Below are 72,089 nucleotides of genomic sequence, written 5' to 3' on the forward strand. Positions count from 1 at the left end.
CTGAAGCTCTTGGTAGTATTCCTGTACCGACATGTCTCCCTGATCTAAGCGTTGCAATTTTTTGAAGATCACGTCTATAAGAAGGGGGAACAAAGCGAGCTCGCATCTCCTCTTTTAACGCATTCCATATTTGTGGTGCAGCACGTGTGTTAACAAGTTCATTCCACCAAATGATAGCAAAATCTCTAAATTCACTAGTGGCTTGTCTAACCCTATGCTGCTCAGGAACAAGATGGGAATTAAATTTTTGTTCTACCGTCATCTCCCAGTCTAAGTAAGCTTCAGCATCATAAGAACCCATGAACGGTGGAATAGAGAACTTAATCTTAGCAAATGGATCATGGTCTGGTTTAGGATTTTGACGATGTCTACCATTACCTCCCATACCTTGTCGATTATGTGCGAGGCGTTGTCGCAGCGGTGCATAAACATCGTCGTCATCGTCATCATCATCCACAGGAGAGTGAGCTAGGGCTGGAGTTGGTGGTGGGGGACGAGCCTCCAGTACATCCATGCGTGTAACAAGTTCAGCAACTCGTCGATCAAGATGCTCATAGGATGTCGCCGCAGAGTCCTGGTATTTTTTAAAAGCTTCAGTCATCGTGCGCATCATCTCCTTCAATTCCATCTGAGAGACACACTCATCATCATTAAGCTTAGGCCCCTTGTCCTTGTCCATTTGATTCTTTGGTCCTATCATTGTTAGCACAAAACAGAGACAAAAAGGCAACAAACAATGTGAACCCTGCAACTATCTCTCAGGGTGGTGGTGGTGGTGGAATACAAATTATGAAGCATCTTACCCCGCTCTTACAACGTTCTTACCAGCACTGCAAGTGGCAAACGGTGACCGGTGTGACTGTCCAATGAGCGTGGGTGTGATTGCAAATGAGTACCTATTCTGCTCGAGAGAAAGCTGGAGCTATGGGAAGGCTGACTAAATATATATATGTGGCACACAAGTCAGTAACAGATAGCAATGCTGAATAAGTGTTCCAAGTACTCGTCCTAGTTGCTGGCCTAGAAAATGTAATAGAACAGCTGGACCAAGGCACAAGAAAGGAGGTACAAGTATATGGGTGCAACAAGAAAACAGGCTTGGGGCAAAATAATCACAGAGGTGCACATAACACTGGCGTTTCTGGTTATGTGCTACCCTTCTTTTTTTGCTACTTTTTCAAATATTTTTTATATTTTTCTATTTTGCAGCAGCACATAAGAAGATAACACACCAAGTTTCAGATTTTTTTTTGTGCAATGACGCGTCCTCTAGAATTTCTGCAAGTTTGCCCTAAAATCGGAATAAATGTTTGGAAAATGATAAGTCCTATTTTCAAGCCGAATTTGGGAATTTTAAAAACAACGAATCCGGCAAAGCCTCGGATGCAAAATTTAATTCTGTCCGATTTGAAAAAATGGGTTCGATTCGAGTTCCGAGGCGAAAGTTATGGCCGTTTTAAGTTTGGACTCTGAATCAGGGTTTCTGGCGAGGTGTTGGAAGGGTGGGGGTTCGGTTTTTTTTTTTTGATAGGGTCAGTTTTAGAGATATGATCTATTTTGTGGATAGGGTCGGTTGTAGAGATAGGATCTGTTTTATGGATATGGTCAGTTTTAGAGATAAGATTTGTTTTGTGGATATGGTCGGTTTAGATACAGGATCTGTTTTGTGGATAGGGTCGGTTTTAGAGATAGGATTTGTCTTGTGGATAGGGTCGGTTTTAAAGATATGATCTGTTTTGTAGATATGGTCGGTTTTGTAGGATGGAAGCGGATGGACACAATCAAACTGAACCAAAACAAATCTAAACCAGCAACCAAACTCAACCTAGAACACGAACTCAGAACTGCGGACTCTAAAAATGAATTGTGCAAAGGCTAAGGCGATGATTTTAGGTCGGAATAAACTGATCGTAATTATATTTTTTGGCTTTTTGTCGACTATGGGACGAAACAAAACTAATCTAAAGGTAGGATTATACCTCATGGGCAACCTGGAAATCTGATACTAATTGATAGTAGACGCGGCCCGATCTTCCGTGAGATACAATAACTTGATTGAGTGGAGATCTCGACGTTGATGATCCAAGGCTCCAAGCGAACGGTTCCTCGCAATCACTACACCACGGCTCCGTTGGTTATCACCCGTGACACACGAATGACCTCGCCACGAAGGCTTATCCCTGCAAGCGCAATCAAGAACACAAGCAAGAACAGGAAAGAAACGCAACCAAAATTGTATTGATTACGGGATGGGGTCTCACAAGCCAAAAACGGCGACACTGTTCGATGATAGAATTGATCTAAGCAAAACCCAAAACCTAATGTGGCGGCGGCTGCTGAATAAATAGAGTATTAGGGCGGGCGTGACCCCTGGACTCGCCCCTAATGGGCTTCGACGCGATACACGGCCCAACGGCCCAACAGACGGTGTCGCAGCACCAAAATAGAATTTGAATGCTGAATTGTTTCGATGATTCTCATTGACTCCGGACGAAAGGTGGAACCGGTTGGGTTGGTTAGACAATCTCCTTATCTTTCCAACCATATCAAGTCCGTCGCAATCGGAGTTCGGATGCATCCTGGGCGTCCATTTTAGTGCAGACTGGTCCTAGAACCCGAGATGGAGTCGCAGCCGAGTCGGACTTGATCTCCTTCCTGTTGTGGCCGCCCTTGCTGCTCCTCCTCAACACTTTGGCCTTTCCCAAGTCCTTGCTGGTCCTCTCCAAGGTACCTAATCATTAAAACATCCATGGCCCCAAGCGTAAGCTCTAAAACACAATTGACTAGGTAGAACGTACCTGGAGATTTAGCTGTCGTGCACGAGATCGTGTTATCGGTCCATTCATTGTATGTATAGAAGTGATGTCCTCATCAATGTAGTTTCATTTTGTATCTTTTTATATCATATGAATCTTGCCTTTGCACATGTATCCTAGTAGCTAGATTGCATTTTTACTTTTGTATTTGATTATTTGTTTGCTTTGGTTATGAAGCGATCAACACAAAAAGGGAGAGATTGTAAGGAAAATGGATTGTGTCAACATAACCTTTTCTCTAATAACATTTGCTAGTGTTTATGAATATAGTTGAAAGGATGCAGCATAGACTTGGACGAAAACAACATAGTGATCAGAAGATCAACACACCTCAAAGAAAGACATTAGAAGACTCATTGACGACCTACAAAGGTCATGCAAGAGTCAATACACAAATTTAAAGAAGCCCGAATGAAGAAATAAAAAGAAACAAAGGAACATACTATAGAGCAACACTGAATGTGTTGGTGGTACATCAGATGAAGCACTGGATTAGAGTTGTGCCTATGTTGAAGAAAGTGCTAGAAAATTGAGTACATTAGACACATAGGTGTGCACCAACAACACTGAATGCCACATCGGATAGGGCACCTAGAGAGATTTGTAGCATGTATGCAGAGCTTTGCAATAGACTAGACATGTCTAGTGGTACACTAGATACCGTACCAGATAGGGTAATCAGAGAGGTTGCAAATGCAACCAAGCTAGGATACATGCACCATACATGTTTGGTGTGACACTGGTGACCACGCTAAATACCCCAAGCTCAATGGTCGATAACGGCTAGTACCAACTAGCTGATGTGTACGCAGCGGACATGTTTGATGACTGCACCGAACATGTCCGGTGACTATGTCAAACATTTCTAGTGAGTACATACATTTTTGTGTCATTTCCAATGGCTAGTTTGGACATGGGGGGCTATAGTTACGATGTCAAGTGGGCATTTGAGATGTGTGGGAGCTAAGAAACAATACTAAAGAGTTGATACTCCATTCATTTAGCTCTAGACACACAAGTACTCGCAGAATCACTCGGTGATTAGTGTAGGTGCTTTGCAAAGTGGTTAGGTTAGTTAAACTGCTATTATAACACTTGCTCTTGGTTAATCCTAGTTGATAGAAGTGAGGTTAGACACCCTAAACCCCTTGGTGTTTATGTGCACCATTGTATTGTAATGAGTGGAGCTTATAGTCTTGATAGATCACACCAACTGTGTTTGTGGTGTGGTCACCCCCATGTACTAGAGAGAACAAGGCCCATGATGTTTTAGCTAGAAGCTTGATAGTGGAGATAGCGAGAAGCATCTGAGAGAGGCTAGAATCAGAGCACCACTTGCACGTGGAGAAGGTTCAGGGCTATCTACATAGTTACCTTACTAGGAGCTTGGCCCTCTTGTGGGCTTCCCTTATATGGTACTCCAACGAGGATAAGTAAGAAACTTGCACACTTCTTGATACCTTGATAAAAGTATCGACCCGTTAATGGGAGTTTGTATCTCTATCATTTTGACCTTCCGCGTTTATATTGTTACCTTTGGTTGTGTGCTTTATCTTATTAGCTTAAATATAGACTAGTGGATAGGTTTGGAATCTTGCAAAACTTTTTGTGGTAGAGATAACAACCCTTAGTCAAAACCTTAGTTGCACATATGAACTCATGGTTATCCGCATAGGTTTTGATTAAGGAAAATAGAGGTCATAGATTAGTGCGAGAAATAGATTGCCTAATTGAACCGCTTCTCTTAGACGTTATCATTCCCTTTAGAGGGTTAGGCTAGAAAGATCTATTGCACTAGATTAGTGCATTGGACAAATAATAGTCTTAGAGGGTGAAGTATGATTATGAGAGAGCGACAACCAATTATACTCTTTTAGATTTGTGCTTATACATAGAATTTGTAATTGACTTTAGAGCTAGAAAAACGCTCGAAGCTCGCGAGCCGGCTCGGAGTCACTCAGGCTCGACTCGGAGGGACTCACAAGCCTGAGCGAGCCCGAGCTGATCCTACTTTTATGGCTCGCTCAAACAACGAGCTAAGCCAAGCCTGAGCGAGCCCGAGCTAACTCGCGAGCCGGCCTAATGATTGTTATAGTGAACGTACTAACCAATTCAAACTAAAAGCTTAAGTTAATAGGAGAAGATAACCAGTTACTCCATTTTTTGTGTTACTTTAGTAGATTTTACTCTGTTTATCCTTTAGTTTAATTCAGTTTGAATTTCGTTGTATTCTGTAATGTAAATAGAACGAAATTTATTATGTAAAATGAGATTTCAATAAAATACACTTCAACACCTCCACTAACGTGCAGCCAGAGAGAAAGTCGTAAACGTGGAAATAAATATGTGGAGGCACAAGCCTATGCTAGGATTCAAACTCAAGACCTCTATCTTTGGTACCATGTTGTAGTGGACGCACTAATCTGTTCAACCCAAAATCTTAAGCTGATGAGAGAAGATAGTCAATCTATTTATACACTTCAACAATGATATGGTGTTATGTTGTTACAGTATTACATTATTATGTTATTGATTTTTTTGTCTTTTATGGAACCAATGCTAGATATACTTTAAAAGATGTTACTGGATTTTTGGTACATATTTTTTATTTTATATATAACGAAAATATAAAATTTCTGCTCTAAATGATACTTAGTGTGGTGGCTCGCGAGCCTGGATGAGCTTAAGCCGAGTTTGGTGGCTCGCTGGGCCACCAAGCCGAGCCGAGTCAGCTCGGCTCGTTATCAGCCCTAATTGCCTTCACCAGATCCTAATCTCATGTCGTGGTTGCTTCAACCTGTCATCTATGAGTTTCTGTGAGATTGTCTATCATTCTTGATATAGTTCAATCTTGTGTTGTACTCACAATATCTTTTCAGAGATCCTTGACAAGTTTCATATAAGCAGGGGTATCATATTCTAAAACAAACCTCACAATATCAAGATATATGAATTCAATATGCATGCTTGGGTCAAGAACTCTAAGCGAAGTCTGATGAGAGTCCAACTAGCTAGTGGGTGATTGAGAGATATATACATGAAAGCAGCGAGAATAGAATGTAGAATTGGTATTGATGTCCTCTTACCCAGTCAATTGAAAACCAATGATAGCCAAATGGGTCCTAGATTCTGATGTTTCTTTTTCCCCTTTAAAAACTAGGCAATTACTAAGTGTATGCAATCTAGAACTTCAGCAAGAATGTGCGTATCTCCATGGGTCCGAGTTCAACGACAAGAGCTTGACTATCAACGGGACCACCTTTCAGTGGGATGGGATCACTTTTATCGTTCCCCAATACTCTCCAGTTGAGCTTTTTCATCTCTGACTTCTTTTGATTGGCAGAAAGGTTAGTCTCAGCTAATTCCTTGATCTGCATATTAGAACAACATTTAGGCTACTATATAATTATTCTGCACAGGAATATGAATCCAAAAGGATGATTTGCAACAATAATTTTACTTACGGTTCTCTTTCCGAACACCCTTCTTAGTTCAACTTTTGCTATCACTGAATACTGAGCGTCCTCTAGATCCTGGAGACTCGACAAAAGATCAATTATTGATTCATTATTTAGGAGGAACGAAAAGAAAACACTATTCTACAGAAAACTAATACACCTGAAATAGATGGGCCAAGCGGAGTAATGTGGTGTCATCATCTAGATTCTGAAAAGTTCAATTTTTCTGTTAATGTCTTTATGTCATTAATATGGTGTGTGCCCAATACTTCGCTATGAGTTAAAAGTAAATCAAGAAAGCATTATGATACCTGCAAGGTAATAATGGCAACATTATCAGGAAGACTGTAATTCTCATCCATCGTGCTTTGTTTGGCAACATTGTAGGATTTCCAACTTGTCTCATCCTGTAATGACAAGAATGATTACCTGTGGAACCAAATAAAAGGATCATACAGACATGGTAAAAAGCGGTATACCTCATGAGTAAAAGCAAGAAGATAGGGTGAATAGACTTGTTGGCCATATGTTCTTCGCCAGTGAGCTCCATGCCCTATCTTGTCAACTTTGACATAGTATGTTCCCCTCACCTGTCATTTTTGTGAACGGAAAGTTTCAGTAACAACTGTCAAATAAACAGTTCAATGTTATTGGAAAATACAAAGACAACATCAATATTGTCACTGAATTTATACTGTGAGCCCCTTGCAACTTCCATCCAAACAAACAACTTCACCAAGTGGTTCATCAACACCTTTGTCGTCATCTCTGATTACACGCCTGATATATATTGACAACGTTTATGATTAGAGAGTTCCAGCATGTGCATAACATATGCAAAACATAATACACAGATTTGAGATTGAATTCAAGAGGTCGCAACGAATATCTTCGTAACACAATTATGCTCCAAAAAGCAGGTTCAAAATTCCTTGGTTCATTTGACATATAGTATCGTAAACCTTTCATTAGTCACTTTATAAACCTTAGCTTATGGTCTTCGTCTACAATACATATAACAACAGCATATTGAGTTATTGAAACAAAATGCAATTGTTATAGGACTGGTTGTGGGCATTTAGAATGTGTTAAAAAACTTGGTTCTAGGTAAGAGCTAACACCTAATCCTATCCATTTGGAGAATAGCTCCAAGAAAAAAAAATCCAAGAGACGACTCCATTCTTAAGATGCAGTTATAGGAAATAAAAAAGTAATATAGGACCCTTCAACTCTTCTACTTCTCTAATTTCTACCCATCATCTGCTAAAAAATGTTTACCACCATCCATGTCTAAATATGGTACCGTGTCTACGAATATTACTCAATTTTGACCCTCTTGTTTTCGTGGTTTTCAAGTGATGTGTAGGCTTTTCCTGCAAACATTAACCGATTTCTGTGAAATTCTTGAATGCTTCCAGCGTTCCAAACACTGTCATCATTCTCTCTATTGCTCTTTATTTATTCCATGCGAAAGTAAACCGGTTAGCCATGAAAATAGGGTAAAAAGATAATAAAAAGTCGGCCATGTTGGCAAAAAAAAATCTAAAACTTTGAGGACAACACTGCCAATGCACTCTGAGCCCAATGGTCAAAATCAATTGTCACTAATCTTTGGAGTGCTAGATTTAGATGGTATTAGAGTTGAGAGTTAAAACGGTCAGATTCAGACAAAAGGATCCGTTCTTTGAATTATTTCAATAAAAAATAGAATTATTTCAATAAAAAGACTTAGTTCTTTCTCTCTCTTGGAAGACATGATCCGTTCTTTGAATCTGCCTGAAACCATGCCTGGTGTTAATCTTTTACAAGATCTAGCAGGGAGTCTAGATTAGGACCAAGATTGACCCTATACGAACTATCAAGATTTTTGTACAAGATCTTGGAGCTATTTGTTTTCGACGACCAATAAACATAGAACTGATTGAAGTGACTCAGCTAGTACCTGTGTAGCATAATCTCTAGCTGACCATCCTGAATACTTGATGCTCCAACAGCACGGTCCACAAGTACTGACAGCTCATATTTTCCATCGGCTACATACACGCCTAGATTGACCTGAAAAGTTAGTGTGCAAGAAATATACTGAAGTCGTAATCTAATAAGAAAAGTATAATTCTATATTCATATTTCCAGTCAATCCCATTTTCATTTTGGATATATTGTTGCATGATACAAAAATACTTCTTCACATGGAAAAAATACAGATAGCATGCTGTAAACTGAAATTCCATCATCGTTTCTAACAACCGGAATATTATTCACTTAGAAAAATGTGAGTACTTTGATTACCGGGTAGTAATTTCCTGCAACTGGTTCTGTCACTTCAAGATCCCAATCTTCCCTATAGTTTCTAACCTGCAAATGAAATTCAATCTGAATGCCTATGTAAAAAGAGACTATGCAGACTTATAAAACTCTAGCATACTCAATTCACAAAAGGTTCATAGTTTTAAAAGAAAGTTGACCCATGGGCGAAAGTCGACCCCCACAGAATTACACTAAGGGCTAGTTTGAAAGTAAGGGAGACAAACTTAGTGAGATATTGTTTGGGTACTCTAGTATTTATCCCGATCCACATGTATTGAGGTCGTTTGGAGTGTAAATTATGGTGAATACTAAAATACCAAAACAAAGCATGAGGGAAAATCTCCCATAAATTAGTGAGGGCTGGTTTGATGACAAGAGATTTGTAGGGTCCATGGGGGAGGAAGTCACTTGCTATTCAATTTTGAATAGTAAAGGAATTCATTTCCCATAGATCCCTTCCAAATCTCTTGCCACCAAACCAGCCCTAAATGTCTTATTCTAATGACATCCCCTTCCTCCCAGGAGTCTCGACGCTACCGCAAGGGCCCACGGTTGTCCCCGTGTCGTTCTCACATCCGGAGCGATCGCCCGTTTCAAGAGTATCGACTTCGTCATCAGCCCGGCCTTCTCTACCTGAGGACCCGGACGTCGTTGCAGAAGCACTCGGCGGCCTCAGCCTGAACCCACGTGAGCAAGGTGCCGGGCCATGATCTTCCTTGCCCTCTGAGGCTGGCGAGATAAGGCGACAGATCGCAGTCCAAATGGGGCCCAACCCCTCGTATGACGATCTGTGGGCACTCTTCTCAGCCTACGCAGAACTTTCCGCAGGGTACGACAAGGGAAGGTCGCCTCGCCACGACGGCTCTGGCGGCATCCCACACATGTTTCCACCTCGCCTGCGCCACACACCTGGGATGATTGTAGCCATCGTCGCCTGAGGCCACCTCCGCACCACCGATGACATGGAGTTCGTCGGGATGGTCAAGGGTGCAGGCATCCTCATTTTTGATGCCATGTGCTCAGACTCAGCTAGGCTTGGACCCTAGCCCCCCGATGAGCAGCGAGGGTGGACCTCCCAACGACGGGGAGAATGAAGGACGTCTGACCCTCGCGACCCTTGTCCTCCCGGTGGGACAAGCGACGTTTGTAGCGCCAGCAAGCTAGGGTGCTACACAAGGCATGAGCCCGAGGAATCGCCAAGCTTGATGTATCCATCATAAACCCCTCGTAGTTCTCGGCAGGAATGGGTTCACATCCCACTTTAATTCATTTGTGTTTGTTAATGAAAACTGATTCCAAGACCGTTCCTGGTATCGGGCATAAAAAAGGGGGAGGACCCCAGGATAGACCTGGCTCAATCTCTCTCTCCCTTTCCTTTTTTCGCCTCCTCTCTATAACTCACAGGATAGGCGGTGCGACGTTCAGGACAACGGAGGAGAGAGGCGGATAACAGACGAGTCAATAGAGTGGAGTGCGGGAACCCCCACCAATAAACCAATTACGTTGCCTTTCTCTTCCAATCGTTCCAAACTTTCTTATTTTCTGTTGAAAGGGTGCCCAGCGAAACGTGTCACCGCATCGTGTCTCCCTCCTACAGGACCCTCGACAGGAAGGGGGCCTAGGACAACGTAACCTGGTACCCCCAAAAGGAAGGGAGACATGCGGGTCAACCTAGCTCTCATCCTTGTTAGATTGGATCTAAGATACGGGTGATGCGAATGGAGGGGTCCACTGAGGAAGCTAGTTGAGACTGCGAACGCTTACGCCTCGAAGGCTACGGTGATGGTCGCCAGCGAAAAAATCTTGGGCCCTAAAGTCGTAGGTACCTGCTCCGATTGGACGGACTCTAACAAGAATGGAACAGGAAAAGGAGCGCAAAACCCTAACAACAATCGTTAATTGATTCTCCTTACAAATTTTGTGGGAAAATCAATCCTTGATTATTTCTTATTAGGAAATGCGAAATATGACTCTTTGCTAAGCGTCGGGCGAGGTGTTTAGCCTATGCTCCCAGGTCCTTAGGTCTCGTTGTCTCACCATCCGTTAGTATGACCGAGGCATTCTTGATCCTGCTTGATCAAGTCATCGAGACAAGGTCCGATCGCGACTAGGGCATGGTGAACCCTGAGCCGGAATGCGTCGGCCTCCAATTCCCGAATGCGGCCAACAATGAGCGTCATAAGGGAGGTTGGGGCGGATGAATCCCCCGATCGCGGAATCCCGAGATGATCACGTACAAGATCAATGGCCGCACACAGACTGGAGTCCTCGACGTCAAGAGCCCACAGACGATCCTCCACGCGCAAAAGCTCTCCTAGCACCTCTGCTAGCGAAACAAAAAATCCCATATGGATCGCCGAATCTCGAAAAGTCAGGAAAGCGAAAGAGCAAAGTACACGAATCTTACCCTCTGCTAAAGGCCTCGACGAAGAGCCCTCAGCGCCACTTTCTGGTATTGGCGCCTCATTAGGGCCTGACTGGACCTTCATGAAGCCACGCCTCGCCTCGGCCGTGGGACTCGGGGGCTTGGCTCCCCTTTTGATCTCGTGACCGACCCCAGCCACCGCCTTTGTGGACTCCTCGCATTCGGCGGTGGAACTTCCGCGCCTCTTCGATAGGACAGGGTGCCACCAGACGATCGACGTTTAGGTCCAGGGGTAATTAAATGTTCCCCCTACCGCCCCAAAACAACCATGGGCCTCAGACGTCTTGCGCTGACTGATTCCGTTCTCGGGATGGAATCCTTCCTGGTCCCCACGACATCGGGGAGGCAGCGGCTCCCTAGCGGTGGTGGCTGCACAAGAGTTGAAGGCCTGTCTTCCCCGAGAACTTCCCGACCATGCCACGACGGCTCGTTCTCAACCACGGGTAGCTGTAGCGAGGGTATCAACACCCATGAAAAGGGGGCCCGCCGAAAAAGGGGCCTCCGTGGAGGGGACACTGACGACGGCGGTCCCCCGCAAGCCACGCCCGTCAATGAAAGGGAAATGTGCCCTTGGGCCATTTCTAAAGTATTTTAGTGATTAAAGTGACCAACACAAATCGAGTGAGTAATTATGTGCAAAATGGTGGATGAAGTGCAAATCATCAAGAAGGTATGATTCTAGACTTAGTATATTGTTTTTTGTGTACTAACATATTTGTCTAAGTGCTAGAATCAGAGAAAATAGAAAGAGAAAAAGACTTGGCTGAAGTAGCCAAGACTCAGCGCAGTCTGGGTGCACCGGACTGTCCGGTGCACCAGGCTGGCGTCTGGTCAACTGGCCGCTCTCGGGAATTCGTCGGCGGCGTACGGCTAAAAATCACCGGACTGTCCGGTGGTGCACCGGACTGTCCGGTGAGCCAACGGTCGGCCGCGCAATCCGCGCGTGACGCGTGGCTGAGCCAACGGTCTGATGGGGGCATCGGACTGTCCGGTGCGCCAACGGCTCCAAGTCTTCAACGGTCGGCTGCGCCAATTTAGGAAGGCGATCTGCACCGGACAGTAAACAGGGGATGTCCGGTGGTGCACCGGACTGTCCGGTGCGCCACCCGACAAAAGGCAAGGATTGCCTTCCAAGAATGCCTCCAACGGCTCCTAGCTGCCTTGGGGCTATAAAAGGGACCCCTAGGTGCATGGAGGAGTCACCCAAGCATACTTTGAGCATTCTTAATCATTCACACTCTGTCTTCGCGCACTCGATTGACTTTCTTAGTGATTTGAGCTCCGTTCTAGTGGTGAACTTTGTGCTATTCATTTGAGCTCAAGTCTTCGGTGTGTGTGTGTGCGTATTGCTGCGGATTTGTGTGTGTTGCTTTCCTCCCTTACCATAAATCGGGTCTACCTTCATCGCCTCCTCAAGAAGACGTCGTACGAACTTCTAACCGGTAACAAACCCAACGTTTCATATTTTCGTGTATTTGGGAGTAAATGCTACATTCTAGTGAAGAAAGGTAGGAATTCCAAATTTGCTCCCAAAGCTGTAGAAGGGTTCTTGTTAGGTTATGACTCAAATACAAAGGCGTATAGAGTCTTCAACAAATCATCGGGTTTGGTTGAAGTCTCTAGCGATGTTGTATTTGATGAGACTAATGGCTCTCCAAGAGAGCAAGTTGATCTTGATGATGTAGATGAAGAAGATGTTCCAACGGCCGCAATACGCACCATGGCGATTGGAGATGTGCGACCACAGGAACACAAAGAGCAAAATCAACCTTCTTCCTCAACAATGGTGCACCCCCAACTCAAGATGATGAACAGGTTCATCAAGAAGAGGCGTGTGATCAAGGGGGAGCACAAGATGATCATGTTATAGAGGAAGAAGCACCTCAGGCCCCTCCAACTCAAGTCCGAGCGATGATTCAAAGGAATCATCCCGTCGATCAAATTTTGGGAGATATAAGCAAGGGAGTAACTACTCGCTCTAGATTAGCTAATTTTTGTGAGCATTACTCTTTTGTCTCTTCTATGGAGCCTTTCAGGGTAGAAGAGGCTTTGCTAGATCCGGACTGGGTGTTGGCCATGCAGGAAGAGCTTAATAACTTCAAGTGAAATGAAGTTTGGACACTGGTGCCACGTCCAAAGCAAAACGTTGTGGGAACCAAGTGGGTATTCCACAACAAGCAAGACGAGCACAGAGTGGTGACAAGGAACAAGGCTAGACTTGTGGAAAAAGGTTATGCCCAAGTCGCAGGTTTGGACTTTGAGGAGACTTTTGCTCCTGTGGCTAGGCTAGAGTCTATTCGCATTTTGTTAGCCTATGCCGCTCACCATTCTTTCAGGTTGTTCCAAATGGATGTGAAGAGCGCTTTCCTCAACGGGCCAATCAAGGAGGAGGTGTACGTAGAGCAACCCCATGGCTTTGAGGATGAACGGTACCCTGACCACGTGTGTAAGCTCTCTAAGGCGCTCTATGGACTTAAGCAAGCCCCAAGAGCATGGTATGAAAAGCTCTATGGACTTAGATATTTAGTTGCTACGCCTTGCTTCGGGATCTGGTATCCAAAGGGGTCAACCTTTGACTTGATTGGATACTCAGACTCCGATTATGCTGGATGCAAGGTTGATAGGAAGAGTACATCAGGGACGTGCCAATTCTTAGGAAGGTCCCTGGTGTCTTGGAGTTCTAAGAAACAAACTTCCGTTGCCCTATCCACCGCTGAGGCCGAGTATGTTGCCGCAGGATAGTGTTGCGCGCAACTACTTTGGATGAGGCAAACCCTCAGGGACTTTGGCTACAATCTGAGCAAAGTCCCACTCCTATGTGACACTGAGAGTGCAATCCGCATGGCGGATAATCCTATTGAACACAGCCGCACTAAGCACATAGACATCCGGCATCACTTTTTGAGAGACCACCAGCAAAAGGGAGATATCGAAGTGTTTTATGTTAGCACCGAGAACCAGCTAGCCGATATCTTTACCAAGCCTCTAGATGAGTCAACCTTTTGTAGGCTGCGTAGTGAGCTAAATGTCTTAGATTCGCGTAACTTGGATTGATCTATAGCATACATGTGTTTTATGCCTTTGATCATGTTCTTTTGTGCATGTTGTTGTTTATGTATGGTGCTCAAGTTGTGTAAGCAATCCCCGGACCTCAAAAGTCCATGTGTGAGTGATGCACTTATTTAGGGGGAGGCATGCTACAACTTGACACTTTGAGACTAATCTTATGTGTGACTTTACCTGTTTTAGTCTCAAAAGTGGATTGAAAAGGAAAGGTGGACTTGGACCATGAAAGACTTCCACTGCACTCCGATGAGAGGGTAATTTACTCCAAGTTCATCTCCATGATCTTATTGACTTTTTACTCCTAATTGAAGATTTTGGTGAGGCAATGGGGTTAAAGGGCCAACAATGATCCCGTTTTGGTGCTTATGCCAAAGGGGGAGAAATTAAGGCTAAAGCAAATGGATCAGCTACCACTTAAGAATTTTGAAAATAGTAGAGTTAGAACTTTTGATTTGTCAAAATACTCTAAGTGTCTCTTTTTGTCAAAAGTTGGTCTCTCGTGGGGAGAATGTTTGATTATGGGAAAAAGGGGGAGTTTTTGAATCCTTGATCAATTTCTCTTGGAATAGCTCTCTTTATGCCTCAACAAGTGTGTTTGACTTAGAGATAGGAAATTGAAGTTGATTTGCAAAAACAAACCAAGTGGTGGCAAAGGATGATCCAAATATGCCAAATTTGAATAAAAACAATTCTTGTTCAATAGTGCATTGATGTTGCACTTCTTTTAGTTGCTTTTTGTTGTGTTGGCATAAATCACCAAAAAGGGGGGAGATTGAAAGGGAAATGTGCCCTTGGGCCATTTCTAAAGTATTTTAGTGATTAAAGTGACCAACACAAACCGAGTGAGTAATTATGTGCAAAATGGTGGATGAAGTGCAAATCATCAAGAAGGTATGATTCTAGATTTAGTACATTGTTTTTTGTGTACTAACATATTTGTCTAAGTGCTAGAATCAGAGAAAAATAGAAAGAGAAAAAGACTTGGCTGAAGCAGCCAAGACTCAGCGCAGTCTGGGTGCACCGGACTGTCCGGTGGTGCACCGGACAGTGTCCGGTGCGCCAGGCTGGCGTCTGGTCAACTGGCCGCTCTCGAGAATTCGTCGTCGGCGTACGGCTAAAAATCACCAGACTGTCCGGTGAGCCAACGGTCGGCCGCGCAATCCACGCGTGACGCGTGGCCGAGCCAACGGTCTGATGGGGGCACCGGACTGTCCGGTGTGCACCGGACAGTGTCCGGTGCGCCAACAGCTCCAAGTCTTCAACGGTCGGCTGCGCCGATATAGGAAAGCGATCTGCACTGGACAGTGAACAGGGGATGTCCGGTGGTGCACCGGACTGTCCGGTGAGCCACCCGACAGAAGGCAAGGATTGCCTTCCAAGAATGCCTCCAACGGCTCCTGGCTGCCTTGGGGCTATAAAAGGGACCCCTAGGTGCATGGAGGAGTCACCCAAGCATACTTTGAGCATTCTTAATCATTCACACTCCGTCTTCGCGCACTCGATTGACTTTCTTAGTGATTTGAGCTCTGTTCTAGTGGTGAACTTTGTGCTATTCATTTGAGCTCAAGTCTTGGCTGTGTGTGTGCGTATTGCTGCGGATTTGTGTGTGTTGCTTTCCTCCCTTACTCTAGTGTTTTGAAAGGGAATTAGGCTTACACCTAGTTCATATATAATTTTGGTGGTTGAATTGCCCAACACAAATATTTGGACTAACTAGTTTGCCCAAGTGTATAGATTATACAGGTGTAAAAGGTTCACACTCAGCCAATAAAAAGACCAAGTTTTGGATTCAACAAAGGAGCAAAAGGGCAACCGAAGGCAACCCTGGTCTGGGGCACCGGACTGTCCGGTGTGCCACCGGACAGTGAACAGTACCTGTCCGGTGCACCAGGGGACTCAGACTCAAACTCGCCACCTTCGGGAATTTCCAGGGCGACTCGGCTATAATTCACCGGACTGTCCGGTGTACACCGGACAGTGTCCGGTGCGCCAAGGGAGGTCAGCCTCAGGAACTCGCCAGCTTCGGGAAAAGCCAACGGCTCGTCCACTATAATTCACCGGACTGTCCGGTGTGCACCGGACTGTCCGGTGCGCCTCCGGAGCAACGGTCATCTCCGCGCCAACGGCTCTCTGCCGCGCATTTAATGCGCCCTCTGCGCGCGCAGAAGTCAGAATCGCCCATGCTGGCACACCGGACATCAAACAGTACCTGTCCGGTGTGCACCGGACACCCAGGCGGGCCCACAAGTCAGAAGCTCCAACGGTCAGAATCCAACGGCAGTGATGACGTGGCAGGGGGCACCGGACTGTCCGGTGCGCCATCGAACAGACAGGATTCCCAACGGCCACATTTGGTGGTTGGGGCTATAAATACCCCAACCACCCCACCATTCATTGCATCCAAGTTTTCCACTTCTCAACTACTACAAGAGCTCTAGCATTCAATTCTAGACACACTAAAGAGATCAAATCCTCTCCAATTCCACACAAAGCCCTAGTGACTAGTGAGAGTGATTTGCCGTGTTCATTTGAGCTCTTGCGCTTGGATTGCTTCTTTTCTTTCTCACTTGTTCTTGAGATCACAACTCCATTGTAATCAAGGCAAGAGGCACCAATTGTGTGGTGGCCCTTGCGGGGAAGTTTTGTTCCCGGCTTTGATTTGAGAAGAGAAGCTCACTCGGTCCAAGGGACCGTTTGAGAGAGGGAAGGGTTGAAAGAGACCCGGCCTTTGTGGCCTCCTCAACGGGGAGTAGGTTTACAAGAACCGAACCTCGGTAAAACAAATCTCCGTGTCTCACTTGCTTATTCGCTTGGGATTTGTTTTGCACCCTCTCTCTCGGACTCGTTTATATTTCTAACGCTAACCCGGCTTGTAGTTGTGTTTATATTTGTAAATTTCAGTTTCGCCCTATTCACCCCCCCTCTAGGCAACTATCAATTGGTATCAGAGCCCGATGCTTCATTAGAGCCTAACCGCTCGAAGTGATGTCGGGAGATCACGCCAAGAAGGAGATGGAGACCGGCGAAAAGCCCACTACAAGCCACGGGAGCACTTCATCGGAAGAGTCCCGTACCAAAAGGAGGGAGAAGAAGAAGAGCTCCTCCAACAAAGGGAAGGAGAAGAAATCTTCTTCTCACCACAAAGAGAAGAAGGAAAAATCTTCTTCCCACAAGCCGCATCGGAAAGGCGACAAGCACAAGAGGATGAGGAAGGTGGTCTACTACGAGACCGACACTTCATCAACATCAACCTCCGACTCCGATGCGCCCTCCGTCACTTCTAAGCGCCAAGAGCGCAAGAAGTATAGTAAGATCCCCCTACGCTACCCTCGCATTTCCAAACATACACCTTTACTTTCTGTCCCATTAGGCAAACCACCAACTTTTGATGGTGAAGATTACGCTAGGTGGAGCGATTTAATGCGATTTCATCTAACCTCGCTCCACAAAAGTATATGGGATGTTGTTGAGTTTGGTGCACAGGTACCGTCGGTAGGGGATGAAAACTATGATGAGGATGAGGTGGCCTAAATCGAGCACTTCAACTCTCAAGCAACAACAATACTCCTCGCCTCTCTAAGTAGAGAGGAGTATAACAAAGTACAAGGGTTGAAGAGCGCCAAGTAGATTTGGGATGTGCTCAAAACCGCGCACGAAGGAGACGAACTCACCAAGATCACCAAGCGGGAAACGATCGAGGGGGAGCTCGGTCGGTTCCGGCTTCGCAAAGGGGAGGAGCCACAACACATGTACAACCGGCTCAAGACCTTGGTGAATCAAGTGCGCAACCTCGGGAGCGTAAAATGGGATGACCACGAGATGGTTAAGGTTATTCTAAGATCTCTTATTTTCCTTAACCCTACTCAAGTTCAATTAATCCGTGGTAATCCTAGATATACTAAAATGACCCCCGAGGAAGTTATCGGGAATTTTGTGAGTTTTGAATGCATGATCGAAGGCTCGAGGAAGATCAACGAGCTTGATGATGCCACCACATCCGAAGCTCAACCCGTTGCATTCAAAGCAACGGAGGAGAAGAAGGAGGAGTCTACACCAAGTCGACAACCAATCGACGCCTCCAAGCTTGACAATGAGGAGATGGCGCTCGTCATCAAGAGCTTCCGCCAAATCCTCAAACAAAGGAGGGGGAAAGACTACAAGTCCCGCTCCAAGAAGGTTTGCTACAAATGTGGTAAGCCCGGTCATTTTATTGCTAAATGTCCTATATCTAGTGACAGTGACCGAGGCGACGACAAGAAGGGGAGAAGAAAGGAGAAGAAAAGGTACTACAAGAAGAAGGGCGGCGATGCCCATGTTTGTCGGGAATGGGATTCCGACGAGAGCTCAAGCGACTCCTCCGACGACGAGGACGCCGCCAACATCGCCGTCACCAAGGGACTCCTCTTCCCCAACGTCGGCCACAAGTGCCTCATGGCAAAGGACGGCAAAAAGAAGGTTAAATCTAAATCCTCCACTAAATATGAATCCTCTAGTGATGACAATGCTAGTGATGAGGAAGATAATTTGCGTTCCCTTTTTGCCAACTTTAACATAGCTCAAAAAGAAAAATTAAATGAATTGGTTAGTGCTATTCATGAAAAGGATGATCTTTTGGATTCCCAAGAGGACCTCCTTATTAAGGAAAACAAGAAACATGTTAAGGTTAAAAAGGCTTATGCTCTTGAAATTGAGAAATGTGAAAAATTATCTAGTGAGCTAAGCACTTGCCATGAGATGATTGACAACCTTAGAAATGAAAATGCTAGTTTAAATGCTAAGGTTGATTCTCATGTTTGTAATGTTTCAATTCCCAATCCTAGAGATAATAATGATTTGCTTGCTAGGATTGAAGAATTAAACATTTCCCTTGCTAGTCTTAGAATAGAAAATGAGAATTTAATTGCTAAGGCTAAAGAACTAGATGTTTGCAATGCTACCATTTCCAATCTTAGAGATAAAAATGATATTCTTCATGCTAAGATTGTTGAACTTAATTCTTGCAAACCCTCTCCATCTATTGTTGAGCATGTATCTATTTGTACTAGATGTAGAGATGTTGATGTTAATGCTATTCATGATCATATGGCTTTAATTAAACAACAAAATGATCATATAGCAAAATTAGATGCTAAAATTGCCGAGCACAACTTAGAAAATGAGAAATTTAAATTTGCTCGTACCATGCTTTATAATGGGAGACGCCCGGGCATTAAGGATGGCATTGGCTTCCAAAGAGGAGACAATGTCAAAATTAATGCCCCTTCTAAGAACTTGTCTAACTTTGTTAAGGGCAAGGCTCCCATGCCTCAGGATAACGAGGGCTACATTTTATACCCTGCCGGCTATCCTGAGAGCAAAATTAGGAGAATTCATTCTAGGAAGTCTCACTCTGGCCCTAATCATGCTTTTATGTATAAGGGTGAGACATCTAGCTCTAGGCAACCAACCCGTGCCAAGTTGCCTAGAAAGAAAACTCCTAATGCATCAAATGATCATGCCATTTCATTTAAAACTTTTGATGCTTCTTATGTGCTTACTAACAAATCCGGCAAAGTGGTTGCCAAGTTTGTTGGGGGCAAACACAAGGGTTCCAAGACTTGTGTTTGGGTACCCAAAGTTCTTGTTTCTAATGCCAAAGGACCCAAAACAGTTTGGGTACCTAAAGTCAAGAACTGAATTTGTTTTGTAGGTTTATGCATCCGGGGGCTCAAGTTGGATACTCGACAGCGGGTGCACAAACCACATGACCGGGGAGAAAAGGATGTTCTCCTCATATGAGAAAAACAAAGATTCCCAACGAGCTATCACATTTGGGGATGGAAATCAAGGTTTGGTCAAAGGACTTGGTAAAATTGCTATATCTCCTGACCATTCTATTTCCAATGTTTTTCTTGTAGATTCTTTAGATTACAACTTGCTTTCTGTTTCTCAATTATGTCAAATGGGCTACAACTGTCTTTTTACTGATGTAGGTGTCACTGTCTTTAGAAGAAGTGATGATTCAATAGCATTTAAGGGAATGTTAGAGGGTCAGCTATACCTGGTAGATTTTGATAGAGCTGAACTCGACACTTGCTTAATTGCTAAGACTAACATGGGTTGGCTCTGGCACCACCGACTAGCCCATGTTGGGATGAAGAATCTTCACAAGCTTCTAAAGGGAGAGCACATTTTAGGATTAACAAATGTTCATTTTGAGAAAGACAGGATTTGTAGCGCATGCCAGGCAGGGAAGCAAGTTGGAGTCCATCATCCACACAAGAACATCATGACGACCGACAGGCCGCTTGAGCTACTCCACATGGATCTATTCGGCCCGATTGCTTACATAAGCATCGGCGGGAGTAAGTATTGTCTTGTAATAGTGGATGATTATTCTCGCTTCACTTGGGTATTCTTTTTACAGGAAAAATCTCAAACCCAAGAGACTTTAAAGGGATTCTTGAGACGGGCTCAAAATGAGTTCGGCTTAAGGATCAAGAAAATAAGAAGCGACAACGGGACGGAGTTCAAGAACTCACAAATTGAAGGCTTCCTTGAGGAGGAGGGCATCAAGCATGAGTTCTCCTCTCCCTACACGCCACAACAAAATGGTGTAGTGGAGAGAAAGAATCGAACTCTATTGGACATGGCAAGAACCATGCTTGATGAGTACAAGACACCGGACCGGTTTTGGGCCGAAGCAGTCAACACCGCCTGCTACGCCATCAACCGGTTATATCTACACCGAATCCTCAAGAAGACATCATATGAACTCCTAACCGGTAAAAAGCCCAACATTTCATATTTTAGAGTTTTTGGTAGCAAATGCTTTATTCTTGTTAAAAGAGGTAGAAAATCTAAATTTGCTCCTAAAACTGTAGAAGGCTTTTTACTTGGTTATGACTCAAACACAAGGGCATATAGGGTCTTTAGCAAGTCCACTGGACTAGTTGAAGTCTCATGTGACGTTGTGTTTGATGAAACTAACGGCTCTCAAGTAGAGCAAGTTGATCTTGATGAGATAGGTGAAGAACAGGCTCCATGCATAGCGCTAAGGAACATGTCCATTGGGGATGTGTGTCCTAAGGAATCCGAAGAGCCTCCACATACACAAGATCAACCATCCTCCTCCATGCAAGCATCTCCACCAACTCAAAATGAGGATGAAGCTCAAGTTGATGAAAGGCAAAATCAAGAAGATGAGCCACCTCAAGATGATGGCAATGATCAAGGGGGAGATGCAATTGATCAAGAAAAGGAGGATGAGGAAGAACCAAGGCCGCCACACCCAAGAGTCCACCAAGCAATCCAACGAGATCACCCCGTCGACACCATCCTCGGCGACATTCATAAGGGGGTAACCACTCGATCTCGTGTTGCACATTTTTGTGAACATTACTCTTTTGTTTCCTCTATTGAGCCACACAGGGTAGAGGAAGCACTTCAAGATTCGGATTGGGTGATGGCAATGCAAGAGGAGCTCAACAATTTCACAAGGAACGAGGTATGGCATTTAGTTCCACGTCCTAACCAAAATGTTGTAGGAACCAAATGGGTCTTCCGCAACAAGCAAGACGAGCATGGTGTGGTGACAAGGAACAAAGCTCGACTCGTGGCCAAAGGGTACTCACAAGTCGAAGGTTTGGATTTCGGTGAAACCTATGCACCCGTAGCTAGGCTTGAGTCAATTCGCATATTATTAGCCTATGCTACTTACCATGGCTTTAAGCTTTATCAAATGGACGTGAAAAGTGCCTTCCTCAATGGACCAATCAAGGAAGAGGTCTATGTTGAGCAACCTCCCGGCTTTGAAGACAGTGAGTATCCTAACCATGTTTATAGGCTCTCTAAGGCGCTTTATGGGCTCAAGCAAGCCCCAAGAGCATGGTATGAATGCCTTAGAGATTTCCTTATTGCAAATGGCTTCAAAGTCGGCAAGGCCGATCCTACACTCTTTACTAAAACTCTTGAAAATGACTTGTTTGTATGCCAAATTTATGTTGATGATATTATATTTGGGTCTACTAACGAGTCTACATGTGAAGAGTTTAGTAGGATCATGACACAGAAATTCGAGATGTCGATGATGGGGGAGTTGAAGTATTTTCTAGGATTCCAAGTCAAGCAACTCCAAGAGGGCACCTTCATTTGCCAAACGAAGTACACTCAAGACATTCTAACCAAGTTTGGAATGAAGGATGCCAAGCCCATCAAGACACCCATGGGAACCAATGGGCATCTCGACCTCGACACGGGAGGTAAATCCGTCGATCAAAAGGTATACCGGTCGATGATTGGTTCATTGCTTTATTTATGTGCATCTCGACCGGATATTATGCTTTCCGTTTGCATGTGTGCAAGATTTCAAGCCGACTCTAAGGAAGCTCACCTTACGGCCGTAAAACGAATCTTGAGATATTTGGCTTATACTCCTAAGTTTGGGCTTTGGTATCCTAGGGGATCCACATTTGATTTGATTGGATATTCGGATGCCGATTGGGCGGGGTGCAAAATCAATAGGAAGAGCACATCGGGGACTTGCCAGTTCTTGGGAAGATCCTTGGTGTCTTGGGCTTCAAAGAAGCAAAATTCGGTCGCTCTTTCCACCGCCGAAGCCGAGTACATTGCCGCAGGTCATTGTTGCGCGCAATTGCTTTGGATGAGGCAAACCCTGCGGGACTACGGTTACAAATTAACCAAAGTCCCTTTGCTATGTGATAATGAGAGTGCAATCAAAATGGCCGACAACCCCGTCGAGCATAGCCGCACTAAGCACATAGCCATTCGGTATCATTTTCTTAGGGATCACCAACAAAAGGGAGATATCGAGATTTCTTACATTAATACTAAAGAACAATTAGCCGATATCTTTACCAAACCACTTGATGAACAATCCTTTACCAGACTTAGGCATGAGCTCAATATTCTTGATTCTAGAAATTTCTTTTGCTAACTTGCACACATAGCTCATAAATGTACCTTTGATCATGTCTCTTTCATATGCTATGACTAATGCGTTTTCAAGTCTATTTTAAAACCAAGTCATAGGTACATTGAAAGGGAATTGGAGTCTTCGGCAAAGACAAAGGCTTCCACTCCGTAACTCATACTTCGCCATCACTCCAAGCATCTCTCTATTCCTTGGGGAGAAATGAGAATTCAAAGCAAAAGGACTTCGTCTTTGGTATAATCTTAACTCATTTACTTATGACCAAAGGGGAAGATAGTACCTAAGGGCTCTAATGGTTCCGTTTTTGGCAATTCATGCCAAAAAGGGGGAGAAATGAGCCCAAAGCAAAAGGACCGCACCACCACCACCAAATTCAAAAACTTAGTGTTTTCCAAAAGTATTTATCAATTGATATCCTATTATGTTCAAAAGGGGGATTTCAAAAATCTTACATCAAAACCCTCTTGAACACTAAGAGGAGGATTTAATTTAGGGGGAGTTTTGTTTAGTCAAAGGAAAAGCATTTGAAACAGAGGGAGAAAATTTCAAATCTTGAAAATGCTTTGCAAAACTCTTATTCATTTACCTTTGACTATTTGCAAAAGAACTTTGAAAAGGATTTACAAAAGATTTTTGCAAAAATAAAACTCGTGGTGCAAACGTGGTCCAAAATGTTATATAAGAAAGAAACATTCCATGCATATCTTGTAATTAGTTATATTGGCTCAATTCCAAGCAACCTTTACACTTACATTATGCAAACTAGTTCAATTATGCACATCTCTGTTTGCTTTGGTTTGTGTTGGCATCAATCACCAAAAAGGGGGAGATTGAAAGGGAATTAGGCTTACACCTAGTTCATATATAATTTTGGTGGTTGAATTGCCCAACACAAATATTTGGACTAACTAGTTTGCCCAAGTGTATAGATTATATAGGTGTAAAAGGTTCACACTCAGCCAATAAAAAGACCAAGTTTTGGATTCAACAAAAGGAGCAAAAGGGCAACCGAAGGCAACCCTGGTCTGGGGCACCGGACTGTCCGGTGTGCCACCGGACAGTGAACAGTACCTGTCCGGTGCACCAGGGGACTCAGACTCAAACTCGCCACCTTCGGGAATTTCCAGGGCGACTCGGCTATAATTCACCGGACTGTCCGGTGTACACCGGACAGTGTCCGGTGCGTCAAGGGAGGTCAGCCTCAGGAACTCGCCAGCTTCGGGAAAAGCCAACGGCTCGTCCACTATAATTCACCGGACTGTCCGGTGTGCACCGGACTGTCCGGTGCGCCTCCGGAGCAACGGTCATCTCCGCGCCAACGGCTCTCTGTCGCGCATTTAATGCGCCCTCTGCGCGCGCAGAAGTCAGAATCGCCCATGCTGGCACACCGGACATCAAACAGTACCTGTCCGGTGTGCACCGGACACCCAGGCGGGCCCACAAGTCAGAAGCTCCAACGGTCAGAATCCAACGGCAGTGATGACGTGGCAGGGGGCACCGGACTGTCCGGTGTGCACCGGACTGTCCGGTGCGCCATCGAACAGACAGGATTCCCAACGGCCACATTTGGTGGTTGGGGCTATAAATACCCCAACCACCCCACCATTCATTGCATCCAAGTTTTCCACTTCTCAACTACTACAAGAGCTCTAGCATTCAATTCTAGACACACTAAAGAGATCAAATCCTCTCCAATTCCACACAAAGCCCTAGTGACTAGTGAGAGTGATTTGCCGTGTTCATTTGAGCTCTTGCGCTTGGATTGCTTCTTTTCTTTCTCACTTGTTCTTGAGATCACAACTCCATTGTAATCAAGGCAAGAGGCACCAATTGTGTGGTGGCCCTTGCGGGGAAGTTTTGTTCCCGGCTTTGATTTGAGAAGAGAAGCTCACTCGGTCCAAGGGACCGTTTGAGAGAGGGAAGGGTTGAAAGAGACCCGGCCTTTGTGGCCTCCTCAACGGGGAGTAGGTTTACAAGAACCGAACCTCGGTAAAACAAATCTCCGTGTCTCACTTGCTTATTCGCTTGGGATTTGTTTTGCACCCTCTCTCTCGGACTCGTTTATATTTCTAACGCTAACCCGGCTTGTAGTTGTGTTTATATTTGTAAATTTCAGTTTCGCCCTATTCACCCCCCCTCTAGGCGACTATCATGTTTTCACTTAGATCCTTATTGTAAGGGCGAGAGACTCCAAGTTGTCGAGATTCCTCGCAAACGGGAAAGAGTAAAGAAAGAAGAACACCGTGGTATTCAAGTTGATCATTGGATCACTTGAGAGGAGTTGAGTGCAACTCTCGTCCATTGGGACGCCACAACGTGGACTAGGCAAGTGTTATACTTGGCCGAACCACAGGATAAACCATCGTGTCACTTGTGCTTGTTCTCGTTGTAACTATTGTGTTTCACAAGAGCTCGGTCCTTAGCCACTTGATTTCATTGTGCTAACACTTAATCAACTTGTGTGGCTTTAAGTTTTAACTTTTTACAGGATCACCTATTCACCCCCCCCTCTAGGTGCTCTCAGTCAGAAGGATTTCTCCGTCGGCCCTTGGAGAAAATGCAGGCTGAGCGACAGTCAAGGGGGATGCTTGGGCCCTTCTAGGTGTAAGCAGCAGGACTCTAACTCTCATCGAGAGGATGACACTACGAGTTAGGGCAATTTTCATTTATTTCTCACACACTACTCAAATGGCATACCCATCTAAGGGTTGGGGACACATATTTATAGCCCTAGAGGCTGCACTACCACACTACACAACAGGTGATGTCCTATAGATGCTAAAGGAGGACAGTCAAAAAGCTCCTGCTGTCTTCTAGATGCTAAAGGAGATGTTGTCCTTGCAGTCCTGCAGCACACTGTCCTCCCTGCAGTCCTACAGTCCTAGCAGTCAAAAGGATGCTAAAGGGGATGTTGTCCATGCATTCCTACAGCACGCTATCCTCCATAGATGCTCAAGACTTATTCCAGCATTCTCCCCCTAAGTCTTGGGCGTCGTCTTGTGGGAAAGTTGGGTCATCCCGGACCTGGAGCAAAGCTCAAGAAACTTGATCCTCCCAAGGGGCTTGGTGAGCAAGTCCGCAAGCTGATCCTTGGTGTTGATGTAGCGCGCATTGATGCTCCCTTCTGCCAAACAGTCACGAATGAAGTGGTACCTCACCCAGATGTGCTTGCTCCGTTTATGGAACACGGGGTTCTTGGCCAACGCCAAGGCAGACTGGCTGTCCACTCAGAGTTCCACTGCTCCAACGTCTCTCCTGAGGAGATCACCGAGCAGGCGAGCAAGCCAGAGCGCCTAAGTTGAAGCGGTGGATGCCGCTATGTACTCGGCTTCGCAGCTAGACATGGCCACCACCTGCTTCTTAACCGACTGCTAGCTGATGGGGCACTCGCCGAGGAAGAAGAGGATCTCGCTTGTGCTCTTGCTGGTGCCGATGTCGCCGGCGTGGTCGCTGTCGCTGTACCCGACAAGGTGTGCTTCCCCAGGGCACCTCGGGTAGTAGAGACCGTGGTCAAAAGTCCCCGCGATGTAGCGGATAATCCTCTTCACAGCCTGCTCATGCTCCATCGTCGGTCGCTGCAGGAACCGACTAACAGCCGACGGAGTATGCCAAGTCAGGCCGTGTGTGGACAAGGTAGCGAAGGCTCCCCACAAGACGCCGGTACTGTGTAGTGTCCACCTCCTCCGTCGTGCTGTCGCGACTCAGCTTCAGCCTCTCCTCCATCGGAGTGAGAGCTGGGTTGCAGTCGGTGAGCCCAGCCAGCTCAACAATGCGCTTGGCGTAGGTGGTCTAGCGAAGTGTGATCCCGGAGTCTCCCTGGTGCACCTCAATCCCCAAGTATAAGGAGAGATGCCCTAGGTCACTCATTTGGAAGGTGGTCGTCATCTCTTCCTTGAACGCTGCCACCTCTACATCCTTGGCGCCGGTGATCACCAAGTCATCGACGTAGACACCCACCAGCAGGGCACTTCCTCCATTGCCCCGCGATAGATGGCCGCCTCGTGCGGGCTTGGCGTGAAGCCCATTCCTTTGAGCGTGGAATCCAGCTTGGCATTCCACGCCCTCGGTGCCTGTCGTAGGCCATAGAGAGCCTTGCACAGGCGCAACACCTTGCCCTCCTTGCCAGGGATCACAAAACCTGGCGACTGGTGTACGTAGACCTCCTCCTTTGAGTCGCCGTTAAGAAACACCGACTTGACGTCCATGTGATGAACATGCTAGCCCTCCTGAGCTGACAGCGCAAGGAGGAGTCGCACGGATTCCATCCGTGCCACGGGGGCGAAAGCATCGTCGAAGTCGATCCCCTCCTGCTATAAGAAACCGTGTGCCACCAAGCGAGCCTTGTGCTTAACGATGGTGCCGGCTTCATCCCTCTTCAGTTTGAACACCCATTTAAGGGTGATCGCGTGATGACCATGAGGGAGATCAGCGAGCTCCCAAGTGTGGTTTGTCTCAACCGCGTCCATCTTCGACTGCATCGCGGCACGCCAAGCCGCGTGTTTCTCGGCCTCCGCGAAAGACCGAGGCTCGCCATCGTCGCATGCAAGATGCAACTCTTCCGCAAGAATGCGAGATGCCAGGCCCAGCACCGACGGGTCGATGAGAAGGCCCTCCACCTTTCGATACCGCAACGGCTCACCGTCGTAGCACGCGTTGACGCACTCCTCATCGTGGGAGAGCGGGGTCACGAGCTCCACGGGGTCGTGCTCGACACGAGCTGGCATCAGAGAGGACGTTCTTGGAGAGGGTACCATCGGTGTTGGAGTACGTGGTGACAGAGAGCTCGCTGGAGCCGGAGTCATGGCTGGATGGCGTGGTGGCGAAGAGCTCGTTGTAGCTGAAGTTGGAGAGTGTGGCATTGTAGTAGGTGGAGACTTGGGGGCTGGGGTAGGCCTACTCGAAGAAGTGTCGCCTACTCCCTCAGCTCCCTCAAAGTGGACGTACTCGATGGTGAAGCCGTCGTACGTCGTTGTCGTGCTGTCGTTCACCGCCTTGTCCCAGGACCATCCTCGCCCTTCGTCGAACACTACGTCGCGTGCCGTGCGCACACGTAGTGTTCCTGGGTCAAGGATGCGGTAGGCCTTCGAGCCCTCCGCGTAGCCAATGAACACCCCTGGGGTGCTCCTGTCGTTGATTCCGATGTGACCAAGCTCCTTGGTGAACGCGAGGCAGCCGAAGACCCATAGGTGAGAGACCGCCGGCTTGCGCCCATGCCAAGCCTCAAACAGCGTTATCTCGTTGAGTGCCTTGGTGGGAGAGCGGTTGAGGATGTAGACCGCTGTCACCACCGCCTCTCCCCAGAAGACAGCCGACATTCCCCTCTTCTTGAAGAGAGTCCGATCCATCGCCACAACCATCTGGTTGCGCCGCTCGATGACGTCGTTCTGCTGCGGGTTGTACGGCGCGGAGTAGCGGCGTTGAACGCTCTCATCCGCTCAGTACGACGCGAACTCAGCAGCTGTGAATTCATCGCTGTTGTCGGTGCGTAGCACGCGCAGCTTGCGGCCGCACTCCGCCTCCGCAGCGACCTGCACACGCTTGATGGCGTTCGCAACCTCTCCCTTACTGCCAAGGACCATCATCCACATGTAGCGGGAGAGGTCGTCGACGAGCAGCAAGTAGCGTTGTCCTCCAGGTGTGGCTGGTGTCACCGGGCCACACAAGTACCCATGCACGAGCTCGAGCCTCTCCTTGGCTCGGAAGCTCGACTGCTGGTGAAAGGGGAGTCATCTCTGCTTTGTCAACACGCAGACATCGCAGAATTGCTCCATATGGTCAAGGCACGGCAGGCCTCGTACCATCTCCTTGGCACTGAGCCGCTTCAGGGCCTCGAAGTTAAGGTACCCGAAGCGCTTATGCCACTGCCATGCCCCATCGTCTCGACGAGCAGCAAGGCAGCAAGGTTGTGCCACCTTCACATTGAGGATGTAAAGCCGATTTGGACTCCTACGTACCTTGGCAAGAATGCGACGAGAGGGGTCCTAGATCCTCATGACTCCGTGCTCAACCTCCACGCACGAACCGTTCTCATCCAGCTATCCCAAGCTGATGATAGAGTTCCTCAACGTGGGGATGTAGTAGACTCCGGTGAGCAGCCTGTGCTCACCAGACGTGGCGGTGAAGACGACTGAACCGGCGCCCTTGATCTCTATGCCGGAGGCGTCCCCAAACTTGACGGAGCCTCGGACGCTAGAGTCAAGCTCAGTGAAGAACTCCCTTCGGCCGGTCATGTGATGAGTGGCGCCGGTGTCGAGGCACCATCCTTCAATCATGTCTTTGCAGGAGCCGTTGCCGAGGAAAGCGCGTGATTTCGACTCGTCAAGGTGGAGGAGTGCCATTGCGGCCGGTGCCGCTAGAGATAGTTCGATGCTTGCATGTGCTAGGAGCAGAGCCTCCTCCGCCTCCGCCTGTGCGACGTTGGCCTGGCCATGTCGTGGCTGTCGACAGTCCCTGGCCTAGTAGCCAAGCTTGCCATAGTTGTGACAGTCGTTGTCTCGTGTCGGCTTCTTGTTGCCAACGGCGCCACCTTGGGCACCTCCACGGGCACCACCCTCAGCATGTCCTCATGCCCTGGCCTGGGCACCTCCACGTGCCTTGCAAGGCTTGCCGCGTTTGCGTCCTCGTGTCGAGGAGGACTCCCCCTTTTTCTTGTCACCCCGGCGTGCCTCTCACTACTCCTGAGTGAGACGTAGCTTCCCGCCTATAGTGATAGGCCCAGAGGGAGCCTGTGGTTCGTCGCCGTCGACCACCTTGAGACGACCTATCGCCTCTTCGATCGTCATCGTGGAGAGGTCTAGCAGAGACTCGATCGAGCGAGCAGTCTGCTTGTACTTCTCGGGGATGCAACAGAAGAGCTTCTCAACAGCTCTCTCCTCATTGTAGATGTCGTCGCCGAACTGCACCATCTTCTACAACAGAGTGTTGAGGCAGAGAGCAAAGTCATCAACATCCTCACCTGGCAGGAAGGCCAGGTTCTCCCACTCCTTGTGAAGTGCCTGCAGTGTGGTCTTGCGGGCACGGTCGCTGCCGATGTGGGTCATAGCGATGGCGTCCCAGACCTCCTTGGCAGTCCGCTTCTGGGAAAGCGAAAACTGTATCTCGGGAGGGACTGCGGCAATTAGGGCATCCAGCGCCCGTCGATCCTCGTGGTAGTCGACGTCGCCGTATCGAACTACTTCCCACATGTGGCGAACCTGGAGCCGTACTCTCATCACCACGGCCCACTCGACGTAGTTGGTCTTGGTGAGGGTAGGCCACCCACCACCGGGATCGATGTCCCTGACAATGGTCTGGGCCCCACGGCGACCATGGTACCGATCTGGGGAGAGAGAGTCGCGCCGCCTGTAGAGGCTGCGATCTCCGTCGACTCGGTGAGGTCCCAACCGTCGGGAGCACTGCCGGCGTGTCTACGCCCGTCTGGGCTACCACCGCGTGCGCCCTCGCCCGGAGCACCGTCGGCGCGTCGGCGCCTATCTGGCCTGCCGCCACACGCGCCCCCATGGGGATGCGCGGCTGTCCACTATGCCGCCTGCTCTCGTGCTGCTTCCCTCGCCAGCGTGAGCTCTTCGTCGGTGTTGTCGTTGACAGAAGCAGAGCTGCCGGCTCTACTGCCACGCAGAGCCTCGAGCTCTGCTGCCGCCGCACGTGCAGCATCTGCCGCCTCTGCTGCTTCTACTTCCACTCTCGCTGCTGCCAGTTCCGCCGCCGCCAGTCGTGCTACCCTCGCCGATGTCGCTGCAGTCGCTGCTGCTGCTCGCTCGCGTTCTTGTGCTGCGGCGACCTTGGCCTCCTGCTGGCGCCGTGCACTCGAAGTGACCGAGCGTAGAGACATGGTGGGCTAGTGAGGGGTCGCTGCGTGTGGAAGAGGCTGTCTCAGACGAAAGGCTGCTCGTCTGAGCAGGAGAGGAAGGAACAGTTAGAGCTCTTGCTGCCGACTGAGTGTGGGGAGAGGCGCGGGAAGGAGATGAGCAAGAGATGTTTACTCTGCAGGATAGTTTGGTTCTGATACCAATTGTAAGCAACGAGACTCTTGCTCTAATCGAGAGGATGACACTATGAGTTGGGGAAATTTTCGTTTATTTCTCACACACTACACAAAATGTCATACCCTTAGAAGGGTTGGGGATACATATTTATAGCCCTAGGGGCTGCACTACACATCACTACACACTACACTACACACTGCACTACACACTGCAGCACACAGGTGCTGTCCTTTAGATACTAAAGTGCAGTCAAAAGACTGTTGTGCTGCTACTGCTGTCCTACGCAGTAAAGACTGTTGTGCTGCAACTGTCCTGCGCAGTAAAGACTGCTGTGCTGCAACTGCTGTTGTGCTGCAACAGTCAAAAGGTTGCTGCTGCTGCTATAAAGACTGCAACTGTTGTTGTCCTGCAGCCGTCAAAAGGTTGTTGCTGCTGCTGTCCTGCAGCAGTCAAGACTGCAATTGCTGCTGACCACATGACTTATTCCATCACCGCGCTACCCACGACATCTGTCATAATGAGCACGAACAGAGACGACCAGGCAACAAGGCACATGTAGACAAATGGCCTTGCCAAGGGGGATTAGAGCACCCGTCATGCTGCAGCTCGAGGATGAACTGCTTGTTGAGGAGGGGTGTAGTGTCAAGGCCTAAGGAGGCCCACGGAGGGGTTGCGGTAGCAGCAGCCATGGGCCCTCCAAGGGGGATTAGATAAGGATAGTTAGAGATAAGATTAGAAAATTAGTTGAGATTATTTTGGAGATTAGTTGAGATTATCTAGGAAGGTTATCAGTTAGTAGTTTGTTGAGAGCTTTTAGGAGAGTTTTAAAGAGATAAGGATCTCTAGCTAGATAGAGGCAGCCAACTGGCCTATTTATGTAATCAATGGATGAGAAATAAAGTAGGCAAGAATTAGAAGGGAGAAACCCTCCTCTTGCTCGGCCGTGGGCAGAGGCCCTCGGCCGACGTTTCTGTCCATCGATACCCCTCTCTAATTCATCACCGATCTAGCGACCATAACACTTAGACACCCCCGAAATGCATTTTTTATGTGGTTGGTGTCTCATAAGAGATGTTGGACTATGGATCCTTTAGCCAGGCGCGGTATGGACCATCTTCGTGACCACGAAGTGGAGACCATGATCATCTCTTGACCTCATGCGTCTTCACTAGAGAATTTTGGTATCATTGGTTGTGACAAGTGGGGCTTCAAGATTTGTCCCCAAATCGGAATGAAACTTCCTTCTAATGGTGGAGACTTGTTGATGAGGCTATTGCGAATCCAATTAGAGAAGGACTCAAATTGTTCATCATCCTTGGAGCCTAGGTGCTTTGGAAGCATAGAAAACATTGTCTTTTTTATGGAGAGTCTCCCAATATTGCTGCAGTTTTGATCCAAGCTAGAGAAGAGAGAAGACTATGGGAGATAATTGGAGCTAAGGGTATTTTGCTCTTAACTGCTCCCTTCCTAGATATGTAATTTAGTGGTTGTTTTTGACCTTGTGTCCCTAATCTATGCTTTTGTGTATTTTCGTTTCTAGTCATCGTGAGCTGGCCTTGTGTTGTTTTTACATGTATTACCTTTCTTTGTTTAATATAATGATGTGCTGTTCTCTTGCGCATTCGAGAAAAAAGTAATAACAATCCAACAAATTAATCATATCAAATAACCAAAGGAAAACTAGATTGATTGTTACCCTTTTGAGGAAATCTCTTCCATTAGAGTCGGTATAAAATGTACTATTTGTAACCATGTTTGTTGTCAATCGGGTAATGACCTCCTTCCCAACATCATCATCAATAGGGATTGGCCCAATCTTTCACAAATTTTAGAACAAAAATTATTAGTTCAGTTTTGAATAATAGTGTTCCTTATGAATGTAGCAAAGCTGGAATAGCATATTCTCCAACAACATAAATCTTATGGAAACATATATTTCCAAAGCTGAAAGTAGTCACTAACCGTGTATTCAACTTCTGCATGCTCCTTGTTCTTGTAGAGTCGAGTAATCTATTTAATGAAGAGAGATTAACGAAATGTTCGTGTTTTATGGGGGAAATTCGTTCAATATCACTCTTTAATTTGATCATCTAGAAAATACCCTTCACTAGTAAGATATCTAAGAAATGCCCCTCGCTAATACAATTCTTCTTGGATTATAACACAATGTCTAGTTGGTCATGTTTATTTTTAGTTTTAATCTTAGATTAACTTAAAAATGACCGAGGCTAAGAATTTGACTCTTCTAACATCCCCTATCCTTGGTCTGTAGTTGTTATTTTTCTATAGTTTGATCATGGACCCCTTTGGGTATCTTTGTTTCTGGCCACTGTATGGTGTCTTATTCTTGGCTCTTTTTTGGGCTTGTATTGGTCTCTTTTTAGATTCTCACGTTTTTCTTAATATAATGATGTACACTTCTCATGCGTGTTCAAGAAGAAAAAATATTTTTAGATGCTTTATTAGTGAGGGGCATTTTTAGATGGTTAAGGAGTGGTACCGAACGAATTTTCCCTATTTTATGCTCCACTAATCATGTAATATTTAACTGGTCCTAAATTGGAGTAAATTTTAATCTTACTTGATTAATCCATGGGCCGAATTGTTGATGCACTTCATGAACCAAAGGTCCATGGATAACGCTGAGCAGCACCTAAAAGGAAATTAAAATGATCCAACCACTGAAATAGAAACTGCACATGAAGTTCGTACTAGGTAGTGAACAGTCGATTGTTATAACAGCCCATGACCTTTAAGAGCTATTCAGACTAAAGATACAACTATTTCTGTGAATATGACCAGAATATTACACTAAGACTATGTTTGAATGCATTAAAAATTATTGTTAGCTGTTAAAATTAGCTGAAGACATCCAAACAGTCTAGCTAATAGTTCAACTATTAGCTATTTTTAGCAAATTAGCTAATAGTTAGCTAGAAATTTGTTAGCTACCTAATTTCACTAGCAATTTTTTAGCCAACAACTATTTGCCCCTGTGCATTCAAACACCCTGTTGACACCTTTTCGGAGGCGCCAATCACTCAAAAGAACCAGCGGCGGTGCTCTCTGGTCAGGCGCGGACGGTCCGCGGCTTGGGGCTGGACGGTCCGCGACCTGGCGCGACGTGGCGGTGCTCTCTGGTCAGACGCGGACGGTCCGCGGCACAGGGTCGGACGGTCCGCGACCTGGTGCAGGAGCTCGGGTTCCCTGCCTGACGGCCGGACGGTCCGCGCTCTAGGGCCGGACGGTCCGCGCGTGCGCAGGGGCGGCGGAAGATCGCCGGCGGCGCCTGGATCTCGCTCCCGGGAGGGACCCCGTCGGGGAGGAGAGATCCTAGGAGTTGTCTAGGCTCGGGCCGGCCGACCTAGACTCCTCTAATCGACGTAGAGTCGAGGAGAGGCAGAGAATTTGGGGATTGGAATACTAAACTAGGGCTAAACTAGAACTAGACTAGAACTACTCCTAATTGTGCTGAAAATAAATGCAAGATAGAAGTTGTATTGGTTCGATTGTTGGGGGGTTTCAATCGGCCGTAGCCCTTCATCTATATAAAGGGGGAGGTCTGGATCCGCTTCCAACTGATTTCCGAGTTAATCCCGCGGTTTTAGGTAACAAATCCCGCGAGAAACTAGGAACCCTAACTGACTCTGCGCACGCGCGGACCGTCCGCGCCACCACCGCGGACGGTCCGGACCGCGGACCGTCCGGCCTCCGGGCCGGACCGTCCGCACGGTCATTTTTGGGTTCGAACATATGCCCCCCTGCCTTTTGGTGAAGGTTGACGAACCAAAAGCATATGAACTAAACCTGATGTAAGTCACCGGCTTTTCGATATGGAGATTATTCAATAAAGCACCAATATAAAGGCCGTTTCGGATTGTATCTTTCTCGGCCATGACCATTTGATCAATGGATCAAAAGGAATAGAATGGAGGTGCCCCCCAGTCTGGATAGACGAAGGGATTATACATGTACCATGGATTCATCATCGTGCCATTCCATGTTTGAACAGGATAATATACCGATGATGAGTAAATAGGTGGAAAGTACCCTGGTCTCATAGAATGAATAGGCGATGCTTGTTGTGTCGCCTTTTGGGCCGTTTTGTTTAACCGTTTTGTTTTAGCAGGTGGCCAGTGTTTCTTTGTTGACCGATCACGTGGAACAGTCTTTTTGCTAGCATTTTTGGAGAGCAACTGATCAAAAGTAGGATCGGCTTTGATCAGCCGATTATATGTGCTTTGACCTTGCGTCTTTTTTCTTGCTTTATGTAGAGGTTGACGCCTTTGGTCATAGGGGGACTGTCCGGCTGAGTTAGCCGGACCGTTTGTCTGAGCACCGGATCGTCCGCACGTAGGTGCCGGACCATCTACGATGTTCGGGCTAGGCTGATGTGTTTGGTTCATTAACTGTGCCTGCCCCCCAGTGTCTTCGGACTTTTTAGCCTTCTCGTCCGAAGCCTTTCGAGCAATCTCCTTTTGTGATATATCTGACATGCGGGGATCGCCAATGACGATACCCTTGCCTTTGCCTTTATCGGCCATTTCGGGCCGAACCAAGACCTTTTTGCATGTGAGTTCTATTGTATTAACAGGAAAGGGTTGTGTGTCTACTTGCATCTCCTGAAAAGCCAATCGACCCTCATTTATGGCCGATTGTATCTGTCGACGAAAACCATTACAATCATTGGTGGCATGAGAAAAGGAATTATGCCACTTACAATAAGCACACCTCTTTAATTCATCGGGAGGAGGAATAGTATGAGTTAATTTAATGTTGCCGTTTTTCAGTAACTCGTCAAATATTTTATCGCATTTGGCAACATTAAACGTAAACTTAACTTCTTCTTGTCGATTCTTTCGAATCGACTGTAAAGCAGAACATGGTGAAGGTTTAGCCTGCCCTGGCCAAACCAGTTCGGCGGTGTATACATCCATGGATTCATCGTCCGAGTTATCGTATCCCACTAGATGCATCTTATGGCTAGCCGATTTTGATGTTTCCTTACTTCGGCTTTCACATGTCATAGCCCGCTGGTGCAAGTGCACTAGCGAAAAGAATTGAGTGCCATCTAATTTTTCTTTTAAGTAGGGTCGCAACCCATTGAAAGCTAGCCCTGTTAGTTGTTTTTCCGCGACATGAATCTGAAAGCATCGGTTTCTAGTGTCCCGGAATCTCCGGATATAGTCATTAACCGATTCTTCAGGCCCCTGTTGGACTGAAGCTAAGTCAGCCAATTCTAACTCATGTTCTCCTGAGAAGAAGTGCTCATGAAATTTCTGCTCTAATTCTTCCCAAGAGTTAATAGAATTTGGTGGCAAAGCAGCGTACCATGCAAATGCAGTATCAGTAAGGGACAACGAGAATAAACGAACGCGGTAGGCTTCCCCATCAGCCAATTCTCCCAAGTGTGCTATGAATTGGCTTATATGTTCGTGTGTGCTCTTCCCACTTTCACCAGAAAACTTAGAGAAGTCTGGTATTCTAGTTCCCTGTGGGTATGGCACGGTGTCGAATCGGTGGCTATAAGGCTTCCGATACGATTGCCCTGTACCTGACACACTAACACCGAGTTTGTCCCTGAACATCCCGGCTACCTCGTCTCTGACCATCTCTGCCATGTCTGGCGACCATCCATTGAGTTTGTGGGTGGAGATTTCAGGTTGCCTGACATTACTCTGTCGGCTTTCCTCCCAGGTATGTTTGAGGTGTGTGTTAGGTGTCCTATTAACGTCACCAGCTCCTGCCCTATACCCCTCAGGCTCTCTTGTGGCCGAATAGTATTCAGCCCTATGTCCATGAGGTGGTATGGCATGATTATAATGTGTTGCTGGTGGGGCACCATAATGTTGCTGCGATGAATGTGGGAACTGTGCGTATTGCGCAGCTCTCGGCTCTGCGTATGCATATCCGGACGGTCCGGCGTAAGAGGCCGAATGGTCCGCGACCTGGCCAAATGGTCTGAAGGTATATCCAGATTGTCCAGCCGTATATGGTGCTACGTGGGTAGTCTCGTACCCAGACCGTCTGTCGTAAAGAACTGGACGGTCCGCGATCGGGCCGAATGGTCTAGGACTGTACCCGGATGGATCGGCCATATATGGCGTGACTTGGGCAGTCTGCGCATGGACCCGTGTAGAGTCGGATGGTCCAGCGTAATACGTCGGCCGGTTCATGCCATATCCGGACGGTCCGGCGTAAGATGGCGGACGGTCCGCAACATATCCGGATGGTCCGGCGTGATGCACCGGACGGTCCGTGATGGGGCCGAAGTGTTCAGGGTTGTATCCTAATGGTCCGGCCATGTACGGTGCGACCTGAGTGTTTTGTGTGCGGGCCTGTATCTGGTCGGACGGTCCGACGAAATACGCCGGACGGTCCGCGGTATAACCGGACTGTCTGAGATGATGTTCGGACGGTCCGGCTGCGTCCAGTACTTGCCGCGTGCCTAGTGGTTGTGGCTGTGGTGGTGGCGCGAAAGCGTGCATCGGCATACCATATGATGGCTGGGTCAAGGGTGACCCATTTATAGCCGATGTGTTTGACGCGGGTGGCACTGTATTAGACTCTCGCGATGGAAAGTTAGGAGCAGCTGATTTCTCGTATGCACGTAAATGCATTTTAATAGATTCATCTACATATTGCTTTAACTGATCTCCTCGTTGATCCATGAAAGTCGTAAGAGATAGATCTGAAGTACTTACAGCGGGACCCTGAAGTGGAGGTAGGAGAGATTCCATATCGATCTCCCCTTGACGGACGATCTTCTGGTGGCGATCTACCGTGAAGTGTGACAAGTACTTGTCCGCCGCCTCCTTGCGCCGTTCGGAGAGTTTATGCAGCAGTTCCGCCTCTTCCTTGTCGCGTTGTTCGTTCCATTGCCGCATCACCTCCTTCTCATCGCGCATTACGAGGTCTTCAAAGGGCATTTGGTCATCAGCCGGGAGCGCCTCCATGGCCGGCTTGATGATGTTGGTAGTGGAGATCTTGGTGTGATCCTTAGAACCGGCCATTTATGGGCCGATTTTTAGCAGATCTAGACACCTATTCCCCAGCGGAGTCGCCAAAAGTATGTTGACACCTTTTCGGAGGCGCCAATCACTCAAAAGAACCAGCGGCGGTGCTCTCTGGTTAGGCGCGGACGGTCCGCGGCTTGGGGCTGGACGGTCCGCGACCTGGCGCGACGTGGCGGTGCTCTCTGGTCAGACGCGGACGGTCCGCGGCACAGGGCCGGACGGTCCGCGACCTGGTGCAGGAGCTCGGGTTCCCTGCCTGACGGCCGGACGGTCCGCGCTCTAGGGCCGGACGGTCCGCGCGTGCGCAGGGGCGGCGGAAGATCGCCGGCGGCGCCTGGATCTCGCTCCCGGGAGGGACCCCGTCGGGGAGGAGAGATCCTAGGAGTTGTCTAGGCTCGGGCCGGCCGACCTAGACTCCTCTAATCGACGTAGAGTCGAGGAGAGGCAGAGAATTTGGGGATTGGAATACTAAACTAGGGCTAAACTAGAACTAGACTAGAACTACTCCTAATTGTGCTGAAAATAAATGCAAGATAGAAGTTGTATTGGTTCGATTGTTGGGGGGTTTCAATCGGCCGTAGCCCTTCATCTATATAAAGGGGGAGGTCTGGATCCGCTTCCAACTGATTTCCGAGTTAATCCCGCGGTTTTAGGTAACAAATCCCGCGAGAAACTAGGAACCCTAACTGACTCTGCGCACGCGCGGACCGTCCGCACCACCACCACGGACGGTCCGGACCGCGGACCGTCCGGCCTCCGGGCCGGACCGTCCGCACGGTCATTTTTGGGTTCGAACACACCCCATATGTTAACCTATAACCTCATATGTATATAACATTTATAGAATATGAAATGAAATATTCAAGTCTGAAAACACATTTCAAAGGAAGTTTTTGTTCGAAAACTACAATTTACCATTCCGATTCCAGTATTACAAGATATGAGATAGAAAAAAGTACATCTTCCGTATTGCAAAAAATTAATTGTATTAAAGAATGATAATAGAAAGGAGTAAACCTTTTTAATTGGAATAAGTCTACACAACCTACTAATTAATCTTTAGAGGATGGTTTACTTTACCCGCTCACCATTAAAACTAGTTTAACCCCCTCAACTTTACAAAACTAGACAAATAACCCTTAGACAATTTTAGTGTTCGGTTTTGATGACGTGACATTGATTTAAGTGACACTAGTTTTATCTTTTTCAGTTCTGTCATCTTATAGTATCCAAAATTTGTGTAATTTTATACAAAAATCAGTAATCAAATATTATGTTTTCTCTAACTATCATGAAATTTTAGAAGCAACAAATTAGTTAATAAAAATAAAAAACTACATAAAAGAACTTAATTTTTTTTGTCTGTGATTCATTTTTAACTTTTAAGGCTAATTTTTTTACTAGAGCTAAATAATACTATTAATAAACTAATAAAAATTTAGTTGGTTTTATTAGGCAAGTTAAGTGGTATTGCTTCTAATTACTAACTAAATCAATTGTACATTTGTCTTTTATAAATGCTTACCAAACATTAATAAAAAGATCTTCAATTTTTACGCAAATCTTCTCCTAGCTAAACTAACATAAACAAATATTTCTAGAACTTTTTTGAAAACTTTGAATCTAGACCCATAATTTATATACATATCTCTCATATCTTTATATGTGTTTAGATTTAAAGTTCTCAGAAAATTCTAAAATATTTGTATATGTTAGTTTATGTAAGAGAAGGTCTATGTAAAAATCGGAGATCATTTTATTATTGTTTGCTAGGTGTTTATAAAAAAATAAATGTAAAATTAATTTAATTAGTAATTGGAAGAAATACATTTAACTTGATTAATATAAGCAACAAAAAATTACTAGTTTAGTAATAGTATTAGTTAACTCTAATAAAAGTTTTAGCCTAATAAGATAAGAAATAAATCAGAGACAAAAAATATTAAACTCAGTTTATGTAGTTTTGGATTTTTAGTAATGACGCTACTTCTCCTAAAATTATAGGAAAATTAAGACAAATATAATATATAATTATCGATTTTTTTTGTAAAATTAAAAAAAGACAAAACTGATGTCAATTAAATTAGTGTCACGTCATCAAAACGACCCTCTAAAGTTTTGTAAAGTCGAGGAGGTTAAACAACCAATTTTGAAGGTATAAGAGTGAAGTGAACAATCCTCTAAAGTTCAGAGGGTTATGTATACTTATTTCTTTTTGCATTCAACATAGATGCCATAATTTCATAGAACAATTGAAAAGGTATTGAACAATATCACTATGCCATTTCAGTCCGTATATTTTCAAGTCCTCGTGTTAAAATGCAACTAAAAATATTACACCAACAACTATTGTTTGCGCAATATTATTCTGAAGAAATACTAACAAATAAAGTTACCTTTAATACAAAAATTACTGTTTCAAAATATAAAAAAATATGGAAAGCAAGATGTAATGGAATTATGAATTAGAAATAAATAAAGATAAGATGCAGGGTATTACCGATGATGATACAATAGTTGGTGTAGTACCATTGGGTCTAAATACATATGCTCCAGATCCCTAGTACAAACCATTAAATAAAAATACATACACATCATAATCGTCAAATATTTACTGGACAGATTTTCTCTAACTAAAAAAAATCCCAGTTTCTTAGTCAAACCTGTGCATCCACGATATCACCTTGATTTGAACTATACCAAAAAAAGCTTTGTTGAATTGGTAGATCCACCTGAAGTCAATTACGCACACAAATTTGGATATATTCAGTATTACTCCGATTTACTCAAGTTACATGCTAGGTTAGGGCTCCAAAAGGTTGCTACACACTTTAGACACGTTATATGTACGTATCTCTCTAAAATAAAAAGGGAAAGGTAATCTCAAACCACGATGATATTTTGTCCAAAATTATTTCCTGAGAGCCATCATATACTTGACATAAAAAAAATGTGCGCATATTCTTTTCATGTGAACACTATTTATATGGATCTAATTTTTCGAGATGCAATATTATGTTAAACAGAATATTAACAGCATGGTAATGACAAGATGGGAAATTATATACAGAATAGCTACATGAGCATAACTTATATTGTGCAAACTGAGGGAGTGCCATGCTTGGATGCAGTGATGCACTTACATCATCATTTGTAAATGACACACTAGTATATAAATCACTTTAAGCCAAGTGTTGTGTCAGTTCTATGATATTGCAGATCGCGATATGATAGGTCAAATATCAGCATGTATAAGTTGAAAAGGTGGTTTGTCTAATGTTACAGATATGTATTTTAAAATGACAATTTCAATTTAATAATCTCAGATCTAATATGAAATACATTTCTATCAACACAGTTTAGCAAAACAATAAAAAAATGTAGATCAAATTTGCCATATAAGACTCACTCCTGAGACAGAATTGAATATTCTCTCCAGTTGTCCAGATGCTGATGAGAAGGAAAGTTTTAGAGACCCTGGTCCAACTTCAACCGTGTCATTCCTTGGAGAAACCATGGTTGCAACATACCTAATGCTGTTGGATCCTAAATAGATTGTAGGAAAACTATCAAGTTAAACAAACGAAACTTGATGAAACTAAAAAATAGGGTATTTTGGAATGGCTTAACAATGAATATCACTATTATCTATAACCATACTGTAGCTGCAAGTGACTAAAGCAAATGTTGGTCAAAATAACTTCTAGTCTTTTGATATATCCCTTTGATGTTTAATGTTCATTAGTGAAGCTAATTTTGAAACATGTCATATGCCATTTCTTCATATCTCATAAAGAAAATAGTGAGGATGATGATCAGGGAAGGTGGATTATTCTTTTCTTTTGTTCTGTGATATCCTCCTATGCAATTTAGCAAACCCCCTCTCCAGAACAAAAGAATGTTGCTCACCTGTTTATGGAATAGTATTATGACTCAAACATGGAAATGACAATTAACTAGGAATACAATCATGTTGCAGTTCAATTTAGATTTTTACATGAGATAATTTACATATACCTGTGGATCTCGAAATGTAGTAAGAATTCCACCCCATTGGCGGCACAGAAGCTTGAAAAAGTAACCAATACATTGGTGGTTTGTTTGTTGTGATTCCAAGATACGCTTTTACATAAACTTTCCTTAAATTTCTTGTCACATTATCAACCTCAACTAGTTGTGACTCAATAATAGTCCCATCAGAGCTTTTTACAACAAGGTTTTCATCATTGACCTAAAAATGTTGGAAGAAATCATAACAATAGGACTAAAAGGAGGTACATGATTCACTAACAAGTTTCTACCAGTGTGAATGCAAATTTTGGGTGTAGTAGTAACCCATGAGCCTTGATCCAAGATGTTCTTTTTGTTGGCAATTGAGGAGGTAGGAAACACATACACACTAGAATTTTTAAGAGTTGTTAAGCATGCATGGTGTCCATCTCTACAATTTAGAGCCTATTTGGTAGGCTTCGACTCTGGCTTTTCTCTAGAAAATAGCCAGAGTACTGCCAAACACCTTATTTAAAATGGCTTACTGCGAAAAGCACCTAAAAGACCCATTTTTGTACAACGAAGAAGAAGCCACAAATAGTAGCTTCACCGGCTCTTACACTTTAATACAAGGAAATGTCTCTGCTCTAGGATAAGTCGTTTTTTCCAAACAATTTGTGAAATGGCTTTAGCTCTACCAACAAAAGTGTTTTTTAGGAAAAGCCAGAGCTACAGATGTTTTTGGGTAAGCTAGAGACCTGCCAAATGGACCCTTACTACATCATCTACCAATTACATAACTACTCAATTGTTGATGCACTCATAACTATCACTCAAAAAAGAAAAGGGGTGACCTATATGTGAGCAACAACTACTAATCCTAGTGTGGATGATTAACATGGGGATTATAGGTCTATCAATCCTGTACGTAATCCATATGTCATGTTCATGACTAATCTTCACCATTCCAATCCTTGCACACAATTCTTAGAACTTGAATCACCCAAGTGACTTGGTTCATATGCCAACAATTTTGTCACTACGGGGGTGTTAGAGTACTCGTTAGGGTTTTGGGTGTTCCCTGTGTAATTACTCTCTCGCCCCTTCTATAATGGGCCTGGCCCAACTACCAAGTCTATTAATACAATTCCCAACCCCACTCTTGGGTTAGAGTTTCCCACATGGTATAGAGCTAGGATTATTTTTTTCCATCACCTCTGTCCCAGCAGCCGCCGCCAACCTCCCTGGTCAGGCCGCCGTCGCCCCTTCCCCTCCCTACCTCCCTCCCTGCACGTCGGTCGTCGCCGGCCCACCGCCCACCCTCCCCTGCTTCGGTCACGCCCAGCCCTGATCCGGTCGCGCCCCTCTCCTTCTGTCGTCGGCCCCCAGCCGCTAGGACTCCACCCCGACCACTGCCGACGCTCCCTGTGGCTGCGCCGCAGCCGGATCCGCCCAGCCGCCGGATCCCACCGGCGGCCGCCACATGGATACCAGCACCGCCGCCGCCTCTGGTGCCCTATGTGCCGCCAGCGCTGCCGCCACCATGCCCGCGCCCCTCGACGCTGTCGCAGCTGCCACCGGCACCCGCACCACCAGCCACATCACCCCGATGCCACCGCGGCCATCGCTTCTGCCGCCTCAGCCAGCGCACACGCGGCTGGACTCCTCCCTAGCAGCCTTTACGGCGATCTGGGCCTCCCCGGCTACCCCGCCTCCATGGGTGACCTCAGTGCCCTCGCAGCCCCCGGGACCCTCTCCCCGACCGGCTTCTCCAGGCAGCTGCCCCCCGGCTTCACCACTCCTCGCCTGCCAATTGCCCACACCACATGGACCCCACTATGTGTTGTCACGCCATCCACCGACTACGCGCTGGTCGTCGCCATCACCACCATCTAGGCTGCCCTCGCTGCCTCGCAGGAGCGTGGGCGCGCCATGTCACGTGCCTTGGAGCAAGAGCGTGCCATGGGCGCCGCTCTGACCGCACAGATGGCCACAGCACAGTGCCTCATCTGCGACCCTCCACCGGTCATCCCTGAGACTCCTACGCCCACTCTCGAGGATCCCATCGCCTCTAGACTCGACGCAGACCACATCGCCACTCTCCATGCCTAGGCTGCTGGTCTACACAACATCCGGTCCCTTGTGTCCATCGTCTTGGACCCGACATCCTCGCACTACCCTCATTGGCGGGGGCAGATCCTCCTTGCTGACCACGTCCTCGACGACATCGCCGCCTCGCCGTCCCTTTCCAGGTCCCTGATGGACACCATGGTCCTCTAATTGCTCCACGACACCATCACCGTCCGGCTTTAGACATCATCCGCGACCAGACGAACAGGGGCCGTCGGGCGTGGCTCGCTCTCGAGGAACAGTTCCTTGGGAACCGGGATGCTCGGGCCCTTCACCTCGATGCCTAGTTCCACTAGTTCTCTCAGGGGGACCTCTCCATGGGGGAGTACTACTGCTAGATGAAGGGCCTGGAGGATTCCCTCAGCGAGCCGGTAGCGGACTGTACCTTGGTGTTGAACCTCCTGTGTGGCCTCAGCCCCTCTACGGCCACCTGAAGGCTCTGATCAAGAGGATCGTGCCTTTTGCCACCTTCCATGTTGTGCGGAATGAGCTTCTCCTCGAGGAGCTCACCATGACGATCGAGGCTACCACTCCGGCCCCAGCCCTCTACAGCGCCATCACTGGTGCTCAGGCGTCTTTCGGGGGACAAGCCACCCGCACTCCATCGACCGGGGCCCCCGCTCGGCCCCCTACCGCGGCCCCTTGTCTAGCTTCCGCCACCAGCGGTGGCCGTCGCCCCCGCAAGGGCGGATGCGGGGGTGGCAGCTCCACGCATGGAGGTTTCACCGGCAGGGGTGGCAGTAAGGGCTGACCGTCATTCTACAACCCCTGTACCGGAACCATCTCCATGTGGCCTGGTCAGGTCCCCAGCACCTCTCGTCCTCCAGTGCCGGCACCAGCTCTCCAGACTACACCCACCTTCGGCATGCCTCCTTACAGCGTGCCCTCGACCTCGGCTCCGCCTTAGCTCCCGCCTCTTGGGACCCCTGCCATGACACCCTGGTCACCGTTCGCTGGAGGCTAGGACATAGCCTCTCTCGCCGCCGCACATAGCACCATGGCGTTGGCTCCACCGACCTCTGGCTGGGTCATCGACTCCGGTGCCTCCTACCACACCACCCCCACCGCAGGCATGCTATCTCACTCACACCCACCTCATTCCTCACACCCACCTCAATCGATGTTGGAAATGGTTCCACTCTGCCAGTCACCTCAGTAGGTGCCTCGGTGCTCCCTGGATCATTCCATCTCAACGACGTTCTCGTAGCCCCACACATCACCCACAATCTCTTTTCTGTACCTCGGGTCACCACCGACAATTCTCGTTCCATTGAGTTTGACCCCTCTAGTTTTTCTGTGAAGGATCTGGCCACTAGGACCCTAATCGCCCGATGTGACAGCGTCGGGCCCCTCTACACGCTCCGACCCTCTTCCACCGGTGCGTCTCCACCTCCTGTCCTGGTCTCCACCACCACCTCCACCACTTGGCATCGTCGTCTCAGCCACCCAGGACCTAACGTCATGACCAAGCTTTCTAGCAGCTTAGATTCTTCTTGTAGTAGGGGACGTTTTGAGGGCCTCTGTCATGCTTGCCAGCTAGGCCGACATACTCATCTCCCTTTTACTACCTCTTCTTCTTGAGCTGGGCAGACATTTGACCTAGTTCATTGTGATCTCTGGACCTCCATGTACTCAGTCTTTCTAGATACAAATACTATTTGGTGATTTTGGGTAATTTTTCCCATTTTCTCTGGACGTTTCCTCTTCGGTTGAAGTCCGACACTTTTACCACCCTCACACACTTCTTCGCCTGGGTCTCCACCCAGTTAGGTCGCCCGGTCCGTGCACTGCAGTGCAACAATGGCCACGAGTTCGACAACCACGTCTCCCGGTCGTTCTTCGTCACCAATGGCGTTTAGTTGCATCTCTCGTGCCCCTACACCTCTGCCAAGAACGGCTGGGCCGAGTGCATGATTCGCATCACCACCAATATGATCTGCTGCCTTCTCTTCCAGGCATCTCTCCTGGCCAGCTACTAGGCAGAGGCCCTGCACACCACCACCCACCTCCTAAAGTGCCTCCCCTCGAAGGCGGTGAGCCACCCCACCCCCACTTCGGCCTATACGGCACAACCCCCTCCTACGACCACCTCTATGTGTTCGGCTGTGCATGTTATCCCAACACTTCTGCTACTGCTCCTCATAAGTTGTCTCCCTGCTCCACTCGATGCCTCTTCCTTCGCTAATCCCCTGACCACAAGGGATATCGCTATCTTGACCTCACCTCCCATCGCATCATCATCTCCCATCACGTCATCGTCGACGAAGATGTGTTTCCCCTTGCTGGCTCCTCCCCACCCACTGATTTTGACTCCCTCCTTGAGTCGATCCGAGTATCCATTCCCCCTAGGCACCTCGCCTCGCACCATTGCCCGCGCCTCGCGCGGCTTCACCTCCCTCGCGCGTGGCCACGTCGACCCCACCCGGGCCACATGCGGCTTCGAAGCCCCTGCTCGCACTTCTTCCCACGTCACGTGCGGCCCCATCGCCTACGCATGCACCATGTGCGACCCCGTCGACCCAGTCGGCGCCACGCGCGGCCCTGGTGACTTCAGCCCCATCGACGAGCAGGACTCGCTTCGCTGACCCTGCCCTCGTCTACCACCGCCGCGAGAGCGCTCCTCCCTCGGCTCCTACGGACCTGAGCCCCTCGACGAGCACGACCCAATTCACCAACCTCGCCGTTGTCTACCATCTTCGTGAGTCGGCCACATCCACAGCCCCCGCCGACCCGGCACCTCGCTCTGAGCCGTCGGTATACCACCCGGTCGCCGTTCAACGCGACCCGGGCGCATCCACCCAATGGTGACTCGACGCGCCGTCGGTGTCCTTCGGCCCATTGACATGCTAATTTTGGTCGCTGATACGACCATTACGCCACCGGATGCCTCCCCAGTCCCCTCCTCCATTCGCACCGCCCTCGCTGACCCACAATGGTGTCGTGCCATGTAGGAGGAATACGTGGCCCTACTGGCCAAACACACCTAGGACCTGGTGCCACGTCCTCCTGGCACCAATGTGGTCACCGGCAAGTGGATCTTTCGCCACAAGCTGACTTCGGATAGCTCCCTCGACCGTTAAGTGGGTCCTTTAGGGCTTCACCCAGCGCCCTGGAGTAGACTACGACGAGACCTTCAACCCCGACGTCAAGTTCACCACCGTTTGTGCCATCCTCTCGCTCGCCCTCTCCAGGGACTGGCCGATCCATCAGCTCGACGTCAAGAATGCCTTCCTCCATGGCACTCTGACGGAGACTATCTACTTCAGTCAGCCCACCGGATTCATCGACACCGCTCACCCGGATCTAGTCTGCCGGCTGAATCGCTCTCTCTACGGCCTCAAGCAGGCGTCGCGGGCCTGGTATAGCCGCTTCGCCACCTACTTGGCCTCCATCGGCTTCGTCGAGGCCAAGTCGGATACGTCACTCTTCATCTACCAGCGAGTCGAGGACACCGTCTACCTACTCTGCATCGATGACATTGTGCTCATGGCATCCACCACCGATCCCCTACAGCGCACGATCATTGCCCTTAAGCAGGAGTTTGCAATGAAGGACCTAGGGCCCCTCCACCACTTCCTCAGCATCACCGCCGAACGTCGGCCCCTGGGTCTCTTCCTGCACTAGCGTCAGTATGCCATCAACATTCTGGAGCGGGCTAGCATGTCCGACTGCAAGCCCTGTTCCACGCCCGTCGACACTCAAGCGAAGTTCTCTAAGGACGACGGGCCCCCGGTCACCGACGCGACATCTTACCGGAGTTTGACCGGCGTGCCCCAGTACCTCACTTTCTCCGGCCAGACATCGCCTACGCCGTCCAGCAGATGTGCCTACACATGCACACCCCATGGTAGCCGCATCTCATCGCTCTCAAGCGGATCCTGCGCTACCTCCGTGGCTCCCACAACTACGGCCTCCTCCTCCGACTATCCACGACATCGGAGCTAGTGGTCTACTCCGACGCTGACTGGGCAGTTTTCCCCGGCACGCGCCTATCCACTTCTAGCTATGTCGTGTTCCTAGGGGCCAACCTCGTCTCCTGGTCCGCCAAGCGGCAGCCCGTCGTCTCCTGCTCCAGCGCCGAGGCTGAGTACCGCGTTGTGGGCAACAGCGTGGCGGAGGCCTCTTGGATGTGCTAGCTCCTCCACGAGCTCCACAACTCCCTTCAACGTGCCACCCTCATCTATTGCAACAACGTTAGCGCCGTCTACCTCTCCACCAATCCCATGCAGCATCAACGCATGAAGCATGTGAAGATCGACCTACACTTCATCCGCGAGCGTGTCGCTGCTGGTGACGTTCGGATTCTCAGCGTCCCCACCACGCTGCAGTTCACCGACATCTTCACCAAGGGTTGCGATCAAGTGTATTCCTAAACTTTCGGTCCAGTCTCAACATTTGTACATGATATAGTTGCGACTACGGGGGTGTTAGAGTACCCGTTAGGGTTTTGGGTGTTCCCTGTGTAATTACCCTCTCACCCCTTCTGTAATGGGCCTGTCCCAACTACCAAGTCTATTAACACAATTCCCAACCCCACTCTTAAATTAGGGTTTCCCACAGACACAACCACCACACACCGCATGATTGATTAGCTGACTAATTAGGCAATCATCGAGGAAGAATAGGTGGAACTGATGCTCCTCCTCATGTCAATGTCACCGGCCAAGTCGCAGTCGTAGTAGCTACCTAGTCATGTCATTGTAGTCCACCACCCATAGGGAAGGACAAGATCGAAGAAGCTAGAGATGCAGTACAGAACACACTTCACCACCTGCAAGTGCTCCTCTATGTGTTTTCCATAAAAAAGATTGCAAAACTAATGGCGAATGTTGTTATCTAGAACTCTATCTGGCAATGATTGAGGCTCTAGTGAAGATGAACTGATCACCAGAACTCTCAAGAACACAATGAATATTCTAGAAATTTTGGTGTTGAGCAACCACAACATATTTTCTCCTTGTATCAGCTATCTATTTATACACATATCGACCATAAAAAAGAAAGCCAAAAAAGGATAAAGCACAAACAAGGACGTGCTTGGGAAGGATAACTTCCCATCCATGCTCAACGTTATTTCTATTGAAGAAAAGGAGGGGAAGAGGCGAGCGCGACAAGGTAGAGTGTCGTCGTGGGCGAAGCGCTCGTTGAGGTCCCGAATGACGTTGAGGACATGATTGCTATTAGTGATGACCTCATCAAGGGCACCAAGATCGCCGGCCATCTTATTTAGTCGACAACAATAGTCGATGATGGAGAGGTCGCCTTGGATGATGTTGCGCAACTTCGTCTCAAGTTTGATGGCACACGCCTCCCTATTTCCGCACAACTTCGTCTCAAGTACGATGGCGTGCACCTCCATGTTGCCAAGGAACAGAGACTCGACAGCGATACAGTGTCTCGGGCAGTGGAGCCCTGAGAGGAGATGATGTCGACGAGGTCATCGGTGAAGGTTCTAAGGATCAAGGACTTGACCATGTGATCCGTTCAGTCCCAGTCCGAGGATGCGAACTAGAGAATCGAGGCGGACATGATCCTAGATGGAGAATTTTCCTAGGTGATGTGATCGTGCCAACGATTGAAGTGATAAGAGTCGATGTCGAGGATGATGGGGACAAGGCTCCGAATGTTGCTAATGGCGAGCGTTTGGACATGGAGATTCAAGAGGGTCGCGGCCTCATGAAGAAGCATGGCGTCATGGAGATCTATTGGAACAGTCGTATGCGAGTCCTCTAGCTGGATCGGAGGAGGGATGATGATGGTGGCGGCGGCCACACGCTCCTAGGCGATGCGTGCATGGGCAGCATGGAAGCCGGTGATGGCAACATCGCGGGTGGTGGCAAAGGTTGTGGCCTCCTCCTTGGCTTGAGCAGCATGGTCTAGGGCTGCGTTATAGGCATGCTGACGCTTTATGCCCTGCTAGACAGTGGATGCAGTAGAGGCGGTCGTCTTGACGGTGTCGCCCTTGGGCTACTGTGGCGATGTGGGAGACATGGCGCCGAGGGGAGGGGTAGAGTAGGTGTGGTATGGTAGAAGAGGCTAGCATGCAGTTGCAGCATGACAGAGGGACGATGTGCTAGGGCAGTGGAAGAGGGGGAAGCCGAGGTGAAACCTGGACTCATGATACCATGAAATGAGATTTGACTTGAAAATAGTAGATTGATTATATAGTTACAAGGGGTGTACAATATATATGCAAAGATCGCACCCAATCAAGGGAGATCCATGCCTAATCTATGATGAACTATCATAAACACCAAGGCATATATGGCAAGCTTGTGGAAGTTAATCTTGTACATAAACCAAGGACAATAGCGTAAGAGGGTTGCTATGTGTATGCGGACTTTTCCCACATGAGGAGCTAGGTCATAAGAAAATTATGGATGTAGGGTGTTTTAGATGGTATTCACAGTATCAATAGTCATTGCATGTGCGTGTGTTGCATTGTAGGTTGTTCATAAAGGGGTACAATGAACACTCTTTCATTGCCCATTGAGGGGCACATTCTGGTGTCTTCTATGTGTGTGTGGTGAGCTGTCTAGGACGTTAACCTTTAAGGGGATGAGGTCAATGTAATCCCAAACATGTTAGAATTTTGTAGTAGTTCCAAAAACGTTAGAGCATCCCCAACAGTGTCTTAAAACAGTGCCTTATCTTGAAATATAGGGCTCAATACATAAAATAACAACTCCAACAATGCCCCATTTTACAAATTTTTATCAAAATAATATACGGCACACCATGAACTAACCCAAATATATTACAGTCCCGACTAGTGTTCTATCCTCACTTTTTATACCATTTTCATCATTTTCTTTCGTAATAATATAATTTGCTTCCTAAAATACATGATTTAGGGCTTAATTGTTGGAGCACAATTTGTTTTTAGTCCCCTAAACACTTTAAACAATGTAGTATTTTATTTTTTTTGGACACTATTTTGAGTCACCTTGTTGGAGATGCTCTTAGAAGTCTATAGTAGTTTTGTAACTGGCTCATGTGTGGTTTAGAACTGCCTCGTTAGTACCATATTGAAAGTATGGTAGGTGAGGGCCACCTATAACCTTTGTCGCTCCAAACACAACACATTTGAGTAATGTAAGAGATGTGCTATGGGTAAGTGGACCCATCTCATATAGTCATATGTGGAGTTGAGCAATTAATAGATTATGACCAATGGTTATTATACCGAGTGAAGTTGTCATTGAGTGTTACATTTTGTTGGAATATAAGTGGATTGCCCACCTCTTCTCACCAGGTTAAGCTTTTGGGTTAAACTGGTTGGTGCAACCAACTTAACACATTTTATGAAGTTGTTAGGCGCTTACAGGAATCTGTATGAAGTCACTACGTTCCCTTCCAAGAGGATTGTAAACAACTACAACCTGCAAAGGGGCAAGTCAGTATACAGAAAAGTTAATTTATATCAATAGTGTTCAATACATAATACTTACTAAATTCTTTGCCCCTGAAACTGTTTCCTCAGTTGAAGGGCAGTAGCTTATATTGAGAAGTGGGCACTTGAATTGTCAATAAGAGAAACAGTGTGGTCAGGTAAATCTTTTCAAGAACCATAAGGACCATTTAACAGTTTATATCAAGTTAATACATAGAGGACAAAACAGTTAAACAATAATATGTAATACTTATACCCTCAAACATTGCCAAGACGATAAGGGCTGGTCCCCTTTTCTCAGTTTGGTAAGAATATTTTAAAACCCATGGGCAAGAATATAAATGGATTAAGTGAACTAGGTCGAGCAGAGAAGATTACATTTCGAGGAAATTATACCACATAGTAATTATATGATCTCATAATTTCTTACCTGACTAAATTTTTGTACTGAAGGCGCACATGTTCCGTTGGAACTTAGTAAACAGGTCAGAGCAACATTGACTCCTTTCTCAACCTAAAATATATAAAAATACGAGCGCATCAAAATTTCAAAGGGAAAATGGAAGAAAATTGTAGCACTAGCATTTTGAAATGGAAAAAACATGTACCTTAGATGCTCCAAGAGCAAGGCGTTTCGAGTAGTCATCTGTCGTGTGTTGTTTTGCTGTACCTGAGACTGCATCATGATGCTGGGCAATTGCCATTGGGTCTTCCAAGCTGGTCGTGAACATCCCTAAGAAACTCCTACCCACTAAAAATTCTATTTGACGTGCAGCCTGCAAACAAATACAGGTTCCCAAGGATTCTTCATATATAATATAATGAGTAGAAAACCAGCATGACTCATGTAGTTGTAAAGGGAATATCATACCAGGTAATAACCACTAAGCACTCGAACATATCGCTTGAAAGTTGGACGGCTTGTATAGTACCCAGTCCAATATGAATTTTTCGAATCAGCATAGCTGCAATTTGTAGGTGAACAAAGTCATCATGTTTTTTTGAGCATAGAATTTTTCATGCTGCTCAAATGAAATCAATTCAAGGACTCACGGGAAATCATCGTCATATTTTACTGGCCAAGATATATTTGAAAAATGTTTTGCATCTGTGTAAATGGATGGGGTAGAATACAGCGCATGCACTCGGCCATCCTGCAGCAATCCGGGTATTATTTTCTAATTCGTCGGTTCCACGACATCAATTAACCGTGGCATATTGCACATGACTAATGTGCTTAGGCAGCATCTTACAGAAAAAGACTTTATACGTAGTAGTATCATTGCAGAAAGGTAAATTAAAATGGCAGCTGAACATGAAAACTATGTATCAAAACTTGAGAGCTTCAGTTTAAAATCAGCAATACCTTGTTCACGTGATAGATAAGTTTGTCCATATTCCGGAACCAAGATTCTGCATACTGATAACTAAAATCATCTCCCATGGTCCACATTATGTGGTTTGTACGCGTAAAATTTGCCTGATCATCACAAGTTAATTAAATCCAATTTCTTACTTTGAACGAAGCATAATTTATTGCTCTAGTGAACTACAGCATGTGGCAACAATATTGAAAGTTTACCTGTTCTATGGCTGCAACAACAAAATCATTAACTCGTTCTTCAACATTATAGTCAAACATCAGCATGTCATCCTACAAATTTCAATCTAAGATGCATGTAAGGTTCGAGGAGCATGGAAATGGTTGCGTACATGTACCTGGACAGGCAAGATATTTTCATCTAAAACTTCAAAGCCAAAGCCATCTGGAGGGCTATAATCGACAGGAAATACATTTGTAAATATCTGCAATTTAACCACCACAGAGTCAAATTCCCTTCAAAAAATGAAAATTCGATCCATTGTGCTAATGAATGGAATAGGCAGAACTAATTGTGGGGTAAGAAGAATAAGAACCTGTGAAGATGAACCGAAAGTTCTTGAGCCGCGCCATATAACCTCTAAGCCTTTGCCAGCTTTACGCTTTTCCTTATCTTGGTAATCGATTCTTGCAAAATGCAAAGAATCGAAGCCAAGCTACAGTTTGAAATAAAAAAATCTTATATTCATATGCTTTGCACAGTCGCATGTTGATTGTCAAGAAAAAAATGTATTGAGAATTAAACCCAGGAAAATCACTAAGGCTTAACATTTGCATCCACCGTACAAATATAATATTCATTTAGTAACTTTAATTAGTATACCATGTGCCTGCAATGCCAGACTGAAAAATGATAATTATGAGAATTGTATTTTCTGTTTAGAAAAATGTAGGAGCTTATCATACTGGTTTTGGTGAACAAAATGGCTTCATCGCAAATATGATGTTAATAGTAGTTACCTCTGCTCCAAGCAAATAAGCTTGAACTGCAGAATGTCCAAAAGGATCGATTTGCCAGCCAGCTCTTGGAGTCTTGTTGAATTGTTTCTTGATCATCCGGTGACCAAGCGTGGTCTGATCAATCATGTCAATATAATGGACAGCAGCTTCATCATGCATGCACCATCCACCATTTCTGAATCATAATACCCACCAGTAATTTTGTAGAGGAAAACAGTATCGAGACAAAGCAAAATAGAATAAGGAAAATCAAATTCCATACATGAACTCTAGCTGACCCGAATCCACGAGCTTGCGGACTACTGCCTGAATGTTTGGGATTTTCTCTGCCCACCACCTTTGGAAAAAAGCCTGAAAGCTAAGAAAAATTCTGACTTCAAGGCTAATATCATGACTTAGAAAGCAACAAACATAGAGAAGTCCTTTTCTATGCCTGAAATATTTGGCCTAAACTTTGTCACTTTTCGGAGATTTTGAAGCCCTGAATTCGTGGTGCACATTCCAGGCGAGATTGTTTTTGGTTCACTAATCATATGACTCACAAGCAGTTTTGGTTCCATGTGGCCTTTGATCAGGTTAAAGAGCCCTTTGACCACGATAGTCCCAGTTTCTTTTAATTAATCTTTATTTCCATTTTGGCATATTTTCCCTTATATCCTAATTATATTAATGTGCCTGGATTTATGGCCTACTTGACATGAGTTTGTCCTTTGTGTCTAGATCATTTTCCTCTTCTTTAATACAAAGATACTCAGCTCTTGAGTGTTTCAGAAAAAAAGAAGTGTCATTTTTGGCTGGTACCAGGAGATGATAGTGATTCAGAGGAGTGAATCCTTTTGTACTTAATAACATTAATTTAAGCTATAAGCTCTACCAATAGAATGAAAAATTCTATGACCCGTGTTTGATATATTTTGATGCTAAATAGACATGCATGGAACACGACATAGTTGCTGACAAGAGAATGACATCACTATAAGTTTGTACCTGTATCCTCTTATCCATGAAAATGACAACCATTCCCCTACTAAATAGTACTCTAGTGATCCTACCAACAAAATTCTAGTTCATGTAGTCCCTTCATCAGTTTTTATGCAAAACTTGTCCATCATGCTATATGATTTTGATTTATTTTTTCTTTGATTCTCACATGTTATAGGATTTAAAATGCAAACTCATTTATTTATTTTAATATTCATAAGATTGGATCACCCTAATTTTAAATCCTAGATTCATCACTGTACTCTGTAAGTACCCATAACCAAACTAGCATATTATAGTGTGCAAGTATTCACTCTAGCTAAGAAGACGACACGGCTGCTTTGGTTCTGATCAAGATAGTACTGTACTCAGCAATCGCGTCGATCTGGGAACTCGTATGAGAGCTAGCGAATGGACAGCAAGAGACGCAGAAAGTGAGCACATCATTGGGCTTAATCTGTGTACCTGCTCGACGACGACGAACTTGCGGGCGGGGTCCCTGGCGAGCGCGTCGACCACGGAGTCGAGGGTGTTCATCACGCACGCGCCCTGCCACACACACACCTCCAGGAGGTGAGAGCGAGAAGAGATAAGAGAGATCAAGTGCCGGAGCATGCGGCGCAGGATGGCACGGGTAGCTATATGGTGTTGGTGTGTGTTGCATACCTGGATGCTGTTGTTAGATCCGACATAGTACTGGTCGACGGTCTTGAGCCACCCGACGTCGTCATGCGAGTGCGGCACCAGGTGCACGTTCAGCTTCCCGGCCACCACCGTCGCCCCATGCGCCGTCGCGTTGGACGCCGCGGCGAACGCCCTCGCCGCGCAGGCCTCCCTTGCCGTCGCAATCAATGCCAGAAGTCGCAGCAGCAGAAGCGCCGGCGCCATAGCTAGATCTCTGACCACTGGTGGCTTTGCCCGCCGGCCCCGACGAGCGCATCGATCGGTTAGTGGATTGGGAATGTAATGCGGACAGCCAGGCGTTTTGATAATTGCTGCTTCAATTTGGCGTTTGGTTTTCCTCCGGGCGCGCGTACGTGGGTGGCGGAGGCGCTCGCGGCCTCCCTCATCACGGTGGCTCCGTCAAAACGGATGAATGCATGGGTGTGGCGTTTGACCAACCTGTTATAGGAATGGGATGCTGGCTGAACCGCTGGAGCTAACAACGAGCGCAAGCACTTTTGCCGTCATATCATCTCATCATACAGTACTCCCTCGGTGTCCATGGCAATTTGATTTGTAGGTTAGTAAGGAGTTTGCGATAGTATTGTCCTGGTGGCCTTGCTCACTTGTTCGGAGAATTCTCATACGTTTATTGCTGATTTTTGGGTGTTACACGGCGAAGTGTGGAGCTCGTGTTTGTGTGAGAAGCTGAAGTGTTTGGCCATATATTTTTTTTATATAGTGTTTGGCCACAGGAAATCGATGATGTCTCTTGTAAACAACTTTTCTGTAGTGATATAGACACATGCTACCAGGCTCATCTAAACAGTGGGTGTGTAGGTCCTGAATGCCTTTTTGAATTGAGTTTTTTACATTGGTCCCCTTAATTTCGCCACGGTACTCGTTGCTACCCTTAGTTTTTCTTCTTGCTCAGTTTTACCCAACGCTACTTCCATTTGCTCAGAAATCTGCCTGGCCGCCGTCTCCGTCCATTCTAACGTGACTTACAGCGCGGGCCCACTACGCAGTTCCATCCTTACCTTCGCCGCGCACCCACGCTACTCTGCGCAGCCGCCTCTGCTCTTCCTCCCAACGCGCGACTGGCAGCCTGCTTCTATTGAACAATCTACGCAGTTACAAGCATCTATTGAACAATCTACAACACCGAGACATCGCATCACACCTTTGCTTCACTAGATTGAGATTCGAGCAAGTGTTTTGAGCTGTAATTCCGTTGTGTTGTCTCTTGTGCTCCTCTCTCAACTTGTGTGTGTTGCTGTGATTTTGTCTCTTGTGTGTGTTTCTACTCCCCCTTACTCTTATGGTTTATTTGAGATCAACTGTGTAAGACGTGAGAGACTCCAAATTGTGGAGATTCCTCACAACGAGAAAAACATGAGATAAGAAAGAGAACCGTGGTACTCAAGTTGATCATTGGATCACTTGAGACGAGTTGAGTGCAACCCTCGTCCATTGGGACGCCACAACGTGGAGTAGGCAAGCATTTTACGCTTCACCAAACCACGGGATAAAAATCGTTGTGTCACTTGTCTAAGTTACTTTACCTTATTGAGATTCTACTCTTTCTAGCATTCCACTTCACTTACAATATTTCTCTAAGTTTAATACTCACCTTGTGAGAGCAATTAAGTGAAGAAGTTCTCTCCTCCCATACTCTTCATTCGAACTTGGTTTTTGATCTCACTAATCCAGTTTTAGACCAAGTTTGTTTTGTTGAGCTATTTTTATAGGATCACCTATTCAACCCCCTCTAGGTGCTCTCAATTGGTATCAGAGTCGTTCTTTTCATCAAGGGACTAACTCCACGAAGAGATGGATCCTAAGGGCAAGGGGATTGTAATCAATGACAAGGAAAAGGAGATCATTAATGTCGATGAGCCAAAAGGTGACAAGATCACTAGCTCAGGCTCAAACAACAAGAGGAAGGACTGAAAGAAGAAGAGGCGCATCAAGAAGATCATTTACTATGATAGCGATGTCTCATCTTCTTCACCAAGGGACGACGACGACGAAGATTCATCTACGAAAAAGAAAACGATTAATCAAAACTATTCCTTTGATTGTTCTCGTATTCCTTACAATTCAAGTGCACATTTGTTATCTATTCCACTTGGAAACCCCCTCACTTTGATGGAGAAGACTATTCTTTTTGGAATCATAAAATGTGTAGTCATTTATTCTCTCTTCATCCTAGTATTTGGGAAATAGTGGAAAGTGGAATGCATTTTGATAGTAGCGACAATCACATATTTATTAATGAGCGAATTCATAAGAATGCCCAGGCTATTACTACTGTTTTGTTAGCATCTCTATGTAGAGATGAGTGCAACAAGGTTAGTGGCTTGGATAATGCCAAGCAAATATGGGATATGAAAGGGAAATAGGGTTAACCATTTCCTATAATTAATTTTGGTGGTTGACGACCAACACAAACACATGGACTAACTAGCTTGTCAAGAATTCATGTATTACAGGTGCATAAGGTTCAACACAAACCAAGAAAGAAATCAAGTTAGGGACACAATTAACAACGGAGCAAAGAACTTGAGTGTGCTAAAAAATGGCGCACCAGACTGTCCGGTGCACTAGGCCGTAAAACTCTAAACCAGCCACTCTCGGGAATTCCAGGGTGCGCTTCACTATAATTCACCGGACTGCCCGGTGTGCCACCGAACTGTCCGGTGAACCAGCCAAGCAACGACTCTCTGCGCGCCAACTGTCATCTGCCACAATGAACAGTGCGAGTCAGAAGTCAGAGCGCACCGGACTGTCCAGTGTGGCACGGGACTGTCCGGTGCAGCTAGAAGACAAAAGCTCCAACGGTCGATCAGCTCCAAACCCTAACGGTTGCGCTGACGTGGCGCGCACCGGACTGTCTGGTGCGCCCATCGCCAGCAGCCTTCACCAACGGCTATAGAAGTGGTTGGGGGCTATAAATACGCCCAACCACCTCATTCATATCCATCCAAGCATTTTCTGAGTTGTCATTCATTGCAAGAGCAAAAGCCCAACACTCCAAGACACAATCAAAGCAATCAATCCACTCAAAGCCCCAAAATCAACTCTAGTGCATTAGGGCTTGTGAGAGGAACACTTGTGTTCTTTGTTGCTCTTGTCGCTTGGCTTGGCCTTTTCTTTTTCCCTTCTATTTCTCAATTAACTTGTAATTGAAGCAAGAGACACCTAAGAGTGTGGTGGTCCTTGCGGGGTCTAAGTGACCCGAAAAGGATCACTCGGTCTAAGTGACCGTTTGAGAGAGGGAAAGGGTTGAAATAGACCCGGTCTTTGTGATCTCCTCAACGGGGACTAGGTTCTTTGGAACCGAACCTCGGTAAAACAAATCATCATCGTCACTCGCCTTGATTCTTGTTTGATTTGTTTTCCATCTCTAACGTTTCCTTGCTAGTGTGAATTTGAGTTGGCTCCCATACGTCATCCGCAATCTTTGAGCAACTCCTAGCAAGAGAGATATTATTTTGGACTTGAATTAAATTCTAATGCTAAACCCCGACCTTAGTTTGTGGTTAAGTTTATAAATTTCAGGTTTCGCCTATTCACCCCTCTCTAGGCGACTTTCAATTGGTATCGGAGCCAGTGCTTCATTAAGAGCCTAACCAACTCGAAGTGATATCTGGAGATCACGCCTAAAGGGAGATCATGACCAGCAAAAAGGCTGCAAGCTCGGGGAGGACTCTCTCAAGGGAGTCCGGCAACAAACACAAGGAGGAATCCTCTTCCTCCATCAAGTCGCATCGAAGAGGTGACAAGAAGAAGAAGATGAAGAAGGTGGTCTACTACGAGACCGACTCTTCTTCACCCTCCACTTCAAGCTCCGAGTCGTCCACTACTTCTAAGCGCCATGAGCGAAAGAAGTATAGTAAGATGCCCCTACGCTATCCCCGTATTTCAAAGCGTGCTCCATTACTTTTCGTACCCCTAGGAAAACCACCATATTTGATGGTGAAGATTATTGTATGTGGAGTGATAAAATGAGGCATCATCTAACCTCACTCCACGAAAATATTTGGGATATTATTGAGTTTGGAGCGTAGGCACCAAAGGTGGGGGACAAGGACTACGACTCAGACGAGGCCGCCCAAATTAGGCACTTTAACTCTTAAGCCACATCTATACTCCTCGCCTCCTTGTGTCGAGAGGAGTATAACAAATTGCAAGGGTTAAAGAGCGCCAAAGAAATTTGGGACGTCATCAAAACCGCGCACAAAGGGGACGAGGTGACCAAGATCACCAAGCGCGAGACGATCGAGGGAGAACTCGATCGATTCGTCCTCAACAAAGGGGAAGAGCCGCAAGCCATGTACAACAGGCTCAAGTCGATGGTCAACCAAGTGCGCAACATTGAGAGCACCAAATGGGATGACCATGAAATGGTCAAGGTTATTCTAAGATCCCTTATTTTTCGTAATCCTACTCAAGTACAATTAATATGTGGGGATCTTATAAACAAACTAATGTCTCCCGAGGAAGTTATTGGCAAGTTTGTGAGCTTTGAACTTATGATCAATGACTCCAAACACATTGTCAACTTGGAGCAAGGCGCCACCTCCACACCCGAGGTGCAACCTGTCGCATTCAAAGCGACGGAAGAAAAGAAGGAGGAATCTACACCAAGTAGGTTTCCAATCGACGCCTCCAAGCTCGACAACGAGGAGATGGCGCTCATCATCAAGAGTTTCCGTCAAATCCTCAAACAAAGGAGGGGGAAAGACTACAAATCCCGCTCCAAGAGGGTGTGTTACCGTTGTGGTAAGTCCGGTCATTTCATAGCTAAATGTCCAATTTCTAGTGAAAGTGACAGGGACAAAGACAAGAAGGGGAAGAAGAAGGAGAAGAAAAGATACTACAAAAGGAAGGGCGGCGATGCACACATATGTCAGGAATGGGACTCCGACGAGAGCTCCACCGACTCCTCCTCCGACAAGGATGCCGCCAACTGTCACACCCGTTTCCAAAGGGCAGAGCCGGGTGCATAGCATATGTGTGCCAGGATCTATTTCCACACATATGTTGACGTCACAAGTGTAATATATCAACATAATAATGCATACAAACGTAAATAACGATTATATTAACATATTACACTTCGAACATACATAATGTCTTAACCTTTATTCATCAAAGTACAGCGAAACAAGGACATCCGTCCACAGGAAGATGACCAGGGGTATCACTAGACTAGCATCCATGGAGCTCAGCATCATAACTTCATCTGCAAACTTCTAATCAAAATTTAAGCAAGGGTGAGCTCACTTATGGTCGGGGCTCAGCAAGTGGGGGAAAAATTAATGCAAGTTTCACAAGGTGAGGCTAAGGTTGAGCAGTAAGCATTTTAGTTGGTCAACATTTTATTAACAACACCTGTCTTACTAATAAGTGTGAATCACAAGTATTCCCATTAAACAAAGGTATAAGAGTATATCAAAAACACATAAGTGAAACCACTTAAGCAAACCATTGGCAGATCATCGGATCTCGATTTATTTCCATCTTCAAGTTCAATTATCATGTGAGGAGTCTAGGCTGCTCATAACCGTGAGCACGGCTGATATATCAGTTTTACAATCTGCAGAGGTGGCGCATCTTTACCCATGAGTCACGATTCCCTTCTAGCCCAGGTTAGCTAGACCCATATTCACTTTCGAGGTGAATGGCTAGGGTCTCACTACGAAGCTTTTCCCTAGATTCCTCATTAAGCAAATGCTAGAAATGATCAAACTACATAAGGTACACCTAACGTAACCAACTTATAGTCCAGACTACAGGGTAAAGCTTTGGGAACTATGCCCATATCCAATCTTCCTAAGCCGGAACTATAAGCGCTTGCCAGATGCCCCCGTTCCGGTCGACCACGACCGGCACCCAACATAAGACTTCCCTAGTTATTTAGCCAAGGGCGTCCCATACCACCCTCATGGTAGCACTGTTTTCCCGGGTGGTCACTCCATGTTCCAATTAATATGCAATAATCTTGTTTAACCATCGGGTTAACAACAATAATGTAAACTTACCATTTGGAACATTAATATCATAAACAGGAGTGACTGCATAAATTTAAAGTTGTAGCAAAAGCATAGCTACTTGATTAGTTCATAATCCCAGGTTAAACAAGGAGTAAGGTTGGAAAGGTTAGGTGTATCTAAATAGGTAACCCATCAAATTATGCATATATGTCCAAGAATAAACTTTATTAAATGTATTGTTTAGGATCAAACAGAGTATGAAGAGGGAGAAGTCCACTTGCCTTGCTTATTGAAAACTTGAGGTTCTTCCACGGATAGGAATAGATCTTGATTCTTAACTACTAGATCAACCACTGAATATCACACAAACAAACAAGAAGAACAAACACCACTCAATAACATACCACATTCACCATACGTAAAGCTAAAATAAGCCTAACGAAAAGAGCGTTCGTTTTTCAAAACATCGCAAGTAATGGTTATAATAAGAGGGTATTCGTTTCAAAAATGTGTGATCTATACTTTATAAAACAAGACATGAGCTTAAAAATATCTTAATTAAAATATACAAATATTAGGTTCACCAAATTAATCTTTTATAAAACGTCATATGTGATATGTCTAATATTAAGGGTTTATATCATGTTATAACAATATTAAACCTTTTTAACCTTTTAGATAAGATATAAGTTATATATCTAAGGTTAATGAGTTATGAAACACATTATTAAACATTAATTGATGAGAAGCTAATATATAAACCTAAACATATTTCATATGGAAAGATAATGAAACAAATAATTATCTTTATCTTTATTAAGAAAACACAAGGCTTATATTATTATTAAGAAAGCTATATTTAAAGTCAATATATGTAGTAACATTTTAGTTATTACTTTATTTTACCCTTTAGGAAAAACCAAATGATTTATATAACATGGACTAAATGTGATAAAATAATTAATCAAGCCTATATAACTAGTTATGAACAAGTTGACAATAGGTTTGACTAATAAATTATGATAAAGGATAATTAATCTATTAATTATCTTTAATTCTATTGTAGGAACAAAATGATCTAAATGATCTAATTCATTAGAAAGGAAATTATATATAAACTATCATTTAATTTATAAAAGCAATGACCCTTGTTATCTTTTAATTAAGAAAATATAAATAATCTATCAATTATATTTAGTTTCAATTTAGGGACATACGACCTAAATCATTTGAAATTAATACTATATTCATTGGTATATTATTAACTATCGTTTTAGTTATGATGATGTGAGTACTTAATTAAGCCATTATATCATTATTAGAAAAGTTACATGACATATTACTATTGTAAAGCATATAATTATGGATACTTAAATATGAGACTAAATGGGTTTTATGTGAAGGGATAATAACTGATTATCATTCTATTAGGAAAACACTAAATCTATATTTGTTGAGAAAATTAAATTCAAAGTAATTAAGAGCTATACTTACTTATGAATACATTCAAAGTAATATGAGACTAAATGGTATTTCTTCTAACAATAATATTCTAAGAAGTAATTGTAAATTACTAAATGAGACTTTTAATAACATAATCATGGTTGTTATGATATAAATAAATATCTTACTAATTCTAAGTAATTTAGTGCTATACTTATGAATACATTTATCATGACTAGTGAAATCTATATTTTCATTTGACCGGAAATACATGGCTTAGTATTTCTTCTATTTCTTCATGCCAATAAGTCTACACTTAAAATACTACTAACAATTATCGTTCCACACAATAAAGCAAAATAAACATTTCTTTTATGAAAATCACTGAGTTAGTGAATAGTGACCGTGTTCATTTTTAGAATTATAAAATCATACACATATTTAAAATATTGTCGCGGGGTTCGATTTTGGTTACACGTTCATATCGAATCTCTAAAATCATACACGAATCGCGAAATCGCATCAATATTACAACAATAGTTCACAAGATCCATAAATAAATTCAAAACATGATTTAGAAAATAAATCAACATTTGGGGTTGTCTTCAACCTTGGGTGGACGGACAACGGCAAACAGGCTCGAGCGCGCGACTAGGCGAAGGCATAATGGGATCGGCGAACGACGGACAACGAGTAGGCACGAGCTGAGCTCTGTTGAACAACAGACGAGCGTGGACGGTCTAGCGACGAACGGCGAGCTCCGGTGAGGTGGCGCAGCTCCGGCGAGGCGGTCTGGCGACGAGCTTCATGGCTGCGAGCTCGGGATGGCTTGGAGAGCGAGCTTGGGGATGGAGAGGGAGAAGAGCTCGGCTGCCCTTTTATAGAGAAGGAGGAGGGGGAAGAGGAAGGGGCGCCGGGGTGCTTCATGGCTGCCATTGATGGCGTGCATCAATGGGGAGAGGGAGAGGGAGGAAACAGTGGCATTAAACTCCATTGCGAGGAGAAGAACGGTCAGCGTCCTGCGCGGTTCCTGGCGTCACGGTCAGGCTTCGCGTCGATGGCGCAGTCGGGTCGATGTTGGGCGCGGGCGGGTCACGGTGTCGGCTTGCCTGACGCATGGCGCGGTCGGGGAAGCAGGGCGTCGTGCGCTGGGCGCCGGTTTGGCTGGCGGTGCGGTGGCCTGGGCGGGTCACGTCCTGCTTGGCTGGGGCGCTCGGTGCAGGTGGGCGGGGCAGGTCCTGGTCGCGGGGAGGCCGGGGCTCGACGCGCCTGGCCGGGTCCTGGGCATGCAGGGGGCACGGTCGTGCTTCTAGCGGCAGCTGCACAACAGGGAGGGAAAGGGGAGGAGAGATAGTAGGTGGCGGCGGCCAGAGGGAGGCTGAGGCGGTGGCTAGGTCAGGGAGAGGAGCTAGGGGGCAGCCGACTCATGGGCCTAATGGGCTTAGGGTTAGGTTTTGTTTTTTTTCTTTTTTTCTAATTTCAAAATACATATTTAAATAACCCGAAAATTCATAATAATTATGCCAAAACTATTTATAAATAAAATATTTATTTTTGTACTAATATTATTATATATATTATTTGGTTTTTCATTTAAGAAGAAATGATATTTATATCCAAAATCACTTATGAGCAATCAAAAATCATTCTAAATGCAAATAAATGACAAACACTTAAAAGGAAATTCATTACCATAATTACCATTAATAACTAAATGCATTATTTTTATGTAATAATTTTTATAGTGTTACAAATCTACCCCTCTTGAAAAGAATCTCGTCCTCGAGATTAAGGAAGGCTAGCACGAAAGCAAAGGAGATACATGGTTATTTGTAGGTTTTTAGTTCACATTGAACTCTTCTAATATTAAGGAACTTCCTTTCTTCTTTGCTCCGCAATGTATACTAATCAAGCGACCTTCATCATCGTACTTATAAAATGGTGGGTCTTCTGAACTATTGCTTAGGTCATGCTTGGCAGCTTTCTTCTCTCGTCGGTCTGGACGCTTCTTGGGGGCATTCGCGAATAATATGTCCTTCGTTTTTGCAGTAGTAGCAAGCACCTCTTTCTTTGAGTTCTTTGCGAGTCAACTTTGCTTGACCAACAGGGAGTGAGGATTGATTGGGTGTCTGTATCTCATATAGCTGAGCCTGACTTGATTCTTCTGTTTGGGTATCCATGTGTTTCGTGGCTTTTGCTTGTGGTTGAGGTGGACTAATCATGTATCCAAACATTTTTCTATTCCTTTTGTTCTTCTTCATTCCATTCATCGAATATCTCTGTGACTCATTTTTCTCGTTCATAGTTGTTAAGGTAGGAATATTGTCGTTGGCATCATTTACTTCATTTCCATTGGGGTTCATCATCTAGTCAGAGGGTAAAAGAGTTAGTGAGACAGACTGCATAAGAGGCTTGTATGACATTAAGATAAAGAGCTAACACAACATTTTTGATTTCCAAAATAAGATTAGTTTAGGATGATTTCCAATTCCGCCTAGCTTCATCATACTACCAGAGAGTACAAGTGTTATAATCCTTAACAAAGATCTTTTGAACTTTATAGATTTCAGAGCATGATATCCAAATCATCTTTATGATCCAAGAGTATTTCTTTGAGCACAAATTTGAGAGAAAGACTCGAGCGGGATTTTAGGGCAACTAGAATAGAGCATCACATTGTTTGCATATAGCAGATGACACCATACTTTATTCTCTTTATAGGGAGGCAAAACACAATAGGTGTGAGAGATTCTCCAAATTTATTCATATATCACTTAGCACAATTACAAATTTTGAAAGGGCAACACCTTGACATTTTTTTTCTTTGTGAGACATTCTCCTTCTGGCTAAATGATATGTTATTCTTCCTTGTCAAATGCACCAATCTTCAGAGCTGGAGGTCGATTGTCTTCAACTACTATTCTTTCTCTAGATGGAGTTTCCAAACACATGGTTCTCTCAGTATGTTGGATTACTGCCTTAGTTCTTTGTAACCAATTCTTTCCAAGAATCACATCCTTTCCCATTGATTCTATCACTATAAGATCAGCTAGAAAATATATACCATTGATTTTAACATTTACATTTGGACATATGTAGTTTACTAACATTTTTCTTTCGGGTGCACTGATGGTCATCCTTGATCTCAAGGGACACTTAAAGATACCATACTTTGTTGCAAACTGGGCACTGATAAAGGAATGTGTTGTACGAGGATCATACAACACGGTGGCGATGGTTGTACGAATGACCAATGTTCCAAAAATTACTGCATTTTCATATGGAATGGTTCCTGTCACTGCATAACTTATCCTTCCCATGGACTTTTTCCGTTGTTTATTCTTTGTTGATGCATGAGTTTGAGGGTGTTGTCTTTTCTTTTGGACCTTATTGATCTCCACATCTTTCTTAGGACAACTATTAACAAGATGGTCGGTATCACCACAGCCAAAACAAGCACGACTTGGTAAGTTACATGGTGTAGTTGTCTTAACGTTGTCGGTAGAAGTTTCTATGCATTTTTGTTCATATTCCATGTCTGAAGGCTGAGATAGCTTCATCTCGGAGGTGATCTATAGTGAACTCTTCTCAAGATAGTTACGGAAGTAATGACATTCACATCCACATTGATAGCAAGCTTTTCTTGAAGTTATTTCTTGACTTTTTTCCATGTTTCCCTTTTTGTTTCTTCGACCTGATGCGATGATGAGGTTGAAACTGTGTGCAAGTAATAGTCCATCCATCAATGTAACACTCCTGTGTTTCTTCTTGGGGTTGGGCATCCTTGTGATGTTTCCTTTTTGGAATACTTTGCAATTCATCAACTGACAGTGCATTAGGTATGAGAGAATCTGCTATTAGTTGTTTAGGGGGAGACATCTGTCTTTTTATGCCAGAAAATAAAATCCGGTTCTTCTATTTTGTGGTTTCACTATCGTTTTTACTGATCTGGCGACAAGGAATTCCATAGTACTCACAACAACAACATGTTCCAAGGTCACTTGTCTGTTGGTTTGGTTGTGCATCCTTTTGTGTCTTGAATGTATGTTCATCAGCTGTTTTACTTATAGTGTTGTTTTGACTTGTCAACACACCACATTCTTTGCATTTAGTGACATCACTTGTAGTTGACATTCCAAGGTCTGACATCTGTATGGGTATGGAAGAATGGAAGGGACGAAAGGGTTGAGCAAAGACAAATTATAGAGAGCAGAGAAAACCCATCTATCTAAGGTTTTACCTAGCTAACTGATGTCATTGTGGACAAAAGTCACACAATACACCAACAATCATTTCAAAGAAGCAAATCAATCATGAACATAAGGTACAATGAATTCAAACATACAACACAATCCAATTCTACTCATTCAACCAAAACAAAAGGTGAGACAAGGTTTGGAATAAGAAAGATATTATAAAGTCAAGGAGTCAGGTAAGAAATAGCAAGAAGTTAGACAAGAATTATTTGTTGGTGGCCAAGAGTGAAATAAGATAACCATGAACTATTAAAGTGAGGATAAATGATACAACCAAGGATATGAAGTGAGTTAGGGAGAAAGCATTATCAAGGAAAAAAGTAGAGAGGCAAAGGTTTAATATATCAAGGTAGATATTGCGCAAGAGTGGCAATACAATGGCAAGAAAACAAAAATATAAGAAATCAAGGGTTATATAGCAATATTATGAGTTATAAAACAACCACAATATAACGTCGTCTTTACCGATCTAGTCGAAAACTTAACACTATAGAACTATCCTATCAACCTAACCAAGAAGAATGGTAATAGATCCAAGAGATCTATAACGAAAACTTCTTGCGGGACGGGGATAAGACAGAGAATGGGGCATCTTCAATAGCTTCTAAAGGGTTCCTTCAGGAAAACTTCGCTTCAAGTTCTGCAACCTAAATTGATCATCTTGTAGTGCTTCTGAGTAGAGTCTTCTGATAGACCAAAAATCAGACTAGAAGAGTTTAAAATAAAAGAGACAAGTTTTGATATAAAGTAAGTTTTATGGAGGAAAATATATCAAGCTTTGAAAGACTAACTGGGCTTTCCATTTCTAACTAATCTAGCGACCTACGGCCACATTGCTCTGATACCACTTCTGTCACACCCGTTTCCAAAGGGTAGAGCCGGGTGCATAGCATATGTGTGCCACGATCTATTTCCACACATATGTTGACATGACAAGTGTAATATATCAAAAGAATAATGCATAAAAATGTAAATAACGATTATATTAACATATTACACTTCGAACAGACATAATGTCTTAACCTTTGTTCATCAAAGTACAGCGAAACAAGGACATCCATCCACAGGAAGATGACCGGGGGAATCACTAGACTAGCATCCATGGAGCTCAGCATCATAACTTCATCTGCAAACTTCTGATCAAAATTTAAGCAAGGGTGAGCTCACTTATGGTCGGGGCTCAGCAAGTGGGGGAAAACTAATGCAAGTTTAACAAGGTGAGGCTAAGGTTGAGCAGTAAGCATTTTAGTTGGTCAACATTTTATTAACAACACATGTCTTACTAATACGTGTGAATCACAAGTATTCCCATTAAACAAAGGTATAAGAGTATATCAAAAACACTTAAGTGAAACCACTTAAGCAAACCATTGGCAGATCATCGGATCTCGATTTATTTCCATCTTCAAGTTCAATTATCATGTGGGGAGTCCAGGCTGCTCATAACCGTGAGCACGACTGATATATCTGTTTTACACTCTGTAGAGGTGGCACATCTTTACCCATGAGTCACGATTCCCTTCTAGCTCGGGTTAGCTAGACCCATATTCACTTCCGAGGTGAATGGCTAGGGTCTCACTACGAGGCTTTTCCCTAGAGTCCTCATTAAGCAAATGCTGGAAATGATCAAACTGCATAAGGTACACCTAACGTAACTAACTTATAGTCCAGACTACAGGATAAAGCTTTGGGAACTATGCCCATATCCAATCTTCCTGAGCCAGAACTATAAGCGCTTGCCAGATGCCCCCGTTCCGGTCGACCACGACCAGCACCCAACATAAGACTTCCCTAGTTATTTAGCCAAGGGCGTCCCTCCACCCTCATGGTAGCATTGTTTTCCCGGGTGATCACTCCATGTTCCAATTAATATGCAATAATCTTGTTTAACCATCGGGTTAACAACAATAATGTAAACTTACCATTTGGAACATTAATATCATAAACAGGAGTGACTGCATAAATTTAAAGTTGTAGCAATAGCATAGCTACTTGATTAGATCATAATCCCAGGTTAAACAAGGAGTAAGGTTGGAAAGGTTAGGTGTATCTAAATAGGTAACCCATCAAATTATGCATATATATCCAGGAATAAACTTTATTAAATGTATTGTTTGGGATCAAACAGAGTATGCAGAGGGAGAAGTTCACTTGCCTTGCTTATTGAAAACTTGAGGTTCTTCCACGGATAGGAATAGATCTTGATTCTTAACTACTAGATCAACCACTGAATATCACACAAACAAACAAGAAGAACAAACACCACTCAATAACATACCACATTCACCATACGTAAAGCTAAAATAAAGCCTAACGAAAAGAGCGTTCGTTTTTCAAAACATCGCAAGTAATGGTTATAATAAGAGGGTATTCGTTTCAAAAATGTGTGATCTATACTTTATAAAACAAGACATGAGCTTAAAAATATCTTAATTAAAATATACAAATATTAGGTTCACCAAATTAATCTTTTATAAAACGTCATACGCGATATGTCTAATATTAAGGGTTTATATCATGTTTTAACAATATTAAACCTTTTTAACCTTTTAGAAAAGATATAAGTTATATATCTAAGGTTAATGAGTTATGAAACACATTATTAAACATTAATTGATGAGAAGCTAATATATAAGCCTAAACATGTTTCATATGAAAAGATAATGAAACAAATAATTATCTTTATCTTTATTAAGAAAACACATGGCTTATATTATTATTAAGAAAGCTATATTCAAAGTCAATATATGTAGTAACATTTTAGTTATTACTTTATTTTACCCTTTAGGAAAAACTAAATGATTTATATAACATGGACTAAATGTGATAAAATAATTAATCAAGCCTATATAACTAGTTATGAACAAGTTGACAATAGGTTTGACTAATAAATTATGATAAAGGATAATTAATCTAATAATTATCTTTAATTCTATTGTAGGAACAAAATGATCTAAATGATCTAATTCATTAGAAAGGAAGTTATATATAAACTATCATTTTAGTTTATAAAAGCAATGACCCTTATTATCTTTTAATTAAGAAAATATAAATAATCTATTAATTATATTTAGTTTCAGTTTAGGGACATACGACCTAAATCATTTGAAATGAATAGTATATTCATTGGTATATTATTAACTATTGTTTTAGTTATGATGGTGTGAGTACTTAATGAAGCCATTATATCATTATTAGAAAAGTTACATGGCATGTTACTATTGTAAAGCATATAATTATGGATACTTAAATATGAGACTAAATGGGTTTTAGGTGAAGGGATAATAACTGATTATCATTATATTAGGAAAACACTAAATCTATATTTGTTGAGAAAACTACATTCAAACCGATAGTTCATCATTTTAAAGATATGAACATCAATTCTACCATTTTAGTATCTTTAGAAAACTCTAATCTTTCTGTTTTCTCCTTTGTTTTCTAAATAGGAATTATATGTATAACTAAAAATTGTTTATAATTCTTCTAACAATAATATTCTAAGAAGTAATTGTAAATTACTAAATGAGACTTTTAATAACATAATCATGGTTGTTATGACATAAATAAATATCTTACTAATTCTAAGTAATTAAGTGCTGTACTTATGAATACATTTATCATGACTAGTGAAATCTATATTTTCATTTGACCGGAAATACGTGGCTTAGTATTTCTTCTATTTCTTCATGCAAATAAGTTTATACTTAAAATACTACTAACAATTATCGTTCCACACAATAAAGCGAAATAAACATTTCTAGTATGAAAATCACTGAGTTAGTGAATAGTGTCTGTGTTCATTTTTAGAATTATAAAATCATACGCATATTTAAAATATTGTCACGGGGTTCAATTTTGGTTACATGTATATATCGAATCTCTAAAATCATACACGAATTACCAAATCGCAACAATATTACAACAATAGTTCACAAGATCCATAAATAAATTCAAAACATGATTTAGAAAATAAATCAACATTTGGGGTTGTCTTCAACCTTGGGTGGATGGACGACGGCGAATGGGCTCGAGCGCGCGACTAGGCGAAGGCACAGCGGGATCGGTGAACGACGGACAGCGCGTAGGCACGGGCGGAGCTCTGTTGAACGACAGACGGGCGTGGACGGTCTAGCGATGAACGACGAGCTCCGGTGAGGTGGCGCGGCTCCGGCGAGGCGGTTTGGCGACGAGCTTCACGGCGACAAGCTCAGGATGGCTTGGAGAGCAAGCTTGGGGATGGAGAGGGAGAAGAGCTCGGCTGCCCTTTTATAGAGAAGGGGGGGGATAGAGGAAGGGGCGTCGGGGTGCTTCATGGCTGCCATTGATGGCGTGCATCAATGGGGAGAGGGAGAGAGAGAGTAGGTGCCAGCGGCTAGAGGGAGGCTGAGGCGGCGGCTAGGTCAGGGAGAGGAGCCAGGGGGCGGCCGGCTCATGGGCCTAATGGGCTTAGAGTTAGGTTTTGTTTTTTTTCTTTCATTTTTTCTAATTTTGAAATACATATTTAAATAACCCTAAAATTCATAATAATTATACCAAAACTATTTATAAATAAAATATTTATTTTTGGACTAATATTATTATATATATTATTTGGTTTTTCATTTAAGAAGAAATGATATTAAATATCCAAAATCACTTATGAGCAATAAAAAATTATTCCAAATGCAAATAAATGACAAACACTTAAAAAAATTCATTACCATAATTACCATTAATAACTAAATGCATTACTTTTATTTAATGATTTTTATAGTGTTACACCAACATCGCCGTCAACAAGGGACTCCTCTTCCCCAACGTCGACCACAAATGTCTCATGGCTAAGGACGACAAGAAGAAGAAGGTACACTCTAGAGGCACCCCCAAATATACAACATCTAGT

The 72,089-nt window shown here is 44.9% G+C and overlaps 1 protein-coding gene across 5 annotated transcripts; it reads right to left on the bottom strand.

Annotated features, from left to right (window-relative positions):
* Nucleotides 1–5,804: 5,804 nt before the first annotated feature.
* LOC100193937 (uncharacterized) lies at nucleotides 5,805–55,940 on the bottom strand. Of its 5 annotated transcripts, XM_008659923.3 has the most exons (29): nucleotides 55,507–55,940; nucleotides 55,306–55,389; nucleotides 54,122–54,210; nucleotides 53,860–54,034; nucleotides 53,436–53,555; nucleotides 53,238–53,324; nucleotides 53,101–53,172; nucleotides 52,885–52,998; nucleotides 52,572–52,672; nucleotides 52,390–52,483; nucleotides 52,127–52,294; nucleotides 51,949–52,032; nucleotides 51,577–51,642; nucleotides 51,451–51,507; nucleotides 42,023–42,236; nucleotides 41,415–41,551; nucleotides 40,669–40,737; nucleotides 40,506–40,565; nucleotides 33,571–33,642; nucleotides 32,952–32,999; nucleotides 32,686–32,805; nucleotides 8,564–8,629; nucleotides 8,217–8,329; nucleotides 6,970–7,054; nucleotides 6,754–6,864; nucleotides 6,586–6,681; nucleotides 6,435–6,482; nucleotides 6,281–6,349; nucleotides 5,863–6,187 (listed from the first exon to the last, which is right to left on the bottom strand). In XM_008659923.3, the coding sequence occupies exons 1-29, from the start codon at nucleotides 55,726–55,728 to the stop codon at nucleotides 5,999–6,001; spliced, it is 3,030 nt and encodes a 1,009-aa protein (XP_008658145.1). In that variant the 5' UTR covers nucleotides 55,729–55,940; the 3' UTR covers nucleotides 5,863–5,998. The 5 variants fall into 5 exon arrangements, with proteins under 5 accessions (NP_001346282.1, XP_008658145.1, XP_035819323.1 ...); NM_001359353.1 differs by lacking the exon at nucleotides 32,686–32,805 and having other exon boundaries at nucleotides 5,805–6,187; nucleotides 55,507–55,932; XM_035963430.1 differs by lacking the exon at nucleotides 33,571–33,642.
* Between the last annotated feature and the right edge of the window lie 16,149 nt (nucleotides 55,941–72,089).

This window comes from Zea mays, chromosome 1, assembly GCF_902167145.1.
Source record: "Zea mays cultivar B73 chromosome 1, Zm-B73-REFERENCE-NAM-5.0, whole genome shotgun sequence".
Lineage (NCBI taxonomy): Eukaryota > Viridiplantae > Streptophyta > Magnoliopsida > Poales > Poaceae > Zea > Zea mays.

Excerpts from the sequence above, each read along its gene's own strand:
- LOC100193937 (XM_008659923.3), bottom strand. The coding sequence starts at position 55,728 with ATGGCGCCGGCGCTTCTGCTGCTGCGACTTCTGGCATTGATTGCGACG. Across the intron at positions 33,000-33,570 it reads TCGGCCCATGGATTAATCAA|ATTACTCGACTCTACAAGAA; the intron begins GTAAGATTAAAA and ends TTCATTAAATAG. Across the intron at positions 7,055-8,216 it reads CTAGAGATTATGCTACACAG|GCGTGTAATCAGAGATGACG; the intron begins GTACTAGCTGAG and ends AATATATATCAG.